Source organism: Nerophis lumbriciformis, linkage group LG12 (assembly GCF_033978685.3).
Source record: "Nerophis lumbriciformis linkage group LG12, RoL_Nlum_v2.1, whole genome shotgun sequence".
Classification (NCBI taxonomy): Eukaryota; Metazoa; Chordata; class Actinopteri; order Syngnathiformes; family Syngnathidae; genus Nerophis; species Nerophis lumbriciformis.
Window position 1 is genome coordinate 45,538,559 of NC_084559.2, and position 72,089 is coordinate 45,610,647.

The window sequence follows — 72,089 nt, forward strand, 5'->3', positions numbered from 1 at the left end:
GTGTCTCTCAATGTGCTGTTATGAGCTAGCAAATATAACAACTACACTACCCAGCATGCAACGATAGTTACGAGCATGCGCGGTAGCCCTGAGAAGCGTTGTTGTATGCTGGCAGTTAGAATGTGGTTATGAGCACGCTGTGAGTAAACGTTGAGAACTCAGTTAACACGCCTCGTCTGCATTATTTATAATTAGACAGACAACACACTTAATAGGAGCCATTTTGGGGTCTTTACATAAACACACAAATGGAAATGAAACGTCACATATCCCAGCATGCACCGCGCGGTCTTCTTCTACGGGGAAAAAAGATGGCGGCTGTTTACCGTAGTTGCGAGACCTAAACTTTATGAAAATGAATCTTAATATTTATCCATATATAAAGCGCACCGGGTTATAAGGCGCACTGTCAGCTTTTGAGAAAATTTGTGGTTTTTAGGTGCGCCTTATAGTGCGGAAAATACGGTAATAATAGTAATAATTATATCTAATCAAAACAGTACAGTAATTTAACAATATGCTTTTACTGTCATTTTGTGTCTACTTTTCTCTGATGTATGTTTGACATGTCAACTTAATGTCTATTATATTAATGCATGAGAACATTTTGTTGTAAGCTGTGAGGCGTCTGTTAAAATCATGGTTGTTTTTTTTTTTACAAATGATGACAGATGTGAACAAGAGCATGTTTTGTCTGTGTTATGATGTAAAGGAGGGGTGGTTGTAATGTATAATTATGTGTCAATGAAAGGGCATTGTATGACTTTTCTTACTTTGATTACATGCTATAGTATAATTTCATTGTTATAATTATATTGCATGTTTTTTATACCTCTTTAATTTAGGTAACCAGGGACAGCAGATGAAAATGAGCTACCAGTGGGGCAAAAAAGTATTTAGTCAGCCACGATTGTGCAAGTTCTCCCACTTAAAATGATGACAGAGGTCTGTAATTTTCATCATAGGTACACTTCAACTGTGAGAGACAGAATGTGAAAAAAAAATCCAGGAATTCACATTGTAGGAATTTTAAAGAATTTATTTGTAAATTATGGTGGAAAATAAGTATTTGGTCACTTCAAACAAGGAAGATCTCTGGCTCTCACAGACCTGTAACTTCTTCTTTAAGAAGCTCTTCTGTCCTCCACTCGTTACCTGTATTAATGGCACCTGTTTGAACTTGTTATCTGTATAAAAGACACCTGTCCACAGCCTCAAACAGTCAGACTCCAAACTCCACTATGGCCAAGACCAAAGAGCTGTCGAAGGACACCAGGAAAATAATTGTAGACCTGCACCAGACTGTGAAGAGTGAATCTACAATAGGCAAGCAGCTTGGTGTGAAAAAAATCAACTGTGGGAGCAATTATCAGAAAATGGAAGACATACAAGACCACTGATAATCTCCCTCAATCTGGGGCTCCACGCAAGATCTCATCCCGTGGGGTCAAAATGATCATGAGAACGGTGAGCAAAAATCCTAGAACCACACGGGGGGACCTGGTGAATGACCTGCAGAGAGCTGGGACCAAAGTAACAAAGGTTACCATCAGTAACACACTACACCGACAGGGAATCAAATCCTGCAGTGCCAGACGTGTCCCCCTGCTTAAGCCAGTGCATGTCCAGGCCCGTCTGAAGTTTGCCAGAGAGCACATGGATGATACAGCAGAGGATTGGGAGAATGTCATGTGGTCAGATGAAACCAAAATAGAACTTTTTGGTATAAACTCAACTCGTCGTGTTTGGAGGAAGAAGAATACTGAGTTGCATCCCAAGAACACCATACCTACTGTGAAGCATGGGGGTGGAAACATCATGCTTTGGGGCTGTTTTTCTGCTAAGGGGACAGGCCGACTGATCCATGTTAAGGAAAGAATGAACGGGGCCATGTATCGTGAGATTTTGAGCCAAAACCTCCTTCCATCAGAGAGAGCTTTGAAGATGAAACGTGGCTGGGTCTTCCAGCATGACAATGATCTCAAACACACCGCCCGGGCAACGAAGGAGTGGCTCCGTAAGAAGCATTTGAAAGTCCTGGAGTGGCCTAGCCAGTCTCCAGACCTCAACCCCATAGAAAACCTGTGGAGGGAGTTGAAAGTCCGTGTTGCCCGGCGACAGCCCCAAAACATCACTGCTCTCGAGAAGATCTGCATGGAGGAATGGGCCAAAATACCAGCTACTGTGTGTGCAAACCTGGTAAAGACCTATAGTAGTCGTTTGACCTCTGTTATTGCCAACAAAGGTTATATTACAAAGTATTGAGTTGAATTTTTGTTATTGACCAAATACTTATTTTCCACCATAATTTACAAATAAATTCTTTAAAAATCCTACAATGTGAATTCCTGGATTTTTTTTTCACATTCTGTCTCTCACAGTTGAAGTGTACCTATGATGAAAATTACAGACCTCTGTCATCATTTTAAGTGGGAGAACTTGCACAATTGGTGGCTGACTAAATACTTTTTTGCCCCACTGTATATAGCTATAATCTGGTGCAGAACATATCTGTCTTTGAGCTTAATGTTTCTGTGCATTGTCCCTTCAAATAAAGACTCAAGAAGAGTAAAACAGCGATGCATTATATATTTACATTTTTTTTTGTCGAAATCCTGTGCTTTTTAGGCTAAGGGACACTCGAAACATTGATAACAAATTTATAAAAATCACAAGTCCATTCAATTGTATAAGAAATAAGCTTCAAAACATTGCAACTTTTACCGCAATGCTCTGAAAAAGATACCGCAAATTAAGGCATATTAGGCCGCGACAATCACAAAAACAAAAACCATAGCTCCGAGCAGCTTTGAACGGGACCCATCCGGCGCTCCAGGGTGTCATCATCATCATCTCTACCAAATAATATCACAATCTGAATTTGGGAAACCGAGTTTTTACTGATTCGTGTTTGGTGGCGAATCATCAGAGCAATGTTTGGTGCCATGCCACGCCCACATGTTATGACGTAGGACAAATGTGCAGAGGTGTGGACTCGAGTCACATGACTTGGACTCGAGTCAGACTCGAGTCATGAATTTGATGACTTTAGACTCGACTTGACAAAATGTAAAAAGACTTGCAACTCGACTTAGACTTTAACATCAATGACTTGTGACTTCACTTGGACTTGAGCCTTTTGAATTGACATGACTTGACATGACTTGCTACTTTCCCCAAAACCCAAAGATGAAAAAGTTATTCGGGAGCGCTCCGTATTTTTCATTGTGTACTTGTCTATCAGCGTTGCGTGTGTCAGCTGGTGTGGTCTCAGTACAACAGCCAATCAAATTAGATCTACTTTGTTTTCATCACACAGCATTCATCCAATCAAATTGCAGGACAACCAACGAAGAAGACATGTCCAAACCACACGCCAGTGAACAAAAAATGATACCTAAAATAATTTTGTTTGGGTATAAAAATTGCGAGGTGGTCAACACAAAACGGTTTGCAGTATGCAACACATGCGGTTCGAAAATTACTGATGGAGAGGCAACAACTTCCAACTTCGTCCGGCATTTGAAGTTGCACAAAGAACGGTAAGTTTTGAATGTAAGATAACGTTTATTGGCTAAGTAACGTGACTTTTATTTGCTGTGTAGTTAAATCAGTGAGGCTGTAAACTCACTGCTAACGTTATAACGTTATTGCAAACACGGGAATCTGTTGCAGTTCACTACCTTATTCATACTTTTTGTTCAGTGATTTTTTTAAGCAGGGTTACGTTAGTCAATATATCACACGTAACGTTAGACGGCGGTCAGCAGCACCGCGTATTTTAGCCACCTAAAAAAAGACAAAAATAGTCAAATAAAGGTCAGTTAAAATGTATACTATATTATGAATATGTGTACCGTTTTAGCTAGCTTTCTGACATACTGTTGGTTGTTTACCTCAGTGGTCCCCAACCACCGGGCCGCGGCCCGGTACTGGTCCGTGGATCGATTGGTATCGGGCCGCACAAGAAATATTTTTTTCTTTTTTTCTTTTTTTAATTAAATCAACATAAAAAACACAAGATACACTTACAAGTAGTGCACCAACCCAAAAAAACTCTCCCCCCCCTTTTGTTCTGGGCATTGAACATGAAGACTCTTCCTTCACTGTTCCGAGTGGCCATGAGAGTCTTGGCAGTGCCTGCCTCCAGTGCTCCAGTGGAGCGAGTTTTCAGCCATGGTGGCATCATACTACGCCCCCATCGTGCACAAATGACTGACAGACTCTTGGCTAATTTGGTCTTTTGCAAATGCAATGCAGCATAGGGCCCTGACATATAAAAAGTACAACTTTTTTGTTATGTTCACGTATATGTCATGTTTTTTCAATGTTAACACTTTTGTACAAATAAGTACATTTGCACTTTATTTTTCAATGTGTTTGTTCTGTAAAGGAATGAGTTAATGTTTAAAATGACTGGTTAATAGTGCTATTATAAAGTGCAATGTCAGCACAATTTTCTTTCCTGCAATTTAAAATGCACTTGTTTTAATAAATAAATACAGCGTTTGAAAAGCATACACAATCTGTGTTAATATATTAGTCTGTGGTTAAAAGGACTTGAAAGGACTCGAAACTCAAAATGCAGGACTTAGGACTTGACTTGAGACTTTCCAGTCTTGACTTTGGACTTGACTCGGGGCTTGCCTGTCTTGACTCGGGACTTGACTCGGACTTGAGGGCAAAGACTTGAGACTTACTTGTGACTTGCAAAACAATGACTTGGTCCCACCTCTGCAAATGTGTTTGCAATTCATAATCGCCTATATGTGCAGTATCTATAATTTTAACCTTAGGAGGAGTTCTTTTAAGCACGACCCCTTTTTTTTCGCCGAAAAATGGAAGACGAAAACCAAGATGGCCGATTTCCTCTTTATTTTCAGGTATGAGTTCTGAGACTTTTATGTGCATCCCGTCAAGATAGATGTCATCTGCGATTTTCGTGTTGATACATGAAACTGGTAGGATGGGCTAATTGTTTTTCATTTTAATGGTGGCGCTAGAGCGACAATTTTGATATTTCATTTTCGGGACCCCCAAAATATACCATTTCTTGCCATATCTGACTTGCCTGCAAAACATATGTGGCCTTTGTGCATGTTATGGGCCTCAAAAAGGCGTTCAAACGTGTAAAAAACAAAAAAAACCACACCAATTTCAATAGTGGCTCTGCATCGCCCCTAAACGTGCAAAATGGGACTGCTACACAGTTCTGGGTCCATCTGTGATCAAAAGTGACTTTACTCTCAGACTAGAGTCTGCATCTCTCTGTGACAACCATGGCAACCGATACATGTTGGTTGGTTGAAGTATATTTCGAACATGTATGCAGTTTAAACATGATACATCACATATTTTCAATTTCTCTCTATAACATGTTTGAAAAGGATTACAATAAAGCTAAGGCTATATATTCCTTGTGACACTAATATTTAGAGCAGGGGTGTCTAAAGTGTGGCCCTGGGGACATTGTCGGCGCAAAGCTTGGGTTTTGTTGTCAGCAAAAAATAAAAAAAACAATAAAAAATAAAAAATAAAAAATAAATATATATATATATATATATATATATATATATATATATATATATATATATATATATATATATATATATATATATATATATATATGATGAGAAAAACTTAAAATTGTGATAACAATACCGCATTTTTTGGACTATAAAGCGCACCGGGATATAAGCCACACCCACTAAATTTTAGTAGAAAAATAATATTTCTCTACATATTAGCCGCACCAGACTATAAGCCGCAGATATATATACGAAAACATTTTGGAATTGCTTTTTTTACATACCTTGATTGTTTTTAAATGGTATCTGTCACACAGCAGTAAAACGGCTAATCGAACAAAACAGAAGTCATCATCATCAACGTTCCCTCTAAGGTGCGCGCCTGTGCAATTGCGCACTGCTCAAGCGTCCTCTGCGCACGGCAAATCTATGCCACTCACAAAATCAAATTAAAAAAAATAAGCGCATAACAATTTTCGACACACGGACACGACAGAGAAAACAGTTTTCGTCGTCATTGTTCAAATATTGTAACGTCTGTCGAGACGCTTTCAGGACATGAATTCCATCCATCACTTTACTGAGCAAAACTCTTTATTGTCGAACATAAACACATCACCAAAACATTAGTAAAAAAAATAATATCTAGCAAAAGTGGTCATTTTCTGCAGTACAAACCAGACCAAAAGCAACTTTGTTATATTAACAGCAGCCGCTGGCTCTTTCTCACTTGAGCCAACACATGCACATATGGCACTTAGCCAGTGATGCGTTCACAGCCACACAAAAAGTCAGACAACTCCAACACCACACACAAAGTGTCATTCCAGGTCGTTACACTATAATTTACCAATCAAATGTGTGCTTATTCTAGTGTCATTTATTAGGATTCTTAATTTATAAATATTAATCATGAAATGATGTTGGTGTATTAAATAAATACTAATAAAAATATATTTTTTACAAACAGGAAGTTGCAGGAATGTACACATGATCCCTTGCTTACATCTCATTGTGCAACATGTGAATGTTTTAATGGGAACTAAATGCAATGTCTGAAAGGGGTACAAATGATTTCCAAAGCAGGACCTCCACCCAGACAAACAATACAAGTACACAGTTCATGAAAAATAATATTTGTTGTTATTGTCATTGTAATTGGGCCAAAACACTTATATTAGAAAATCATCTCGTGGAAATGACTGCTGTCATTTGATTATAATAATAAGAGAATGTTGTCTGTCTATCTGTGTTGGCCCTGCGATGAGGTGGGGACTTGTCCAGGGCGTACCCCGCCTTCCACCCGAATGCAGCTGAGATAGGCTCCAGCACCCCCCGCGGCCCCGAAAGAGACAAGCGGTAGAAAATGGATGGATGGATGGAGATTGAACTTGTTATTTAGTCAAGTTTGGGACAGGTGTGCTACTGGTGTAGCCACAGTGTGCATGTCTGATGTTGCTCACATGGGCTCCACTGAATGCTCAGGGAGTTTTTGCATTTGCTCACACACATGAAAAATTAGAGGGAACATTGATCATCATGGACCCACTCGCTGCAGAAGCTAGCTCTCCAATCCGCTAAACAGATTCAATAACTCCATGGTGACGTCGTAGTGAATTTACAAAACTGAAACAACAGAAAAAGAATGCCATTGTAAGTTAACAATACTATCACAGACATTCGTAGTAAGCTTATTCGCATAGTAGAAAATGCTAACGACGCTAGTTTCATCACATTATCATAGCACGTACAAACATGCATGAAAATACTCCTACAGACATCCCACATGGGACGGTTTAGTAAAAAAAATATTATTTTAGCTATTCTGTAAAACTTACAAACATTAATTGGAGTGATGAATGAAGAATACTTACGAGTAGAAAGGCTATGGACGGCTCGAAGACTGAACAGCACTTGCACTTCCGGTAGGTTTCAAAAAAGGTCTAAACAGAAGGGCGATGCAGTAACTGCAGTCAGCGAACTTGGAAATACTCAGAAGATGGCGCAATAGCACAAACAATAACACACCTACTCAGTGTGTTTGCTTGATGTTGCAGTAAAATCCATAAATTAGCCGCACTGTTTTAAAAGCCGCAGGGTGCAAAGGCCTAGGATAAAAGTAGCGGCTTATAGTCCGGAATTTACGGTAATCATATGCTTTGCCACATACAACACCAAGCTGACACAAAGTCCATCCATCCATCCATCTTCTTCCGCTCATCCGAGTTCGGGTCACGGGGTCAGCAGCCTAAGTAGGGAAGCCCAGACTTCCCTCTCCCCAGCCACTTCGTCCAGCTCTTCCCGGGGGATCCCGAGGCGCTCCCAGGCCAGCCAGGAGACATTGTCTTCCCAATGTGTCCTGGGTCTTCCCCGTGGCCTCCTACCGGTCGGACGTGCCCTAAACACTTCCCTAGGGAGGCGTTCGGGTGGCATCCTGACCAGATGCCCGAACCACCTCATCTGGCTCCTCTCGATGTGGAGGAGCAGCGGCTTTATTTTGAGCTCCCCCCGGATGGCAGAGCTTCTCAGCCTATCTCTAAGGGAGAGCCCCGCCACCCGGCGGAGGACACTCATTTAGGCCGCTTGTACCTGTCTTGTCCTTTCCGTCATAACCCAAAGCTCATGACCATAGGTGAGGATGGGAACGTAGATCGACCGGTAAATTGAGAGCTTTGCCTTCCGGCTCAGCTCCTTCTTCACCACAACGGATCGATACAGGGTCCGCATTACTGAAGACGCCGCACCGATCCGCCTGTCGATCTCACGATCCACTCTTCCCTCAAGACTCCGAGGTACTTGAACTCCTCCACGTGGGGCAGGGTCTCCTCCCCAACCCGGAGATGGCACTCCACCCTTTTCCGGGCGAGAACCATAGACTCGGACTTGGAGGTGCTGATTCTCATCCCAGTCGCTTCACACAAAGTGTTAATATTAAACATGTACAGTATAGTGTAGTGTATCGACTTTGTAGTTGTGTCATCGGATTTGCGGCCTCATGTTTTGGACACTCGGGTGAAGAGAGGGGCGGAGCTTTCTACCGATCACCACCTGATGGTGAGTTGGCTGCGATGGTGGGGGAGGATGCCGGACAGACCTGGCAGGCCCAAACGCATTGTGAGGGTTTGCTGGGAATGTCTGGCAGAGTCTCCTGTCAGAGAGAGTTTCAATTCCCACCTCCGGAAGAACTTTGAACATGTCACGAGGGAGGTGCTGGACATTGAGTCCGAGTGGACCATGTTCCGCACCTCTATTGTCGAGGCGGCTGATTGGAGCTGTGGCCGCAAGGTAGTTGGTGCCTGTCGTGGCGGTAATCCTAGAACCCGTTGGTGGACACCAGCGGTGAGGGATGCCGTCAAGCTGAAGAAGGAGTCCTATCGGGTTCTTTTGGCTCATGGGACTCCTGAGGCAGCGGACAGGTACCGACAGGCCAAGCGGTGTGCGGCTTCAGCGGTCGCGGAAGCAAAAACTCGGACATGGGAGGAGTTCGGGGAAGCCATGGAAAACGACTTCCGGACGGCTTCGAAGCGATTCTGGACCACCATCCGCCGCCTCAGGAAGGGGAAGCAGTGCACTACCAACACCGTGTATGGTGCGGATGGTGTTCTGCTGACCTCGACTGCGGAAGTTGTGGATCGGTGGAGGGAATACTTCGAAGACCTCCTCAATCCCACCAACACGTCTTCCTATGAGGAAGCAGTGCCTGGGGAATCTGTGGTGGGCTCTCCTATTTCTGGGGCTGAGGTTGCTGAGGTAGTTAAAAAGCTCCTCGGTGGCAAGGCCCCGGGGGTGGATGAGATCCGCCCGGAGTTCCTTAAGGCTCTGGATGCTGTAGGGCTGTCTTGGTTGACAAGACTCTGCAGCATCGCGTGGACATCGGGGGCAGTACCTCTGGATTGGCAGACCGGGGTGGTGGTTCCTCTCTTTAAAAAGGGGAACCGGAGGGTGTGTTCTAACTATCGTGGGATCACACTCCTCAGCCTTCCCGGTAAGGTCTATTCAGGTGTACTGGAGAGGAGGCTACGCCGGATAGTCGAACCTCGGATTCAGGAGGAACAGTGTGGTTTTCGTCCTGGTCGTGGAACTGTGGACCATCTCTATACTCTCGGCAGGGTCCTTGAGGGTGCATGGGAGTTTGCCCAACCAGTCTACATGTGCTTTGTGGACTTGGAGAAGGCATTCGACCGTGTCCCTCGGGAAGTCCTGTGGGGAGTGCTCAGAGAGTATGGGGTTTCGGACTGTCTGATTGTGGCGGTCCGCTCCCTGTATGATCAGTGTCAGAGCTTGGTTCGCATTGCCGGCAGTAAGTCGGACACGTTTCCGGTGAGGGTTGGACTCCGCCAAGGCTGCCCTTTGTCACCGATTCTGTTCATAACTTTTATGGACAGAATTTCTAGGCGCAGTCAAGGCGTTGAGGGGATCCGGTTTGGTGGCTGCAGGATTAGGTCTCTGCTTTTTGCAGATGATTTGGTCCTGATGACTTCATCTGGCCAGGATCTTCAGCTCTCACTGGATCGGTTCGCAGCCGAGTGTGAAGCGACTGGGATGAGAATCAGCACCTCCAAGTCCGAGTCCATGGTTCTCGCCCGGAAAAGGGTGGAGTGCCATCTCCGGGTTGGGGAGGAGATCTTGCCCCAAGTGGAGGAGTTCAAGTACCTCGGAGTCTTGTTCACGAGTGAGGGAAGAGTGGATGGTGAGATCGACAGGCGGATCGGTGTGGCGTCTTCAGTAATACGGACGCTGTATCGATCCGTTGTGGTGAAGAAGGAGCTGAGCCGGAAGGCAAAGCTCTCAATTTACTGGTCGATCTACGTTCCCATCCTCACCTATGGTCATGAGCTTTGGGTTATGACCGAAAGGACAAGATCACGGGTACAAGCGGCCGAAATGAGTTTCCTCCGCCGGGTGGCGGGGCTCTCCCTTAGAGATAGGGTGAGAAGCTCTGTCATTCGGGGGGAGCTCAAAGTAAAGCCGCTGCTCCTCCACATCGAGAGGAGCCAGATGAGGTGGTTCGGGCATCTGGTCAGGATGCCACCCGAGCGCCTCCCTAAGGAGGTGTTTAGGGCATGTCCGACCGGTAGGAGGCCACGAGGAAGACCCAGGACACGTTGGGAAGACTATGTCTCCCGGCTGGCCTGGGAACGCCTCGGGATCCCCCGGGAGGAACTGGACGAAGTGGCTGGGGAGAGGGAAGTCTGGGCTTCCCTGCTTAGGCTGCTGCCCCCGCGACCCGACCTCGGATAAGCGGAAGAAGATGGATGGATGGAGTATAGTGTCTATTTTTAGCATATTTTTGTTATTTTTGTTTACAAAATATATAATGGCCCCCGCATGTTTTAAATCATTCTTGGTGGAAAAAGCCTGGGCAGTCCTGCTTGGACCCTAATGGCACATGTTGTAGTGGGTTCTCAGCATAATTGAACATCCATGATACACTGCAATGCAGAATATGACCTGAATTTGCAAAATGCAAACACTGTTTGCATTTTGCAAACAGTGTTCAGGCATTACAGCATTTTTCACAGTGGTCAGCATTTTCCCCCGACATGGTGGTGCACACTGCACATGTCTTGCAATGTACACAAACACAACATATAGGCTACAGTAAGCATTGTTCACATAATTGTGAGATAATATGATTTCTTCATCAATTTCATCTTCTGCTGTATCATGGTAGCACAGAAAGCCTTTTGGAAGTGGTAAATTAGTGCTGACTCAGCTTTTTTTTTGCACCGACTCCCCCTCAGCTGTGTCCTGCCCGAGCGAACAGTCACCCGTGTGATTCTGACGTGGTTTGACCAGGGAAAGTATTCTCTCAGCACGTCCAGTTCCACCTCAATGGGTACATATTGCCACTTATGCACTTAAAAGAAGCATGCTCTCTCTTATTCTGCCACACACACACACCATCCCCTATGTCAATCTTGCAGTTGTCTCAACATTTTTTTGCATCTCACATTCCTCCCATTACTCACCCTTTTTACTCTCTCCCTTTACTGTCTGTAACTCCGGCTCTGTCGATTTGTGCTCATGAATTCTTTATTCTGAGCGAAGTTATAATTTAATGATCAGAAGAAAGAAGCGTGGATGGATGGAATCCGGTTTGTTCCTTTTCCTTAGAATTTTACTGTCATGTGATGTTCGAGTAAAATGAGGTTTTGAACATTTCATTTGAGCACATTTCAATTAGATTTACGGATGATTGCCATGCGAATGACAGCAAATACAGTAACCTTAAAGCTTACACACTACTGTGCTACAGACTGCAACCCGGTGTTTTTCAACCTTTTTTGAGCCAGGCACATTTTTTGCGTTGAAAAAATTCGGAGGCACACCACCAGCAGAAATCATTAAAAAACTAAACACAGTTGACAGTAAAAAGTTTAAAGTCAATTGTTGGGTATGACTTTAAACCATAACCAAGCATGCATCAATGTTGCTCTTGTCTCAAAGTAGGTGCACTGTCATATTTTTAACCCAAATAAGTGAAACTAGATGATCTCCCACGGCACACCAGACTGTATCTCACGGCACACTAGTGTGCCGCGGCACAGTGGTTGAAAAACACTGCTGTAACCCATTACCCCTAACACTGCTTGTATCACACTGCTCAAATACACTATATTGCCAAAAGTATTTGGCCACCTGCCTTGACTCACATATGAACTTGAAGTGCCATTCCATTCCTAATCCATAGGGTTCAATATGATGTCGGTCCACCTTTTGCAGCTATTACAGCTTCAACTCATCTGGGAAGGCTGTCCACAAGGTTGCAGAGTGTGTTTATAGGATTTTTTTTTGACCATTCTCCCAAAAGTGCATTTGTGAGGTCACACACTGATGTTGGTCGAGAAGGCCTGGCTCTCAGTCTCCGTTCTAATTCATCCCAAAGGTGTTCAGGTCAGGACTCTGTGCAGGCCAGTCAAGTTCATCCACACCAGACTCTGTCATCCATTTATGGTCTTTGCTTTGTGCACTGGTGCACGGTCATGTTGGAAGAGGAAGGGGCCCGTTCCAAACTGTTCCCACAATGTTGGGAGCATGGAATTGTCCAAAATGTTTTGGTATCCTGGAGCATTCGAACTTCCTTTCACTGGAATCAGGGGCCAAGCCCAACTCCTGAAAAACAACCCCACACCATAATTCCTCTTCCAGCTAATTTCACACTCGACACAATGTAGTCCGAAATGTACCATTCTCCTGGCAACCTCCAAACCCAGTCTCGTCCATCAGATTGCCAGATGGACAAGCGTGATTCATCACTCCAGAGAACATGTCTCCACTGCTCTAAAGTACAGTGGCGACGTGCCTTACACCACTGCATTGGACACTTTGCATTGGACTTGGTGATGTACGGCTTAGATGCAGCTGCTCGGCCATGGAAACCCATTCCATGAAGCTCTCTGCGTACTGTAAGTGGGCTAATTGGAAGGTCACATGAAGTTTCGAGCTCTGTAGCAACTCTGTCGGCGGCCTCTTTGCACTATGCGCTTCAACATCTGCTGACCCCTCTCTGTCAATTTATGTGGCCCGTGGACTGAGTTGCTGTTGTTCCCAAACTCTTCCATTTTCTTATAATAAAGCCGACAGTTGACTTTGGAATATTTAGGAGCGAGGACATTTCACGACTGGATTTTTTGCACAGGTGGCATCCTATGACAGTTCCATGCTGGAAATCACTGAGCTCCTGAGAGCGGCCCATTCTTTCACAAATGTTTGTAGAAACTGTCTCCATGTCTAAGTGCTTGACTTTCCTACAGACATCCCACATGGGACGGTTTAGTAAGTAAGAATTGTTTTAGTTATACTGTAAAACTTACAAACGTTGCTTGGAGTGCTGAATGAAAAATCCATACGAGTATAAACGCTATGGATGGCTAGTAGACGGAATGGCACTTGTCCTTCCGGTTGAAAGCTCAGTCTAAACAAAAGGGCACTGCAGCACCTGCAGTGAGCTAACTCTTCCAAAAGATGGCGCCATAGCACAAACAATAACACATATTTTCAATGTCTTTGCTTGTTTTTTTGTTTTTTTAACTATTTGCATTATGGCCGTATACAAAGACAAATCCATAAATTAGCCTCAGCATTTTCAAAGCGTATGAAAAGGTAGCGGCTCTTAGTTCGGAAATACAGTAAAGCTATTGTATGACTGTTCCGGCCTTAAAAACCTGAGTTTGCAGGAGCTTTTTCAGAAAGTTCCGGAAAAAGTTATGTTTTAGGGCTGATTTCATTTGAAAAACATTGAAACAACTTGTCACTTTAAGTGTTCCTTGTAACCTTAACCCCAAAAAGCATAGGATTTCAACAAAAAATGGAAAACAAATTATGTGTTGATGTTTTACTTATTTTATAACACACAGACTTAAAGGTAGACACTGGATGGAAGTATAAGAGCTCATTGTCCAAAATACTGTACTGTTTAAATTGATTATAACTACAAATAGTAATTATAATGAGACAGAAAAAAACCACTAAAAGCTTTCTGATTGTCGGCTGTATTCTCTGTCAACAAGTTGCAGACTTTCTCCTTGTGTTTTTTTTTAAATGTGTTTCCATCTTAAAAAAATATTTCACATTCCAACACATTCACCCCCACAATTTAAGAGCATATGTGAACTGTGGAGAACAATCTGTAGCAGTAACTTTTGCTGGTAAATGACAGACGATGAGAAATTTAATCACACTTTAACACCTCCAACAGGTAAATGCTACCTCTTTGCTAGGTCGGCATTAAAAATAAAAAAATATGTTCTGCGGAGGCAAAAACTCGGACATGGGAGGAGTTCGGGGAAGCCATGGAAAACGACTTCCGGACGGCTTCGAAGCGATTGTGGACCACCATCCGCCGCCTCAGGAAGGGGAAGCAGTGCACTACCAACACCGTGTATGGTGCGGATGGTGTTCTGCTGACCTCGACTGCGGAAGTTGTGGATCGGTGGAGGGAATACTTCGAAGACCTCCTCAATCCCACCAACACGTCTTCCTATGAGGAAGCAGTGCCTGGGGAATCTGTGGTGGGCTCTCCTATTTCTGGGGCTGAGGTTGCTGAGGTAGTTAAAAAGCTCCTCGGTGGCAAGGCCCCGGGGGTGGATGAGATCCGCCCGGAGTTCCTTAAGGCTCTGGATGCTGTAGGGCTGTCTTGGTTGACAAGACTCTGCAGCATCGCGTGGACATCGGGGGCAGTACCTCTGGATTGGCAGACCGGGGTGGTGGTTCCTCTCTTTAAAAAGGGGAACCGGAGGGTGTGTTCTAACTATCGTGGGATCACACTCCTCAGCCTTCCCGGTAAGGTCTATTCAGGTGTACTGGAGAGGAGGCTACGCCGGATAGTCGAACCTCAGATTCAGGAGGAACAGTGTGGTTTTCGTCCTGGTCGTGGAACTGTGGACCAGCTCTATACTCTCGGCAGGGTCCTTGAGGGTGCATGGGAGTTTGCCCAACCAGTCTACATGTGCTTTGTGGACTTGGAGAAGGCATTCGACCGTGTCCCTCGGGAAGTCCTGTGGGGAGTGCTCAGAGAGTATGGGGTTTCGGACTGTCTGATTGTGGCGGTCCGCTCCCTGTATGATCAGTGTCAGAGCTTGGTTCGCATTGCCGGCAGTAAGTCGGACACGTTTCCGGTGAGGGTTGGACTCCGCCAAGGCTGCCCTTTGTCACCGATTCTGTTCATAACTTTTATGGACAGAATTTCTAGGCGCAGTCAAGGCGTTGAGGGGATCCGGTTTGGTGGCTGCAGGATTAGGTCTCTGCTTTTTGCAGATGATTTGGTCCTGATGGCTTCATCTGGCCAGGATCTTCAGCTCTCACTGGATCGGTTCGCAGCTGAGTGTGAAGCGACTGGGATGAGAATCAGCACCTCCAAGTCCGAGTCCATGGTTCTCGCCCGGAAAAGGATGGAGTGCCATCTCCGGGTTGGGGAGGAGATCTTGCCCCGAGTGGAGGAGTTCAAGTACCTCGGAGTCTTGTTCACGAGTGAGGGAAGAGTGGATCGTGAGATCGACAGGCGGATCTGTGCGGCGTCTTCAGTAATGCGGACGCTGTATCGATCCGTTGTGGTGAAGAAGGAGCTGAGCCGGAAGGCAAAGCTCTCAATTTACCGGTCGATCTACGTTCCCATCCTCACCTATGGTCATGAGCTTTGGGTTATGACCGAAAGGACAAGATCACGGGTACAAGCGGCCGAAATGAGTTTCCTCCGCCGGGTGGCGGGGCTCTCCCTTAGAGATAGGGTGAGAAGCTCTGTCATTCGGGGGGAGCTCAAAGTAAAGCCGCTGCTCCTCCACATTGAGAGGAGCCAGATGAGGTGGTTCGGGCATCTGGTCAGGATGCCACCCGAGCGCCTCCCTAAGGAGGTGTTTAGGGCATGTCCGACCGGTAGGAGGCCACGGGGAAGACCCAGGACACGCTGGGAAGACTATCTCTCCCGGCTGGCCTGGGAACGCCTCGGGATCCCCCGGGAGGAGCTGGACGAAGTGGCTGGGGAGAGGGAAGTCTGGGCTTCCCTGCTTAGGCTGCTGCCCCCGCGACCCGACCTCGGATAAGCGGAAGAAGATGGATGGATGGATGGAAAATATGTTCTTAATTGTGCTACCCTAGATAAATAAAGGTGAAATTAACATATGGATTAGGGTTGTCCCGGTACCAATATGTTAGTACCGGTACCAGAATGTATTTCGATACTTTTCGATACTTTTCGGTACTTTTTTAAATAAAGGGGACCACAAAAATGGCATTATTGGCTTTATTTTAACAAAAAAATCTTAGGGTACATTAAACATATGTTTCTTATTGTAATCCAAGAACAATTTTGTCCTTAAATAAAATAGTGAACATACAAGACAGCTTGTCTTTTAGTAGTAAGTAAACAAACAAAGGCTCCTAATTAGTCTGCTGACGTATGCAGTAACATATTGTGTCATTTATCATTCTATTCTTTTGTCAAAATTATAAAGGACAAGCTGTAAAAATGTATTATTAATCTACTTGTTCATTTACTGTTATTATCTGCTTATTTTCCATTTCAACATGTTCTATCTACACTTCTGTTAAAATATAATAACTTATTCGTCTGTTGTTTGATACTTTACATTAGTTTTGGATGATACCACAAATTTAGGTATCGATCCGATACCAAGTAGTTACAGGATCATACATTGGTCGTATTCAAAGTCCTAATGTGGCCAGGGACGTATTTCCTGAGTTTATAAACATTTTATACATTTAAAAAAAGGAAAAAACATTTTGTGATGATAAAAAATATTGATGTAATCATAGAAGTATCGACCACATATGCTCCTGTACTTGGTATCATTACAGTGGATGTCAAGTGTCGAGCCACCATGGCATTTGTTTACATTCAGGGGTGCTAGCTTGGGGTTAGTGGTGAGCTATTGTATCCTCCTACGGTGTGTAGTGAAGCATGTTTAGCTATTCCTCGTCCTGCAGGGATGATACTTGTAAGAAACGTACTTTATTTGTCGCCATGGAGGCGAGGATTAGTGATTTAGAAGTACCGGTAGCTAAAACACTGCTGACTGCGGATGGATGTTAGCCGCTAACTAGCTAGCCATGTTTTAAAGCACCTCTTCCTGAAGGCGTTTCAGTGTTATAACTTCACCTTCATCCTCTATTTTTTAGCCAAAATGCATCCATTCTCCCTTTTCTGTCTACACACTGTGTCTGCTTGTAAGTACTCCGTGATTGTGCGCTGCCGAACATGCTCCTCTGCTCGTAAAACCAGCAATGTCATGACGTGACGACGACGCGCCGTCATGCCCGTTAAATAAAAATGGGGAACAGGTACTTTTCAAACAGAGTATAGTACCGTTTTTGATTCATTTGTACCACAAAACTATATCAGTACCGGTATACTGTACAACCCTAAAATAGATACATGCAAAATTAGGAAGTAAATGTTGAAATACTACATTACCCAGAAGACAGGAACCAAACGTAAGCAGGAAGACGGCATTTGTGCCGTTGGAATCAATAAAGAGTTGTTATATTGTTACACGTTCTTGTTCCTGTTTCGTCTACATGAGAAACAAACATAAGACAGCTCGAAGGCAAATTGATCGGAGAAAATGACGCTGATTGGCCAAAATGTGCATCAAAGCTGCAGGCTTTGGACAAAATTGCAAGGACGCACATGATTAGCGAGGACTGGTTGAATATGCGTAAACTAGTGCAATCGCAACATTGCAAATTCCCATAAGGACTGAAATACCTTGTGGATTAGTTTGTTTGTTTGGGACGTGCTTATCAAATTGTTCGAGGAATATTTCCATACGTTTGAGCAAAATGGAACGCCTTAAAAATGACAAGCTTTGGTCTTGGTTCTGCTGGAAGACGATACACACAATGAGTGCACCCTGTGTTGTATATCTTTGCACACACACACACATTGTATCTCATTTAGTTTTCCGGAGAAGAAGTTTCAGGTGCAGGGGGAGAGAGTGGAGGAGAATGTGTCTGCGTTCGGCACAGACGTGAAGTTAACTTTCGGTTTCGATATCCGTCAATATATTGCAGCCTAGGTGGACAAAAGCATTGAAAGTAGTGCGACCATTTTGGAGAAAGCTACGGACTTCAGACATCTCAGTTTCCTCTCCAGCGCTGGTATTTCTATTGTTTGTACTTATTTGTGTCGAATAAGTTGTTAAACTTCAAGTCGAGTCACCGCTCATTATTTTAGACATGATCTGGGTGAACTCTTCCTAATAATGTACATTAAAGAACATTAAGTGGTTACACATTTGCACAATTTAGCATGTCTGAAAAGGAGCGGAGGTTATGCAATGCTACACTTTCTCCATTTATTACTGACAATCAATTATTTTTTATATGTTGACCCTTACAAAAATTATCATAAAAAAAGTGTTCACTTCTTTGGTAATAAAAGAAAAGGTGTTGGAAAAAAATAGCAATAAGAAAATTTTAGTTAAAAAAAAATGTTTATAGTTTTAGACATTTAGAAATAAAAAAAATTGAAAATAAGGAATATAATTAAAGTAAAAGATAACATTAAAAGTACTGTGTTTTTCGGAGTATAAGTCGCACAGGCCGAAAATACATAATAAAGAAGGGAAAAAACATATATACTGTAAGTCGCACTGGAGTATAAGTCGCATTTCTTCGGGTAAATTTATTTGATAAAAGCCAACACCAAGAATAGACATTTGAAAGGCAATTTAAAATAAATAAAGAATAGTGAACAACAGGCTGAATAAGTGTACGTTATATGAGGCATAAATAACCAACTGGTATGTTAACGTAACATATTATGGTAAGAGTCATTCAAATAACTATAACATATAGAACATGCTATACGTTTACCAAACAATCTGTCACTCCTAATCGCTAAATCCCATGAAATCTTATACGTCTAGTCTCTTACGTGAATGAGATAAATAATATTATTTGATATTTTACGGTAATGTGTTAATAATTTCACACATAAGTCGCTCCTGAGTATAAGTCGCACCCCCGGCCAAACTATGAAAAAAACTGCGACTTATAGTCCGAAAAATACGGTAAATCAATTAGTAAAAATATCAATACAATTGGAAGTAATCCACTTGCTGTGCATTGTTTGACTCTGTAGTTTATTTTTTTATTTTATTTATTTGACAGGGACAGTACAATTAAACATTGCTGCCCTTAGGTAACCGACGTCAAAGTACATAAGACTTCTAGCCACAGGCTAATTTGCAACCCTCGTCCCTGGTTAGGCTTTTAAAGAAAAGTTGAGAAAAGTGTAAAACACATACAAAAAGATTAAGACAAGTACAAAATAAAAACACATAAAAAAAAATTGTCCCCATTTGTCCATACTACACATAGGCGCCAATCCCGTGGGTGCTGGGGCCTTGAAGCACCCACGGACAATGCTGAGCACCCATGTGGGATTGATGGCTATTTCTTTCTCAACACCAAGCAAAAACCGCGCATGCACAGAAAAGTAGCGTCAGATTTATCGCCCGTCCGAGCACCCACTGGCAGAAATGTAGATCGGCGCCTATGTATACTACACCCAGTTCTAGTGCTCACACTTCTGATTTTCATTAAGCCTCTTTTTAAGTTTTGTGGAGAAAAGTTTAAGTTCAGTTAAATTCAGTGCTGTAATATATATATATATAAGGCACCTTATCAATAAAATGTATTATTACTATTATTATTATTATCATTATTATTTTATAATGTTTTTGACATAATATGTATGGTATTAAAAATTAAAAGTTAATTATCAACAAATAATAATAATACTACATAAATACTATAAAATAATAAATGTGCTTTATATAGCACATTTAAAAACAACCTCATACAAACAAAATGCTTTACAGACATAAATCTAAATAATGCAAAATAGTGTCAAATGTACATTTTAACACAAAAGGATAGTATTAATACAAATACATAATTTAAATAATATAATACAAATAATACTAATGATAATAAATACTACATAGCAATTATATCTTAAATTAGTTTGAAAAATATATGACATAAAACACTGAAATAATAAAACATAGTAAATAAAATATATAGAAATAAGAAATAATTAATAAAACGTAAATGTGTAGGTTCCACTTAACCATGTATGCGGTGTAAACTCAAAACATGAATAGACCACCTTGACCTGATAAGCACTCACCAGTTCTTGCCCTGGTGGGTTCTTGTTGTGCATCAGGCTAATGGCATTAATATTTGTGTGGGCCATAAATAATGCTAACAAATAACAGCGTGGAAGGAATTAATGAAAAGCAAACAGAATTGGAGCAGAGAGATACATGGTTATACGACGTAGCGACAAATTACCCTACAGGGAGGGTTGGTGAGGATAAGGGGGCTTCAGCACTGTCATTACTCTGTACAGAGAGTGCGGTCTGGCTAACACCTGTATTTCCCTCAGATTTGCTTCACCCTAATTAGCCCACACACACCCTGGGGATCCTCTGACACACCAGCACCGAAGGGGCGGTGAGAAAGTAGAGTGCATGCACAAGTTAAGTTGGAAAGGGTGGAAATCGGGAATTCGCTGATATCTGCTTACCGAAAAGTGTTTGGCTTCGACGTTGGTCGGGAGAAGGCTGTGAAGGCAAGCCGCTAACTGACATCTGCTGACAGCTCTGAGTACTGGAGGCTGAAAGGTGGGGGAGTCGGTTTCATTTGCACTCACCCCATGGTCTGGAAGTGTGAAATGCAATGTTTGATAATTGTGGATATCACTTTGGCTCATGTTAGGAACACCTGAAACACCTGCCCAAATGATGACATGCTGCGTTGTCTTTGACAGATGCCGCGTGGTGGTCCGTCTCTCGCTGAGGTGTCTTAGTGTGTTGTAACACATTTAATAACTCTGCCCCCTGGGGATTCTTTTCAGCTCTTTAGAGTCCCCTATTGTCTTTATAAATTGCTGCATCAATTGCTCTGTTTATTGCTATTCTGAATGTTGCTGGGTCGGGTTTGGTTTTGGAATAGGAATTGAATTATTAAGGTATTGTTGTGTATTGTTTTGTTGGATTGATTAAAATAAATAAATAAATCCCTGCATTCATTATTTTGGGGGTTTATTTCAGTCTTTTCATATTATTTGTCGGCTTTAACACACCGACAGGCAAATTGAGGAGAACAATGTGAGATACAGCCACAGTAAAAACCTGGTGTAGCAACACACATATGGATGAATTGTTATAAGATAGGGATGTAACAACACATTGATACAACGTTGATTACACATACATGTCCTTTAAAACTGACTTTGAAATAACGTTGCAAAATAGTTGTATTTGTAAATTGAGACAAGGTTGATGTCCAACGTTGGATCCACGTTGTTGGTTGGGAAATAAACACATTTTCAATGTCACAACCTGACATTGAATAAAGGTCGTCAAAAAGCATGTTGTTTCAACGTAAACAATAATGTTTCAACGTTGTATTTGTGTTGTAGAATATTGGTTGAGAAATGACCAAAATTCAGTGGTCAAATAGATGTCACAACCTGATATTGTTATTATTTAACTGCCCTCAACGAATTTGACAAGATCTTGGGTTTGGGGGAACCTGCTTGTCGTGACGGAGCGGTTGTTGCTGGACACACGACGGACTCTTGGGAGAAGAAGGAGTGAGTCGAGGACGTGAAGATATTTACCTATTCGGAATTATGACAACAGGACATCTGCTGATTGGAGTAAGCGTTGCTCTGGCTTGTCCACAAATTGGAAGTTGCTGGCAGTCTTCAAAGTACCCCAAAGCTGCCACAAATGATTGGAGGATGCGGGAAGAACTGTGGACACTCTTGTGATTTGGATCACATCGGACTGTGCCCCGCAAGATGAATTTTGAGGACCAGTCATAGACGAATTAGAGTGAAAAGCAATTTCTATTTTCACTACCATACAAAACATTCTAACTTGGATTGTTTCCCTGGCTTCGAGACTCTCCCGAAGGATAGTGCGGCGAAGACACAACAAACTCCCTTCTTGTCTCTCATGGACACACACCTGTTGTTGTTGACTTTGGACTGACTATCGGCTGCACAACATCAAGGCCGCGGAACAGAGACACACTGCAGGCTTACACACACACACACACACATGCATCCACAAAAAATACACGCCACACACACACACCCCACCCCCAATCCAACGCCCTTGACGCAAATCTCATAAGGGTCATGGAGGGATGGGCAGCGCCTGAAGAGCTGCAGCCAATCACCATGGCCCCCCACTCCCTCCCCTCTGTTGCTAGATATCTCGAGATGTACGTTGTAATATGTACGTGTATGTGCTTTGCTATGGAGCATACTTGCCAACCTTGAGACCTCCGATTTCAGGAGGTGGGGGCGTGGTCGGGGGTGGGGCGGGGGGGCGTGGTTGGGGGCGTGGTTAAGATATATATATAAGAAATACTTGACTTTCAGTGAATTCTAGCTATACATATATATATATATATATATATATATATATATATATATATATATATATATATATATATATATATATATATATATATATAAATAAATAAAAGAAATACTTGAATTTCAGTGTTCATTTATTTACACATTTACACACACATAACACTCATCTACTCATTGTTGAGTTAAGGGTTGAATTGTCCATTCTTGTTCTATTCTCTGTCACTATTTCAGAACACACACATTATACAAATATACATTATAAAATCAATAAGAAAACGGGAGCTCTAATTTGGGAGTCTGAATTAGGATCAGAAGTTCTTATATAAACATTGCGTACTCACGTCGCCATTTTGTATTCATTACTGCAGCTGTGCACTGGATTCATTCACAAATACAAACTACAACTCACAAACACTTTAGAGTTAGGCTCCACCATCAGAATGTGTACTTAGACTTACAAAGATCACATGGATATTATTCAGTGAGTTGATTCACCAAAACTAACCTGTTATACAGGAGGAAAAATCACACAGGACGTTTCAATTGTTCACAGACTGGTCGCTCTCATCAGAATGACAAGGCACTTCCGGTCTGCAGGTGATAGCATTCAATTGGGAAGAAACGCCCTACTGCTCCCTACTGACCAATGTGAATACTGATAAATGTGAAATGACAGCTCCAAAAACGAATTCAAACCACAAAATAAAATAAATAAATCAACACAAAAATGTGACACATTATGGGTGGGTCACATATGCATGTACAGTAGATGGCAGTATTGTCCTGTTTAAAAGTGTCACAACATTGCTGTTTACGGCAGACAAACTGCTCTACAGTAGACGGAAAGTTGACTGCTGTTGTTGTGTGTTGTTACCACGCTGGGAGGACGTTAATGAAACTGCCTAACAATAAACCCACATAAGAAACCAAGAACTCGCCCTCGATCATTAGCTGTTTCTATTGTGGGAAAGCGGACGTGTGAACAGGCTGTCAACACGTCACTCAGGTCCGCATGGAGCTGGAGGGGGCATGGCCTCCAGCTCCGCCTGAATTTCGTCCCGGGAGGTTTTCGGGAGAGGCGCTGAATTTCGGGAGTCTCCCGGAAAATCCGGGAGGGTTGGCAAGTATGCTATGGAGGTATTTTTCCCACTCCAGACAGGGCCCCCCTTAGGAGCCCAGTCAAGATTGTATTTGTTTTAATCATCCTTCCCCAGCGTTGACCTTTTTCCCATCTTTTACGGGGCGCCTTGTGGCGACCCATCAGCATTCCTGTTCTGTAACCCTGTACACTGTTTGTTTGTCTAATCTTGAACGGGTTAGTGCTGAAAACAAAGTTGTGTTGTACTTGTGCAATGACAATAAAGACCTACCTACCTATTGAATAACCGTTGTCAAAAATACAGTTGTTTCAACATTGTATTCGTGTTGTAGACTATTGGTTGGGAAATTACCAAATTTTAATGGTCAAATCAATGTCACAACCTGATATTGAATAACCGTTGTCAAAAATAATGTTGTTTCAACGTTGTATTTGTGTTGGAAAATATTGGTTGGAAAATGACCAAAATTCAGTGGTCAAATCAACGTCAGAACCCAACATTGATTGAACGTAGTCAAAAAGCATGTTCCTCCAATTTTATGTTTGATTTGTTCAACGCCAGTACCCAATTCAACAAGTTCTCAACGTTGCTTTAATGTCTTGTGCCAGCTGTTTATATAAATTGATGTATTCATAATTTTTCTGGGTTGATTTCAGTCTCTTTGTATTATTTGTCAGCTTTAACACACTGACAGGCAAATTGAGAAGAACATTGTAATTAAAGAAGTGAGATATAGCCACAGTATAAACCTGGTGTAGCAACGCACATATTGATTAATTGTTATAATTTAGGGATGTAACAATAAACGGTATTAAAGGACCCATCCCAGCAGACACATTGATACAACGTTGATTATACATACATGTCCTTTAAAACTGACTTTGAAATAATGTTGCAAAATAGCTGTATTTGTAAATTGAGACAACATTGATGTCTAACGTTGGATCCATGTTGTTGGTTGGGAAATTGTTACGGCGCGGATTCGAACCCGCTTTTCCTCGGCAGCTGGTGCTGCCGGGACCTCTGCTGGCAGCACACTTGGCACGCCCCTGCTCACACTGAGCACAGCACGCCCATGCAGCGACAAGGCTGCAAGCAATTTCGCATCTGCACACCTGGGCCTGATGAGAGGGAGCAACATAAAAGCCAGCGGACCCAAAGGACCTTCGCCAGAACGTAGCCAATCTTCCTGAGTAAGCATCACGTCTGGCACCACTCCCTCGTTCCTTGCTCGCCTTCTTTGTGCTCTTCCTCGTTCCCGTGTTTGATGTCCCTTGTGTCTTCCACAGTGTCTTCCCTGTTGCCTGTGATCGTGTCCTGCCTCACGACCTCCACCTGGATCTCTGCTTGCCTCCCTCGACCCTTGACCTCTGCTTGGACTCGGACATCCTTGCCTCTCTCCAGCCCCCGACTGCTTGCCTCCCTGCTGACTGCCTCTTCGCCTTGCCCCTTGGATTTGACGAACGATTCATACAACACGCACCGACAACACCTTCTGGTAAAACTTACATTGTTAACCCTACACATCGTATGCACTCATTCACTTGTGGTAGCATACACACCCCACACACTCATCAAGTTTTCAATAAACCTGATAAACCGCAGTTCTGCCTTGGTGTCGCCTCCTTCCCTTTGCCTGGTGCACAACAGTACGTTCTGGCCAAAAACATGGCGGAACCGGGCGACACCGGCGACGCCCAGTCCCGATTCCCCAGGACATCCAACCTGTCTATTCTTAGTGCCGTAGTCAATGAGCACCAAGAGCGTTTTTTTGCTCTTGAGGACAATTTGGAGAGAGCTTTCTCCGGACTACACTCTAGGCTGGACTGCCTAATGCCTAGAGAGACTCCCGCTGCAGCAGCCCCGCAGCTTATTTCTCCAACCCGAAGACCTGAAACCTGCAGTCTGGAACGGGAGCCCAAAATTGCCAGTCCTAGACCTTTCGAGGGGGATTTTGAGCTGTGTAGAGGATTTCTTGTTCAGTGCGATCTGATTTTTCAACACCAGCCCTCACGCTATTCCTCTGATGGGGCTAAGATCGCTTTCATTTTTGCCCTGCTCACTGGACCTGCCCTCAAGTGGGCTACGGCTGCCGTGGACAGGACCATAGCATTGAGCTCAGACTACGCTGCCTTCCGTGCTGAATTCCGGGCTGTAATCGACCACCCTAAGGATGGGGGGGACGCCGCTGGACGCCTTCACTCCATCCAGCAGGGACTTCGCTCTGTGGCAGCCTACACCCTGGAATTCCGGACCCTGGCGGATGACAGCGGTTGGGACGACAGGGCGCTCCAGAGCGCGTTCCGTCGGGGCCTCTCCGAGGAAATTAAGGACGGCCTATTGAGGGACAGACCCACATTCTGCAGAGACCTCATCAAACTAGCACTAATGTTCGACCAGAGACTGACTGAGCGTGCTGCTGAGCGAGCTCAGGGAGTCGCGAGGAACAGCCCCAGTTCTCAACTCCTACCCACCTTTGAGGCCCTCGCCGTGCCACTACAGTGTACACCCACCGTGTTGACTGCTTCTGAACCCATGCAGTGGGAAAGGACCCGACTGACCGTTGAGGAGAGAGAGAGAAGGCACAGACAGTGTCTCTGTCTTTACTGTGGTCTAGCCGGACATATCCTCCGCTATTGTCTGGCGAAACCAAAAGACCAGGCTCACCAGCTGAGGGGATCCTGGTGAGCCATACGTCTTTCCCCCAAGAGAAAGAGAACCCCAATTTCCTGTTGCCCGCTACCCTTGCTTGGGGCTCAAGATCTATTCAAGTAGAGGCATATTTGGACTCAGGAGCCGACGAGAGTCTCATGGACTTCGAGTTCGCCCGACAGATGGGCATTCCCCTGGTCCACTTGGACAAGACTCTTCCTGCCCAAGCCCTGGACGGGCGACCTTTGGGACCCATCAGGTTTCGCACTGAACCCATTTCCTTGACCATTTCGGGAAATCACGTCGAGACCATCAGTCTTTGGATTCTGGAAGCACCTGTTGCCCCGCTGGTCCTGGGTAGGTCTTGGCTCCGTCAACATGACCCCCACGTCTCTTGGACCTCTGGCAGGATCTTGGCTTGGAGCACACTCTGCCATGCTAATTGTCTCAGGTCAGCTCCCCCTCCAGTCCACCGCCCCAGTACCAGTGCTCCTCAGACGGACCTGTCACTAGTACCAGCCTGCTACCATGACCTAGCGGAGGTCTTCAGTAAGGAGCAAGCACAGGGTCTACCCCCACACAGACCTTACGACTGTGCCATTGAGCTTCTCCCAGAGGCTAAATTACCTTCCAGCCGTCTTTATAACCTGTCACTCCCAGAGAAAGAGGCTATGAAGACCTACATCACGGAGGGCCTGGCTTCAGGGATCATCACACCATCGAAGTCTCCACTGGCAGCGGGATTCTTCTTCGTAACCAAGAAGGACGGTTCACTCAGGCCCTGCATAGACTACCGTCACCTCAACAACATTACTATAAAGAACAAGTACCCACTACCGCTGCTTAACTCATCTTTTGAGCCGTTGGCCCCAGCAACTGTCTTCACTAAATTGGATCTCCGCAACGCCTATCACCTTGTGCGGATTAAAGAGGGAGACGAGTGGAAGACGGCGTTCAACACCCACTTAGGGCACTTCGAGTACCGAGTCATGCCCTTTGGACTCACAAACGCCCCAGCCGTTTTTCAGGCCCTCGTGAATGACATTTTGCGTGACATGCTGGATCTTTTCGTCGTTGTTTACCTTGATGACATTTTGATTTCTTCCCGTAGTATGGCTGAACACCAGCATCATGTTCGACTCGTGCTCCAGAGACTTCTGGAGAACCGCCTGTTCGTCAAAGCCGAGAAGTGCAGCTTTCATACCTCTTCTGTCGAATTCCTTGGTTTTGTGGTCGAGAAGGGGCACATCAGAGCCGACCCCAAGAAGGTGGATGCTGTGGTAGAGTGGCCTCAGCCAACCTCCAGAACTGAGTTGCGGAGGTTTCTCGGCTTCGCTGGGTTCTACCGACGCTTCATCCGGGACTTCAGCCAGATTGCCGCACCACTCCATGCCCTCACTTCACCGAAGGGCTCGTTTTTTTGGTCTCATAAGGCCAACAACGCCTTTGAGGACCTAAAGAGGAGCTTCATCTCCACCCCTGTCCTCGTCCACCCTGACTTGGATGTTGCCTTTCTTGTGGAGGTGGACACTTCCGACTCCGGGATTGGTGCTATTCTTTCCCAACGGTCAAAGATTGATAATCTGATTCACCCCGTTGCCTTCTTTTCCAGACGTTTGTCCCTGGCAGAGCGGAACTACGACGCCGGGAATAGAGAGTTGTTAGCGGTCCACGAGGCTCTTGCAGAATGGAGACATTGGCTGGAGGGGGCCCGTCACCAGTTCCAGATTCTGACCGACCACAGTAATCTCCTCCACATCCGCTCTGCCAGGAGGCTGAACAATCGACAGGCAAGATGGCAACAATTCTTCTCTCGCTTTGACTATTTGCTATCTTTTAGACCCGGGTCGAAAAACGCTAAGGCGGACGCTCTCTCCAGAGTCTTTATGGAAGAACCTTCCGAGCGTTCAGTGGACATTCCCATCCTCCCTCCCTCTCGCATCGTGGGGATGGTTTCATGGAAAGTGGAGGAACTCGTAAAGTCGGCGCTGCGCTCCAATCCAGGACCTGGGGGTGGACCCCCAACAGACTTTTTGTCCATCAGGAACTGCGATCCAGAGTCCTGGATTGGGGCCACACTAGTCTGTTCTCGTGCCATCCTGGTTTCCAACGAACCCTGTCTCTACTGCGAAGACGCTTCTGGTGGCCATCCATGGCCAAGGGTACACGTGAGTTCATCGCAGCATGTTCTACTTGTGCCCGCAGCAAGGCCTCTCACAGACCTCCGGCTGGTCTCCTCCACCCGCTTCCCATTCCTGCCCGCCCTTGGTCACACATCGCCTTGGATTTCATCACGGGATTTCCTGCCTCCAGAAGTAACACTACTATTCTAACCATTGTGGACCGCTTCTCCAAAGCAGCCCATTTCATCCCGCTGCGCAAACTACCTTCTGCTTCGGAGACGGCTGACCTCCTCACTCTACACGTCATCAAGCTGCATGGTATCCCGGTAGACATCGTCTCTGATCGGGGTCCCCAGTTTTCTTCTCAAGTCTGGAGAGCCTTTTGTAAGGGGATTGGGGCCTCGGTCAGTCTCACTTCGGGATACCACCCCCAGAGCAACGGGCAGGCTGAAAGGGCAAACCAGAGCGTGGAGACCATGCTCCGTTGCGTGGCCAGTAAGAAGCCCACAACCTGGTGCAAGTTCCTCCCTTGGGTGGAGTATTCGTACAACTCCTTGAAGAGTTCCGCTACCGGTATGTCACCATTCGAATGTTCATTGGGCTATCAACCCCCCTTGTTTCCCCAGCAAGAACAAGAGATAGCTGTGCCCTCGACTAAGGCCCATATCAGGAAATGTCAGAGGGTGTGGAGAGCAGCTCGAGCAGCCTTGGAGAGAGCTTCGGCTAAAATGTGCCGCAATGCCAACCGTCATCGCGTTCCGGCTCCATCCTATCGCCCGGGACAGCAAGTATTGTTACTGGCTAAGGACCTAAATCTCCAGGTACCATCCAAGAAATTAGCACCACGCTATGTCGGTCCATTTCCCATCATCTCTATCATTAACCCCGTATCTGTCAAACTGGCTCTCCCACCCTCGGTCAAGAGACACTCAGTGGTACATGTGTCCCAGATAAAACCGGTAGCGGAGAGCACTCTGTCCCCTCCTGTCCCTGCCCCCCCTCCCTCTAGGTTCCTGGAAAACGGGGACCAGGTTTGGACCGTCAAAGAGATCCTCAGGGTCCGTCGACAGGGTAGGGGGCTTGTTTATCCAGTCGACTGGGAGGGTTTTGGACCGGAGGACAGATCTTGGGTGCCAGCCTCCTACCTTGCCGACCCCTCTCTTTTAGATGATTTCTACCGTGCCAATCCTGATGCTCCCCGGCGCTCGTCGGGTGCCTCGCCTAGGTGGGGGGGTACTGTCACGGCGCGGATTCGAACCCGCTTTCCTCGGCAGCTGGTGCTGCCGGGACCTCTGCTGGCAGCACACTTGGACACGCCCCTGCTCACACTGAGCACAGCACGCCCATGCAGCGACAAGGCTGCAAGCAATTTCGCATCAGCACACCTGGGCCTGATGAGAGGGAGCAACATAAAAGCCAGCGGACCCAAAGGACCTTCGCCAGAACGTAGCCAATCTTCCTGAGTAAGCATCACGTCTGGCACCACTCCCTCGTTCCTTGCTCGCCTTCTTTGTGCTCTTCCTCGTTCCCGTGTTTGATGTCCCTTGTGTCTTCCACAGTGTCTTCCCTGTTGCCTGTGATCGTGTCCTGCCTCACGACCTCCACCTGGATCTCTGCTTGCCTCCCTCGACCCTTGACCTCTGCTTGGACTCGGACATCCTTGCCTCTCTCCAGCCCCCGACTGCTTGCCTCCCTGCTGACTGCCTCTTCGCCTTGCCCCTTGGATTTGACGAACGATTCATACAACACGCACCGACAACACCCCCTGGTAAAACTTACATTGTTAACCCTACACATCGTATGCACTCATTCACTTGTGGTAGCATACACACCCCACACACTCATCAAGGTTTTCAATAAACCTGATAAACCGCAGTTCTGCCTTGGTGTCGCCTCCTTCCCTTTGCCTGGTGCACAACAGAAATGACCAAATTTCAATGGTCAAATCAACTTCACAAACTGACATTGAATAAACAACATCAAAAAGCATGTTGTTTCAACATTGTATTTGTGTTGTAGAATATTGGTTGGGAAATGACCAAAATTCAATGGTCAAATCAACGTCAGAGCCCAACATTGATCAAATGTCGTCAAAAAGCATGTTGTTCCAAAGTTATGTTTGAGTTGCTCAACGCCAGGACCTAATTCAACAAGTTGTTTTAATGTCTTGTGCCTGCTGGGACAGCGCCCAGGTGAGTCAAAATTAACTAACACGTTCTGTTCATGTATTCTTTGCTCCTGAATGTCATGTCTGTTGATCATGTTTTGTTTTAGTCATGTTCGGTTTTGTTTTTGGACTCTTTGTGCACATTTGTTTGTTTTGTCACCATAGCAACCCATTAGTTTTCACCTGTCATGTCACGCACCTGTTTTACGTTTTGAGTCAAGCACCTGTTTTTACTGATCATGTCACTGCTATTTAAGTCTGTCTGTTTCTGTTGTTCGTCCTGGTGACATTATCATTTCATACCATGCTACTTCTGACACCCCTGCTACCTCTGTTTGTTTCATGCTACCATAGTTCCATGCCAAGTAAATTTTTGTTTATTGTTCATAGTTTCTGCCTTTGTGCAAGTTTTGGTTTCATTAGTCAAGTTTGTTCTCCGACATTGTGCGCACCTTTTGTTTGCTTCTTTTTTTGTAGTTTGTTAGTGTTATAAATAAATCATGTACTTACATTCACGCCTTGCCTGCGCCAACCTCCCTTTGCATTCCGGGAAAACAAACTCCAAGGTCCACGTATTGACACTGAAAGTCAATCTGGCAGTCATATCCCAAAATATCAATTAGTTTTGGAGTAATCAGTACATGATTAACTGTACTTGGAATGCAGACTCCATATGTCGCCCCCTCTTGGTGTGACCTCATCTACAGAACTGGAGCCCATTACCCACATAGACAGTGTGGATAAAGGCATGTAAAACTATTATTTTGAACACTTCATTGCATGTTTTTGTCACCCTGGTCCATGATTACTTTAAAACTGATATGGTTAACATTAAGCATCTCAAGGAAAACATCAGTAGAAGAGGACACAACATAGATGACTAGCAGCTTACCTTTTTCTCTCGTTTTTGAACTCTGGTGTGCTCTTTTTCCGCTTTTCCGCAGGTTGTGACTCAGTCTTTCTCCCCTCGAGGGTGTTCTAGATTTTCAGGATCACTTTTTACTGTTTATATCCCAACCAAAACCCTTCTTCTTGGAAGTCAGTGTCATTAAAATCATCGCTGCAAATCCTTTCATATGGTCCCACCCATATTTTGCAAGTCAATTTTTATTAATGTATTCTTTTGCTGCTGGTTGCATGAGCTCTGTGCTCTTGTGCATCCCCCTTTTGTGTTCCTCATATTTCCCTCTTGTTTTTTTGTGCTTTTCAGTTTGAGACTTCCGTGACTTTGGGTGGGATTTTTGGTGCTTGTTTGTGAACTTTTGAATCTGCCTGGGGAAGCCTTGTGGCCATGGCCATGCTGAATGAGCGACCATCCGACACTTCCCTCAAATGACCCGTTTGGAATATGCCCAATTTGTGACGTTTTTTTTCCCCAATTGGTGACGTCAGCGTATATCTCCATTAATGGTACCGTTATACCCGGAGAGCTTTGTGCTAGTCCGCGCCGTAGTCTATAAACTATTTCTTTTTTTCTATCCTCTTGTTGTGGGGCAGACTGGCTCGTACATGCACATGCATCCCCCGCTGTTGCTATTTGTAATACAAAGTAGCCTATAGTTCGAAGTTATATGTGTCAGTAGACTCGCTATGGAAGCGCTAAAATCTACAACACGGCTGACAGGGAGAAGATGTAGTCGAAGTGGAGGCACGTAAATAAGACCGCCCACAAAACGGCGCATCAATGCGAGACGGTTGGCCAATAGTCTGTAAAACATAATCTATGCAACATTTTGACTAAATAACCACCATTACATGTTTTGTAGGCCACGAGGAAGTGTTTTAAATGTAGAAAAAAATAATAATATGACCCCTTTAATTAGTGCATTAGTTTATTTCCTTGGCTTTAGTGTTGGCTACTGTGAGTTTGGTTGTTAGCAAGTCGGCTTCACAGTCAGGAGGGTTTGGCTCTCTTGCTGTGTCTTTGTGTGGAGGTTCTCCCACTGTCTGGGTGGGCTTTATCTGGGTACCATGGCCCGAAAAACAGCCATGCTAGGTTAGTTGGAGACTTTGAATTACCCATAGGTGTGAATATCATTGTCAATGGTTGTTTGTTTGTACTGTGTATACTGTGTTATGTATGTTGTCTTCTCCCTGCCTTCTCTATTGGTTTTTTCAGTTTCTTCCACAGTCTTTTGTCCCCAACAAGGCACACCTGCTGCTAATCATCTCCGGGTAGTATTTAAGCGCGTCTCCACCAGCTGGTCCCCGCCGGTTATTCTTCCTGAACTCTACTCTGACATGTGTTACCTTGACTCAGCTTCCCTGGTATGTTGCCTTCACATATTTCTGTTATATTGACCTTGTTGTGTTTTTGTTTTTCTAGCCACCTTGTTTTAGAGGACTAGTTTTTTGCCACGCTGTGTGCGTTCCTGACCTTGGTTCCGCCAACCTCTGAAAGAGACTCCTTTTGTTAGATTTTCCATGGAGTGCACTTTTTGCCCCATCATCCTTAGTTACCATTTTTGGACTTATTAAATATTTTCATTTGTTATCGCTTCCCTTGCCTCCATTCTCCGCATCCCGGGGTCCACCCTTGAACTCGATCCTAACATACTGGTTTCATTTGGGGTCCTTAGTAGAATTTTTTGGCGCACTTCTCCCCACTTACAAAATTGTTTCATTCTTCTTTATTTGTGTAAAACTATTTTTACACATTCTTTAATCAAACATAAATTGTAGTTAGTGTTTGTATTGTACTAAACAAAAATACATTGTTTAATAATTATTTTTTGTGCAAGATAACCAATAACATATGCTTGCCAATATTAATAATATATACATACTATGCAAATATAAAAGAGGTAAGCGTTTAGTTATTTTTTTTTGTAATAGTTTTTTAATCTTCATTATTTACTTGAAGTAATTACAGTATGTCTTTCTATACAGTATGTCTCTCTATACAAAAAAAAAAAAAAAAAAGAAGTAATTACAGTATGTCTCTCTATACATTTTTTTTTTCTTCATTTTTTTAATTAATTTTGGCCAAAGGGGGCGCATTTACATTTTTTACACACACTTGTTATTTCAAATGTTTACCAGAGGGGGAGCACTTTTAAAACCGACACACAGTCAATTTGAAAAATCCCTCCTTTTTGGGATTACCCTAATTTTGATAGATTTCACCACCAGGGGTGCAAATGAGACATTCTCTATTAGTTGCAATGGTTTTCCGTATTGGGACCATAATTTATGTCCTAACTTGTTCACCCATCCTCATATGGAAGGCACTTTTCCTTGTTGATGGCTCAAGAAGGGTTGAATTACAAGAACACACACACACACACACACCAGTGACCTGCAGTCAGGGGAGGTAGGTGAGGCGGGGCCTCACGTGCCATCATGGAAAGAAAACAAATTAATTAAATTGTTATATGTATCCAGTGATTATACTATAAAGTTGTTTTCCATTTAACTTCACCAGTTTTAGATTATTTTTGTATTCAAAATTGCTGAATTTTCACATTTGCCATTCAAATACTGAGAAGAGACTTGCGGTGAGTCAGCAGCCAGTTGAGGCACCACTGAGTTGCGCCTCACCATGGATTGCGCAATGACTCGGCTAACTGCTGGCCTGCTGTGCAGTGAGACCGTATTGCTATTTGAATTATATTATACATTTCCATAGTTTAGTTAGCTGAGGTATATAATGTACAGTGTATTTTGTCAACAACTGTATGTGTGTAACGTATTTCTTGTGCTGAGCAATCATAAAACGGCTGCGAAGACGCACTGGTTGAGGCTCGCAGTAATCCCGCCTCCTGGTGGTAGAGGGCGCTACTGATCTCAGCGATCATTTTTGCGACTACTCGGCTGCAGAATAAGTGACAACAAGCAGCAACAGTTAGCGATCGTTTATTTTTTTCCTCTCGCCTGGACTTTTAACATGGAGGATTACAGATCTAAAATAAAACAGTTTTCTAAACCGGACTTTCTATCCAAGCAGGAGGTAATAATTAAAGGAAGATCTCCATCGAGACAGAGAGACTTTTAAAACTGAAGAAAGATAAGGAAGACTTCTATAAACAAGTTATCAATGCTTTTGTTCAGAATGAGCGGCGCATGGACTTCATGTATAAGTAAAGGTAAGACCATAATAAATTTTTTTTTAATAAATGTGCTTTTTTGTGTGCTACAGTTTGTATGTGTAAAGTTAAAGTTAAGTTAAAGTATCAATGATTGTCACATACACTAGGTGTGGTGAAATTTGTCCTCTGCATTTGACCCATCCCCTTGATCACCCCCTGGGAGGTGAGGGGAGCAGTGGGCAGCAGCGGCGCCGCGCCCGAGAATCATTTTTAGTGATTTAACCCCCAATTCCAAGCCTTGATGCTGAGTGCCAAGCAGGGAAGAATGCTGGTATGAGCTTTTAAACATAACCCGTTAACTGCTGCCAATCAAATGGTGAATAAGATACTCTTTAGGGTTCATATGTTTGTAAATCTGACTGTGATGAAGTCAGTGCCTCACCAGCCATCAACCTCACCGCACGTCACTGACACACACACACACACACACACACACACACACACACACACACACACACACACACACACACACACACACACACAGAGTATGATTGCCTTACAAGACCAGCACTAACGCTGCGTGCCAACAGGACAATACACATATAAGGAAATTAGCTTTTTATATTCTTATCAGAGACAGAGCAGGAAGGGGCTAGAAATACATTTGTGGTCATATTTCATATGATTCGTCATTCTTTAATCGACTTTTTACACGGGCTTTAGTCATGCAAAAAGGGGCCCCTCCACGTATGGCGGGGCCCTATGCACAGCGCACAATCTGCGTATAAGGAGGGGCGGCCCTGTGTGATCGGCTGGCGACCAATCCAGGACGGTGAGATGGGGGTGGTACCAGTCTCGCACTTGCTGACTGTAAATACACGCCTCAGGACCACACACACACACACACACACACACACACACACACACACACACACCCAAACATTGTTTTTTCACTAGAATTAAATACATCTTTTACATTAACCTAGCTGTATTACCACAGCATATCCACAAATGTTCAAAACTAATTGTAATTTATTGATATTAGCAGGGAGGTTGGAACCTACACCGTACTACCTGCTGCACACACGCTGTACATCTTGCTCTCTGCGTATTTGCACAACTTAAGTAACTTTAAGAGGCCACATCCATATCCTGTTTTAAAAGACAACATTAGTTTTAAGCTAAATCAGACACAAAAAAAAAGAAATACATCCAAATGCGCCGGTACTATTTAAATTACATGGTGTAAAATGGCACCGAATGTAACACAATACATTTGTGGTTTGACAAATAATGTGTATGTTCAAATTCCATAAATAAATCTCCGTGCCCTCCGAAGTTTGCAAGATGGGTGGTTTGTGGCGAAGAGGGGGATTGCATTTCAAAACAGACAAGGTGTTAGAGCAGGGGTGCCCACACTTTTTCTGCAGGCGAGCTACTTTTCAGTTGACCCAGTGGAGGGGATCTACCTCATTCATATATATCATTTATATTTATTTATGGTAACACTTTAGTATGGGGAACATATTCTAAGTAACACAGACTTAATTTACAGTTATTTGGACACTAGGGGAACATATTCTAAGCAACAAAGACTTAATTTAGAGTTGTTTGGTTAGGGTTGAGGTTGGGGTTAGGGTTAGGCACCGGTTGTATAATAAGGCCATGCAGTACAAGGCATTAATAAGTACTTAATAATGACTAATCAAGAGCCAATATGTTACTAATTTGCATGTCAATAAGCAACTAATTAACGGTGAATATGTTCCCCATACTAAAGTGTTACCTTATTTATTTATGAGAGAGACAGTTTTGTTACCAAGTTAAATATCTTTCATGTTATTACAAGCATGTTTAACACATATAGATTCCTTTCTTTCATGAAGACAAGAACATAAGTTGGTGTATTACCTGATTCTGATGACTTGCATTGATTGGAATCAAACAGCAGTGATGATAACGTCCACATTTACAAATGGAGAAGAAAAAAAAGTCCTCCTTTCTGTCCAATACCACATGAAAGTGGTTGCTTTTTGGCATCTTATTTGTCCAGCTTCCATACTCCTTTTTATACACTTTACAATAAATACATTGGCGGCAAACTGAGACTCTTATTTTGTTAGCGCGGGCAGGACGAAGCAGCACTTTCATTGTGAAGATAGGAACTGCGCAGTCGGTCTTTAGAGTTTGGACGGCAGGTACGGCGCGAGAGTGTTGAAATAAAAAGGTGTTTCTCGCCTTCCTGTCGGTCATTTTTTCTTAATAATGATCTGGCAGCAGCTAGCGTCATCTCACAAGACCCTCGGGTGCTGCGAATGTCAATCAAGTGACGTCACAGTGAAGATTGATTACCCACGACGTGGTGCAGTTGGGAGAGTGGCCGTGCTAGCAACCTGAGGGTTCCTGGTTCGATCCCCACCTTCTACCAACCTCGTCACGTCCATTGTGTCCTTGAGCAAGATACTTAACCCTTGCTCCTGATGAGTCGTGGTTAGGGCCTTGCATGGCAGCTCCCGCCATCAGTGTGTGAATGTGTGTGTGAATGGGTGAATGTGGAAATAGTGTCAAAGCGCTTTGAGTACCTTAAAAGTAGAAAAGCGCTGTACAAGTATTAGATTCAAGACGCTTTATTGTTGTCCATTCTTTAACATGTACAAGACACATAAGAACTGAAATTTTATTTTCGGCACAGTCCCACTAAGAGCAGACATACGTTACAAGGGGACAAGACGGGACCGCCAACGGATCAGCCACTTACGGCGCTCCTTAACCCATTTACCATTGATTAATTTGTAGTTCTATTTTTTCAACCAGTAGCTCGCCATCGACGTAACGGGCACCCCTATTTTAGAGCAAGTGTGTAGTTGGAATTCCAGTTTTCCTGCTATCGCAAAAACTTACAGTGGTTAACGTATGTGTAATTGTGCTGTTGTCGTCATTTTTATACTCTGTTTACCAGCGTTATAACTTAAAACTCCCCACTTTTCTCCCCTTCAAATGTGTCTCCTCTCCACCTTTTTGTTTATACCCCTCCTCTCTGCTCCGGTCTCCACTGAGACTGATGTGAGACTCCGGTGGCGGTGACAGAAGTAGGCTGCGCTCGCCGCAGCGTCGGCCCAATCAGTGACGATCTGCATGGTAATGTGTGGCAGGGGCGGGATAATGAAGTTCCCAGCTTGCCGACTGCAAGGCTATCCTCCGGTGTGCTGAGTGATTTATCTCCTCTGTCAAGAGCCAGGACAGCCAGGACTTGTCCTTCCCCACGGTCCCTGGGAACAGGAGTGGAGCCGAGCCAGATAAGAGACAGAGCGAACAGACGGTCTAGGTTGCCAGCCAAACTTCAAATACCATAACTGATACAACATGTAACACAATATATACTGTAACTACTCAAAGTCTGTGTAATTTTCTACAACATACATGTACAGTAAGTATGTATCGTGGTGTAATAGTTAGTGTGACCTTTGACTCTCCCCATGTTTCACATATTTGTCCTCTAGCCCGTTAGCCTATCCATCACACCCATCCTGCCCAAAGGCAACACAGCCAAATGCAAAACTGACTCTCATGATTTACAACTCTTTTATGATGAAGCCACCAGAAACAAAAAAAAATGTCGTTAGTCGCATGATTGTCTAGGCCGGGGGTCAGCAACCAGCGGCCATAGAGGTGCAATTTAGCGCCGCCCTAGTGGCTCCTTGGACCTGCTTCAGAGATGTGTGAACATTTTTTATTTTAATATTATTTCTGTAGGAGAACAAACATGACACAAACCTTCCTAATTATTAGAAAGCCCACTGTTTATATTAAACATGCTTCACTGATGAGAGTATTTGGCGAGCGACGTTTTGTCCTACTAATTTCAGCAATCCATGAACTCATCGTAGTTTGTTTACATGTACAACCTCTCCGATGCTGCCACAGGAAGCCGTGTTTTATGCCACTTCATCTATGTCTCATTTTGTCCACCAAAGTTTTTGAGTCTGTGTGAATGCACAAAGGTGAGCTTTGTTGATATCATTGACTTGTTGGAGTGCTAATCAGGCATATTTGGTCAGTGCAGGACAGCAAGATAATCGATGCTAACATGCTATTTAGGCTAGCTGTATGTACATAATGCATCAGTATGCCTTGTTTGTAGCTATATTTGAGCTCATTTAATTTCCTTAATGTCCTCTGTGTATTTAATTTATATTTGCATGTCTCATGACACATTATCTGTATGTAATATTGGCTGCATTTCTGGTAGTTGTTTGGGTGCCATGTTGTTCCAGACCACAGCAAAAGTTACAGAGCTCGCAAAGATTGTAATGAATCCATTAGAAGAAGACAGCCTGCCGCTTCCTTTAATTTGGACACACACATCTATACCTTTGGCCATTCTGAGCCACTAATTTCCAGAAGTTGTCTCATCGTGTGAGAAGCCTCCATTTTACTAATGATTTCCAATGTTGCAAAAATGTTTAGAATAAAAAATAAAATACGGCATTTCTGTCAACGAACATTTGTGTCAGCCTGTGATAGTAGGCTATAGTGACGTGCAGTCAGGGGAGGCAGGATAAAGTTAAAGTTAAAGTACCAATGATTGTCACACACACACCAGGTGTGGTGAAATTTGTCCTCTGCATTTGACCCATCCCCTTGTTCACCCCCTAGGAGGTGAGGAGAGCAGTGGGCAGCAGCAGTGCCGCGCCCGGGAAACATTTTTGGTGATTGATTTAACCCCCAATTCCAACCCTTGATGCTGAGTGCCAAGCAGGGGAGGCGGGGCCTCACGTGCAATCATGGAAAGAAAAAAAAAAAGAAAAAGAAAAAAATACAATTAAATTGTTATATGTATCCAGTGATTATACTATAAAGTTATTTTCCATTTAACTTCACCAGTTTTAGATTATTTTTGTATTCAAAATTGCTGAATTTTCACATTTGCCGTTCAAATACTGAGAAGAGACTTGCGGTGAGTCAGCAGCCAGTTGAGGCACCACTGAGTTGAGCCTCACCATGGATTGCACAATGACTCGGCTAACTGCTGGCCTGCTGTGCAGTGAGACCGTATTGCTATATGAATTATATTATACATTTCCATAGTTTAGTTAGCTGAGGTTATATAATGTACAGTGTATTTTGTCAACAACTGTATGTGTGTAACGTATTTCTTGTGCCGAGCAATCATAAAACTGCTGCGAAGACGCACTGTGTGAGGCTCGCAGTAATCCCGCCTCCTGGTGGTAGAGGGCGGTAGTGATCCCAGGGAGCATTTCTGCGACTACTCGGCTGCAGAAGAAGTGACAACAAGCAGCAACAGTTAGCAGCGATCGTTTATTTTTTCCTCTTGCTTGGACTATTTAACATGGAGGATTACATATCTACAATAAAACAGTTTTCTAAACTGGACTTTCAATCGAAGCAGGAGGTAATAATTAAAGGAAGATCTCCATCGAGACAGAGAGACTTTTAAAACTGAAGAAAGATAAGGAAGACTTCTATAAACAAGTTATTGATGCTTTTGTTCAAAAGGAGCTGCGCATGGATTTCATTTATAAGTAAAGGTAAGACCATAATAACGTTTTTTTTAATTAAATGTGCTTTTTTGTGTGCTACAGTTTGTATGTGTAAAGTTAAAGTTAAGTTAAAGTATCAATGATTGTCACATACACTAGGTGTGGTGAAATTTGTCCTCTGCATTTGACCCATCCCCTTGCTCACCCCCTGGGAGGTGAGGGGAGCAGTGGGCAGCAGCGGCGCAGCGCCCGAGAATCATTTTTGGTGATTTAACCCCCAATTCCAAGCCTTGATGCTGAGTGCCAAGCAGGGAAGAATGCTGGTATGAGCTTTTAAACATAACCCGTTAACTGCTGCCAATCAAATGGTGAATAAGATACTCTTTAGGGTTCATATGTTTGTAAATCTCACTGTGATGAAGTCAGTGCCTCACCAGTCATGAACCTCATCGCATGTCACTGGTCGGCTAATATAGCTGATATAGACACTTTCATCATGTGTTGCCTTCAAAAACATACACATTGGACAATCGCAATCTTTTTTCACCAAGTATCACCTCAGAAAACACTTGGCTCGCCAAGTACCACCATAATGACCAACATTAAAATATAGTAGCGTAGTAGGCCTAAGTATTTATTTAAAAAACGGCAGAGGTTTTATTTAACGAGTATACTTGATATTGTGGCCACTAACATTATGTGCAGTTTGGATCGTAACACTGCGTTTGAATATAGGAAAATAAAACACTCTACTTTAATCAAGTGATTCTTTGGCGCACCACTAGGTGGAGCCCTTAGTGGTACCATTTCCTCTAAATAAGTGAATTAGTGAATTAGTGAATTATATTTATATAGCGTTTTTCTATAGTGACTTAAAGCGCTCTACATAGTGAAACCCAATATCTAAGTTCCATTTAAATCAATGTGGGTGGCACTGGGAGCAGGTGGGTAAAGTGTCTTGCCCAAGGACACAACGGCAGTGACTAGGATGGCGGAAGCGGGGATCGAACCTGGAACCCTCAAGTTGCTGGCACGGCCACTCTACCAACCGAGCTATACAGTTATATAATGTTTCTATTTTCCATGCAAACAAAGCAAGTATGCCTGGTAGAAAATGCTAGAACTTACTGCAAGGCTCCACTTTTCAAAATGTGCTCGCTCAATGCTTATTTGGCATTGAGCGTATATGGCATTAAGTATTTGGCTGTATCAAATCCATGCTACTGATTAGCATTAGCAATTTCAACACCTCCAAATTTGGCAATGGGAACTGTAATTGAGATGCACATTACAGTCATACAGCTGGTGTGTATAATTTCAATATTTACAGTATAAAAATATTGTAGGGAGCAACAACAGATTAAACTTTCATCTTAATGGCAAAGATTTCTTCCTGACTAGGCAACACATAGCCTATACACTACTGCCATCTAATGTCTAGGAACTGCAAATGCATGCAAAATCTACGACACAATACTTGCAAATGAAACTCAGAAGTGTAAAAAACAAGCTATAACACTGTTAAATGTTAAATAAAACAATATATTATTATTTAACAATTTTCATTTATAATCACACACAACAAACACATTGGTAAAGTTGGAATTGATTCCCAGGTACCGGGAATTGGTACTGTATCGGTTCAAATGTGAAAGGTACAAATGGTGCATTGTTACCGGAACCTATCAAAAACCGACTTGCCAATACAGTCGATGGATACATTTTTATTCCTAGCTGCTACAGACTTAATTCCCAAATAAATGCATTTCTGAAATAAAAAATCCAAACATTAAAAGGGTGACAGATGTATGCATGGACCACTTTGGTACACTGTGTTCATTACAGATGGGAAAGGAGTCAATATCTGTTATAAAAGCTATTTAAGTGTTGCTTTATAGGGTACAGAGGAAATTATTGTGCAAAATTATAATAATAATCTCTGACACCTTGGGTGGTTATAATAAAAGTAGTTTGTTTTCTTTTTGCCGTCTTCTATTCTCTGCTCCAATTGTGTAACTCTGCTTAATTGTAAAAAAATAAATAAATACATCTAAACAAATTGTGTTTTAGTTCGTCCTCCTGAATCAAGTCTGCACCATTTTCCCAGTAACATTATTTTTTTGCTTAATTGTAAAAAAATAAATAAATACATCTAAACAAATTGTGTTTTAGTTCGTCCTCCTGAATCAAGTCTGCACCATTTTCCCAGTAACATGTAATAGTCCCTATCATGAGAAGGGTGGGAGCATTTTTTTAATGTATTTTTAAATGCACAAATAATCAAATATTGTTTTAAATAGAAAAAAACATTTGTAATTTACTGTATGCTTGAGTTACCCAAAATACCGCAATTAACATTGATTTTCCTTTTTCTTTTGCCAAAGCATGAACAAAAATAATGCTATCCGCAACTCATATTTTGTTTTAAAGAAAATGTTTTCATTTGCATCTTATAGTTCTGTATGGACTTCTTCTGAGTGCATTTCCGAGCTACTCTGACGAACACACATTATTGTGTAATTTATTTATATGACTGACAATATTTGAATTGTACTCTATTTAGTAAACAGATCACTATTCAGATAGTGTTGCCATTTTGTGGTTTTATGTCATTAAATATGTCTCAATTGAACATTTTTAACAATACTAACAATTTGAGCTAACATTTTGTGACGAGCTACTTCAAATCAGCTGACGAGTTACTGGTTGAAGAGCCCCGTTCAAACTTTGATCATATAACTAGATGTTCCATATATTTTCATTTTGTCAACACCTAGATATCTGCATGTCACCTCAACGTATGATTTTAAAGAAAATAATGTTTATTAAATCGAATAATTAAATGCATTGGCAATTGTTAAATTATATTATAAGCCAATATACTTTTTCTTTTTTTTTTATTATTATTTTTTATTCTGATTATGCCTTTAGATACATATTCACTGTCACAAGCGGTTCTCTAAGGGCAGCCATAACTGCGATTTGGCCCTCATTGAAAAGGAGTTTGACACCCCTGCCCTACATCTTTGTGTTGGCATTCGTTGCTGCTCCTTGTCTCCCTGGTCTATGAATCCGTCACTGTAAATCTTTGTCACATGTAACCTTGGACAAAAATGTACATTAGTGCAGCAGAGTACATAATGAGTTCATTCAGGTAATTAAACATTTAGGCACAATGGAAAGATCCTTGTGTCAGATTGTAAGTGATGAATAACATTTTCCAAAAAGAGAACCAGATTGTTAAGGACTGGCTGGTAAAATTGTTATAACATACATCACTGTCAAGACTTGGACTATGGCTTGGTTTGTTCTCCCGTGGTGCAAATGAACTGGACTGGTCAAGGCTTGAAGGTGGGTACATGATTTATTTTAAACTATCAAAAAAGGAATAAACAAAAGGCGCGCACAGTGGCGGAGAATAAAACTAGACTTTACACACAAAACTTGCACATTGGCAGAAACTATGAACAATTAAACAAAACACTAACTGTGGCTTAACAAACAAAAACTTACTTGGCATGGAACCGGCATGAAAAAAAGAGTAGCAAGGGTCATCAGGGTGTGGAGAGTGTGCAGGAGCATAAATGTGGTGATGTCGTCAGAACGAACAACAGAAAATGAATGAACTTAAATACTATGGACATGATTAGTGAAAGCAGGTGCGTGACTCGAAACGTGAAACAGGTGCGTGACGTGACAGGTGAAAACTAATGGTTGCTATGGTGACAAGAGTGCACAATGAGTCCAAACGTGGAACAGGTGCGTGACGTGACAGGTGAAACTAATGGTTGCTATGGTGACAAAACAAAACAAAAGTGCACAAAAAGTCCAAAATTTAAACCGAACATTACTAAAACAAAACATGATCACACAGACATGACAATCACATTGCAAATTGTCAATAGTTTTTTAAAACATGAAAGGTTGGGAAATGTTTGCAGAGGTTTCCGCATGAACAACAGTTGTACGAAACTAAAGCAATGGAAAGTCTTTATTTTGACGCATTTTCCTGGGAAATGACCCATATTTTGAAACGCTGATGTCGACATGTGTGATGTATGTCTGTGTACCAAGTGAAAAGTCCAATCACCCAGTCTGTAAAGTCAGGAGACAGAACAAACCGAACCACTTTTGGCACACCATCGGAAGCTTCTCCATATTTTCATGGATACATGTTGTTTGGGTGTTGTTAACTCGTAGGACATTTTTTTAATGGTTTATTCCTCTGACAAAAGCTCTTCTTAACTGCTGTTGTTCAATTTATAAGCCCTGTATTGGCCTGAAAATTATTACTTTTTAAATTTATTTTTTACAAAAATGGCAGATTGTTAATCAACAGGGATGTATTGAGCACTTTACAGGTATATATTACAGTACAGGCCAAACGTTTGGACACACCTTCTCCTTCAATGCTTTTTCTTTACTTTCATGACTATTTACATTGTAGATTGTCACTGAAGGCATCACAACTATGAATGAACACATGCGGAGTTATGTACTTAACAAAAAAAGGTGAAATAACCGAAAACATGTTTTATATTGTAGTTTCTTCAAAAGAGCCACTTTTTGCTCTGATTACTTTTTTTGCACACACTTGGCATTCTCTCAATGGGATTCAAGAGGTAGTCACCTGAAGTGGTTTTCACCTTACAGGTGTGCTTGAAGCTCATCGAGAGAATGCCAAGAGTGTGCAAAAAAGTAATCAGAGCAAAGGGTGGCTATTTTCAAGAAACTAAAATATAAAACATGTTTTCAGTTATTTCACCTTTTTTGTCAAGTACATAACTCCACATGTGTTCATTCATGGTTTTGATGCATTTAGTGACAATCTACAATGTAATATATAGTCATGAAAATAAAGAAAATGCATTGAAAATAATTGAATTGAATCGAATTATGTGCTGGCCAAAGATTTACAGTCCTATTAATTAATCTAACAAAATAAAAATTGAGCAGCCACAGCTTTACAATACTCAAGATTTTTACAAGGCAATTTAAAAGATGCCAATACAATACAAACAACATGAAAAAACAAAAATGAAGTATCAACAATAATATTAACATCGCACTAAATAGGAGACTGATTGGCAACCGGGCTTAGATGTGCCCTCGTTGCCATTGCAGGTGTGGACTCCTACGCACAGAAAGAGGAAGCGAAATAACAAAATAAGAGCACAGGACAGGAACTAAAATACCTCACACAAGGAAAAAGTAAACAGTCACAAGGATGCAATACATTGAAAGAGTAAATGAAACCAAAGTTCTAGGTATAAAGATTGATGATAAAATGAACTGGAAATCTCATATAAAACATATACAACATAACGTAGCAAGAAACACATCAATAATGAATAAAGCACATGTTCTAGACCAAAAATCACTTCATATTCTTTACTGCTCACTAGTGTTACCATATCTGAGTTTTTGTGTAGAAATATGGGTAATGACTACAAAAGTACACTTCATTCATTAACTGTGTAACAAAACAGATCAATTAGAATAATACATAATGTTGGATATAGAGAACATACAAACCCTTTATTTATTAAATTGAAAATACTGAAATTCCACAACATAGTGAATTTGCAAACAGCTAAAATGATGCACAAAGCAAACTATAACCTGCTACCCGGCGTGGCGCAGTGGCAGAGTGGCCGTGCGCAACCCAAGGGTCCCTGGTTCAATCCCCACCTAGTACCAACCTCGTCATGTCCGTTGTGTCCTGAGCAAGACACTTCACCCTTGCTCCTGATGGGTGCTGGTTAGCGCCTTGCATGGCAGCTCCCTCCATCAGTGTGTGAATGTGTGTGTGAATGGGTAAATGTGGAAGTAGTGTCAAAGCGCTTTGAGTACCTTGAAGGTAGAAAAGCGCTATACAAGTACAACCCATTTATCATTTATCATTTACCCAATAATATACAACAATTATTCTCAACAAAAAAGGAGAAATATAACCTTAGAGAAATATGTAATTTAAAACATTTGTATGCACGTACAACACTTAATACCTTCAGTATATCTGTATGTGGAATTAAATTATTGAATGGTTTAAGCAAAGAAATGAAACACTGTACTAATATGATCCACTTCAACAAACTCTTCAAACTTAAAGTGTTTACAAAGTACAAAAAAGAAGAACCATGATACACATTCTGAATTTATTTCATCCATCCATTCATATTCTAGATAATCTTATTTATCTCACCATATGAAATATAACTTACTTCAGTAATTATTATTTATTTAACTATTTATTTTAAATGCTATTACTTATGGAGCATATTGTGAATACATTGAGAACAGGAAGTGAACAAATGTTTTAGCAACTACCGTATTTTCCGCACCATAAGGCGCCCTGGGTTATAAGCCGCGCCTTCAATGAACGGCATATTTCAAAACTTTGTCCACCTATAAGCCGCCCCGTGTTATAAGCCGCATCTAACTGCGCTAAAGGGAATGTCAAAAAAAAAGGCAGATAGGTCAGTCAAACTTTAATAATATATTAAAAACCAGCGTTCTAACAATTCTGTTCACTCCCAAAATGTACGGTAATGTGCAAATGTGCAATCACAAACATAGTAAAATTCAAAATAGTGCAGAGCAATAACATCAATAACTTAATGTTGCTCGAACGTTAATGTCACAACACACAAAATAAACATAACGCTCACTTTCTGAAGTTATTCTTCATTCATAAATCCCTCGAATTCTTCTCCTTCGGTGTCCGAATTAAAAAGTTGGGCGAATACGGGATCCAAAATGGCCGGCTCCGTCTCGTCGAAGTCATTGCCTTCCGGAAAGCTCGGACCACAGTTGTGACCGAAATATCCGCCCAGGCATTTACGATCCACTTGGCAGATGTTGGCGTATGTCGTCCGGCGCTGTCTCCCTGTCTTAGTGAAGGTGTGTTCGCCTTCGGTCATCCATTGTTCCCACGCCGTTCGCAGTCGTGCTTTAAATGCCCTGTTGACACCAATATCGAGCGGTTGGAGTTCTTTGGTTAATCCACCCGGAATGACGGCGAGTGTTGTATTTGTGTGCTTCACTTGTTTTTTGACACCATCTGTAATGTGGGCGCGCATGGAGTCGTATATCAACATGGAACACACAAAGGAAATGAAACGTAATACCCGCGCGCTTCTTCTTCTACGCGGGCGGGTGGTTGCTTACCGTAGAAGAAGAAGCGCTTCCTCTTCTACGGGGAAAAAAGATGGCGGCTGTTTACCGTAGTTGCGAGACCGAAACTTTATGAAAATAAATATTTATATTAATCCATATATAAGGCGCACCGGGTTATAAGCCGCACTGTCAGCTTTTGTGAAAATTTGTGGTTTATAGGTGCGGCTTATAGTGCGGAAAATACGTACTATGTAAAGGAAAAGGGGTAGGATTAAATAAGTTCTGCTTCTTCCTACTCGTTTTCGAACGTGTTGAATAGAGAAACTGGAAATTGTGATATATCATGTTGTATGCATGCATGTTCCAAATAAACACAAACTCAACTCAACAAATAGTACTTTATATCCATTTTATTGAACCATAAAGCGATGCAAATGCCTTGCAATCTGTAAACAAAACATAGTCAGGTTTATCACAGAAAGCAATCTTTGAGTGCGGGGACAATGATGACTCCAGACTGAACCTTTTGTTCGGTCTAAGTCAGGGGTGTCAAACTCATTTTAGATCGGGGGCCACATGGAGAAAAATCTACTCCTAAGTGGGCCAGACTGGTAAAATCAAATCACGATAACTTAAAAATAAAGACAACTTCATATTGTTTTCTTAGTTTAAAGTTAAAGTGAAAGTACCAATGATTGTCACACACACACACTACATGTGGTGACATGTGTCCTCTGCATTTGACTCATCCCCTTATTCACCCCCTGGGAGGTGAGGGGAGCAGTGAGCAGCAGCGTTGGCCGCGCCCGGGAATCATTTTGGTGATTTAACCCTCAATTCCAACCCTTGATGCTGAGTGCCAAGCAGGGAGGTAATGGGTGCCATTTGTATAGTCTTTGGTATGACTCGGCCGGGGTTTGAACTCACAACCTACCGATCTTAGGGCGGACACTCTAACCACAAGGCCACTGAGTAGAAATAGAACAAGCTTATTCTGAAAATGCATAATCATAATGTTGTTGGGATTTTTTTACACTTCCATGTTGCAGTTAATAGTATTCTATCTTTATTTGTCGTTATTTATACTTTCTGAACAAATTATGTGATAATGTTCATCAGTCAACTCATTGGTGTTAATTTTCAATACATCAAGATACAAAAATATCAAAATCAAATTACAGTATGTTATTTATGTAGTTTGCTCATTTTCCTCGACTGGTGCACTAACATCACGTGGTTTATTTATTTTTTTACACATGTAGCATCTTCTTCAAAGATACAATGCATTGCTATTGCAACATCTAGTGGACACATTTAGAACAGCAGTTTCTTTTAATAAAAAATGACGGCTCATTCTTATACTTAGCACACTCATCCCGTGGGCCGGGTAAAACCTGTTCTTGCCTTGATCTGGCCCGCGGGCCTTACGTTTGACACCCCTGGTCTAAGTCATTATTAGCGAACAGTGACGACTCTGTGTTCGAGCAGAGGGAGCATAAACACACAGTAATTGATTCATGGCCTCACTCCGCGCCTTAGAGCTCCAATAAAAAAGGGCTCTGCTTTCTCAGACTTGTTAGACAACTAAGGATGTACCGTATTTTCCGCACTATAAGGCGCACCGGATTATTAGCCGCACCTTCAATGAATGGCATATTTCAAAACTTTGTCCACCTATAAGCCGCCCCGGACTATAAGCCGCGCCTACGCTGCGCTAAAGGGAATGTCAAAAAAACAGTCAGATAGGTCAGTCAAACTTTAATAATATATTAAAAACCAGCGTTCTAACAACTCTGTCCCAAAATGTACGCAAATGTGCAATCACAAACATAGTAAAATTCAAAATAGTGCAGAGCAATAGCAACATAATGTTGCTCGAACGTTAATGTCACAACACACAAAATAAACATAGCGCTCACCTTCTGAAGTTATTCTTCATTCGTAAATCCTTCGAATTCTTCGTCTTCGGTGTCCGAATTGAAAAGTTGGGCAAATGTGGGATCCAAAATGGCCGGTTCCGTCTCGTTGAAGTCATCGGAGTCAGTGTCACTGTTCAGCAGTTCTGTGAATCCTGCCTTCCGGAAAGCTCGGACCACAGTTGTGACCGAAATATCTGCCCAGGCATTTACGATCCACTGGCAAATGTTGGCGTATGTCGTCCGGCGCTGTCTGCCTGTCTTAGTGAAGGTGTGTTCGCCTTCGGTCATCCATTGTTCCCACGCCGTTCGCAGTCGTGATTTGAATGCCCTGTTGACACCAATATCCAGCGGTTGGAGTTCTTTGGTTAATCCACCCGGAATGACGGCGAGTGTTGTATTTGTGTGCTTCACTTGTTTTTTGACACCATCTGTGATGTGGGCGCGCATGGAGTCGTATATCAACATGGACGGAGCTGTGTGAAAAAAGCCACCCGGCCTCTTCGCGTAAACTTCCCTTAACCACTCGCTCATCTTTTCTTCATCCATCCATCCCTTCGAGTTAGCTTTTATGATGACGCCGGCTGGAAAGGTCTCTTTTGGCAAGGTCTTCCTTTTGAATATCACCATGGGTGGAAGTTTCAGGCCATTAGCATGGCAAGCTAGAACCACAGTGAAGGACGACTTCTCATTCCCTGTGGTGCGAATATTCACCGTGCGTGCTCCCGTTGTATCCACAGTATCCACAGTGCGGTTCACAGGAATATCAGTTGCTGTGAAATAGTAATCCGTGTGAGGATGGAGAGATTGCGTCTTTTCATGAACCGGATCCTTGTCGCTTAGTAGGAGCCATTTTGTGGTCTTTACAGATGTAAACAGGAAATGAAACGTACGGTAATATCCGCGCGCTTTTTCTTCTTCTACGCGGGCGGGTGGTTGCTTACAGTAGAAGAAGAAGCGCTTCCTGTTCTATGGGGGCGGGTGCTTACCTTGGCGGTTGCTTGCGTAGAAGAAGAAGCGCTTCCTGTTCTACCGGGAAAAAAGATGGCGGCTGTTTACCGTAGTTACGAGACCGAAACATTATGAAAATGAATCTTAATATTTATCCATATATAAAGCGCACCGGGTTAAAAGCCGCACTGTCAGCTTTTGAGTAAATTTGTGGTTTTTAGGTGCGGCTAATGGTGCGGAAAATACGGTAACACATTTTCCTCATTTGTCATCTGACCCACCTCAAACAGACCACCAGACTGTAAACGTGTTTTTGTTTTTTTAATAATAGACCGGTTGTGTCTCCCACGCTTCGTCATTCCGTGGCTCATTTGTGCTTCACAGCTAAACAAAACAACATACAGTCGGACACAAATGTATGCATATCAATGCACGGCATCACCGTGACCTGGTAGCAGCTGAGGCTGGCTGGCTCCTTAGATGCAGGCAAGGATGACAGCGTCAGCTTGGCTTTCTTAATGAATGTCTCACTTCCCCCGGCGCACTTGCTTCTTCACTCTCCCCTTGCAGGCAGCTAGCGCCCCTCCGCCTACGGGCCCGCAGCTCACCAGTCGACAGGAAGTGCCATCGTTGGCATGACCTCATGGCCTGGCAGCCTCGCCCGCAGTGCCAGTGTCACTTCGGTTCTGGTAAAGGCTGAGGTTCTGGGGCTGGTGTCAGGGCACCGTGAAGGGTAAATTGATTAATAGAAGCTAACGAGAACAAGGAAGGACTTCAGGACATCTCCTACCGTTAAAGCTAAGCAAACCTCCGAACTATAGTTTTCATGTTTGATCAGTGACAAATCCCAATCGGCGAAACAGGTAACTTAAGTACAAACCCCATTTCCATATGAGTTGGGAAATTGTGTTAGATGTAAATATAAACGGAATACAATGATTTGCAAATCCTTTTCAACCCATATTCAGTTGATTATGCTCCAAAGACAACATATATTTGATGTTCAAACTGATAAACATTTTTTTCTTGCAAATAATCATTAACTTTAGAATTTGATGCCAGCAACACGTGACAAAGAAGTTGGGAAAGGTGGCAATAAATACTGGTAAGGTTGAGGAATGCTCATCAAACACTTATTTGGAACATCCCACAGGTGAACAGGCAAATTGGGAACAGGTGGGTGCCATGATTGGGTATAAAAGTAGATTCCATGAAATGCTCAGTCATTCACAAACAAGGATGGGGCGAGGGTCACCACTTTGTCAACAAATGCGTGAGCAAATTGTTGAAGAGTTTAAGAAAAACCTTTCTCAACCAGCTATTGCAAGGAATTTAATGATTTCACCATCTACGGTCCGTAATATCATCAAAGGGTTCAGAGAATTTGGAGAAATCACTGCACGTAAGCAGCTAAGCCTGTGACCTTCGATCCCTCAGGCTGTACTGCATCACCAAGCGACATCAGTCTGTAAAGGATATCACCACATGGGCTCAGGAACACTTCAGAAACCCAAGGTCAGTAACTACAGTTAGTCGCTACATCTGTAAGTGCAAGTTAACACTCTCCTATGTAAGGCGAAAACCGTTTATCAACAACTCCCGGAAACGCCGTCGGCTTTGCTGGGCCTGAGCTCATCTAAGATGGACTGATACAAAGTGGAAAAGTGTTCTGTGGTCTGACGAGTCCACATTTCAAATTGTTTTTGGAAACTGTGGACGTCGTGTCTTCCGGACCAAAGAGGAAAAGAACCATCCGGAGCAACGTATGTTGCCATCCAAGCAACCCTACCATGGACGCCCCTGCTTATTTCAGCAAGACAATGCCAAGCCACGTGTTACATCAACGTGGCTTCATAGTAAAAGAGTGCGTGTACTAGACCGGCCTGCCTGTAGTCCAGACCTGTCTCCCATTGAAAATGTGTGGCGCATTATGAAGCCTAAAATAGCACAACGGAGACCCCCGGACTGTTGAACAACTTAAGCTGTACATCAAGCAAGAATGGGAAAGAATTCCACCTGAGAAGCTTAAAAAATGTGTCTCCTCAGTTCCCAAACATTTACTGAGTGTTGTTAAAAGGAAATGCCATGTAACACAGTGGTGAACATGCCCTTTCCCAACTACTTTGGCACGTGTTGCAGCCATGAAATTCTAAGTTAATTATTATTTGCAAAAAAAAATAAAGTTTATGAGTTTGAAAATCAAATATCTTGTCTTTGTAGTGCATTTAATTGAATATGGGTTGAAAAAGATTTGCAAATCATTGTATTCCGTTTATATTTACACCTAACACAATTTCCCAACTCATATGGAAGCGGGGTTTGTAAAATTTTTATTTTTCATTCATTTTGTTACCTTTTTGATAGTAAGAACTGGCTTTAATTTCCTAAAACTGTTCAATGTTGGTGCATATAAACATGCACGCTAGTGTTTTCCCGATAGCAATATTTTGGTACCGGTACCAAAATGTATTTCGGTACATTTCGATACTTTCCTAAATAAAGAGGACCACATAAAATAACATTATTGGCTTTATTTTAACAAAAAATCGTACGGTACATTAAACATATGTTTCTGTAGGTTGTGAGTTCAAACCCCGGCCGAGTCATACCAAAGACTATAAAAATGGGACCCATTACCTCCCCGCTTGACACTCAGCATCAAGGGTTGGAATTGGGGGTTAAATCATCAAAAATGATTCCCGGGCGCGGCCACCGCTGCTGCTCACTGCTCCCCTCACCTCCCAGGAGGTGATCAAGGGTGATGGGTCAAATGCAGAGAATATTTTCGCCACACCTAGTGTGTGTGTGACAATCATGTTTAGCTATTCCTCGTCCTGCAGGGATGATACTTGCAAGAAACTCACATTATTTGTCGCCATGGAGGCGAGGATTAGTGATTTAGAAGTAGTTAAAACACTGCCGACTGGGGCTGGACTTTAGCAGCTAGCTAGCTAGCCGTGTCTTAAAGCACCTCTTCCTGAGGGCGTTTCAGTGTTATATCTTCACCTTTATCTTTAGTTTTTAAGCAAAAATGTGTCCATTCTCCCTTTTCTGTCTACACACTGTCTGATTCATTAGTATTGCGGTGCTATACCAATACCGGTATACCGTACAACCCTAATGCACACAATAATTTATTTTTACATACTTTTTAAAACGAGGGTCCCCCATGTAACGCGGGATCCTACCCATATCGCCTGAAACGCATATAAGGAGGGGCAGCCCTGCTATCTAATGGTTCTAGACCTGCTCCATATGTGTCTTGAGATAACTTCAGTTGTGATCTGGCGCTATATACACACAGTCTTAGTAAATCACACGCACACTAACCGTACGCACAATGTTATAGTCTGTACACACTATCTAGCACTTATTTGGATCTTAGGAGATCAGGCTCTTAGTGTTTTTGGTTGTATCCTCATCAAAAACATTATATTTCCACTCAAGATTTGAAAACAATAGTAAATTACCTTCGAGGGAGAAAGACAGAATTCAGTAACTTTGGAAAAATATTGTGTACGTTACTTGTTGTACAGGTTGTTTCTGTGGCGGTTTCATGCAATAGGATTCAAATGGCCCCATTCGTCGTGGTTTACCTGACACATGAAACGTGACAAGATGGTCGATTATCCACTTTAGTCGCCAATGGCAGTCGAGCGTTGAATATTTTAAAATGTGTTTTGTGGCAATTCCAACTTTGACCACAGCGTCAGTTGCTATGTAGAGTGGCACTTTCCATCATTTTCATCAGACTAAATTGTAAAATGATTACCCCCCCCCCCCCCGCCACTCTTCTTCTCACACGAGAGCCACCCAGGAATGGGGCCATATTAATACTTTCCCTACTGTAAATACAACTGAATTGAATTGATTAATAGCTGCCAATATCCAACAATGTTTCGTTTAATATGCAATTATATGAGTAAATACATTTTGGGCGAAAGGGGTTACAAAGAACACCAACATTGACAACAAATTCATAATTGTTAAAAAAGTAAACCTCAAAATATTGCCGCTACTTTTAGAAAAAAGCTGCTGTGAATTCAGGCATTTTAAGCTTTTAGGCTATTGCATGAGAAGGCGCTGTTCAGTTTTACCTACGTTTCTCAGGACAGTCGTCCCTCGTTTATCGTTGAATTGATTCCAGGCCTGACCATGGTAAATGAATTTCCGCGAAGTAGGATTCTTTTTTTTAAAAATCAAATATTTTCAATAGCATAAACATTTTTTTCTGCATTCTAAATATGATTTTTATTTTGCTTTAATAAAGCCCTCTAAAATCACATTAAATACCACCCATATTGTCACCTTTGCACTCATTTTACCGACTATACTGTAGTGATAAGAATTGTACACAAGCAAAGCTATTTTAAAGCCTACTTACTCTCTGAGCACATCGGACTAATACGAGGATTATTTCCAGTTCTCGTCATGACAGCAGCATTACAGATGTTCTGCATAGTGGCTGTAATAATAGTCATAATAATGGATTAGATTTACATAATGCTATTATTAGAATAAAGTGCATCAAAAGGTTGTTCAGCCAAAACATATTTAACTTGACAGTTGCAGAATTACCCGTGTTGTTAGCATTCCGTTTTGTTAGTATTGAATGTCCTGCGTTGTCATTCCATGCGGCTCGAGGCAGGAGTTCAAAAGGAAGTTCCAAAAATGTGTTAACTTCATTGTCCCAGTGAAGACAGCAATTATTTTGGCACCTTTAACCCGGAAATATTTATTGATCGCCACAACATATACAGTAATAGAAAATAGGAGAACCACTGTACTGTAACACATATAAAACATAAATAAGACTTAATTCAACACTTAAAGGCCTACTGAAACCCACTACTACCGACCACACAGTCTGATAGTTTATATATCAATGATGAAATATTAACTTTGCAACACATGCCAATACAGCCGGGTTAACATACCAAAGTGCAATTATAAATTTTGCGCGAAATATCCTGCTCAAAACGTCTCGGTATGATGACGCCTGCGTGTGACGTCACGGATTATAGAAGACATTTTGGGACAGCATGGTGGCCAGCTATTGAGTCGTCTGTTTTCATCGCAAAATTCTACAGTATTCTGGACATCTGTGTTGGTGAATCTTTTGCAATTTGTTCAATGAACAATGGAGACAGCAAAGAAGAAAGCTGTAGGTGGGAAGCGGTGTATTGCGGCCGACTGCAGCAACTCAAACACAGCCGGTGTTTCATTGTTTACATTCCCGAAAGATGACAGTCAAGCTTTACCATTGGCCTGTGGAGAACTGGAACAACAGAGACTCTTACCAGGAGGACTTTGAGTTGGATACGCTGACACGGTACCGTGAGTACGCATGCAGCTGCGGCTTCCATACATTTGATCGCTTGCCCGTACGTGCGTGCCGCTATGTGCATGTCACATACGTAAGTTTGGGGACTTTGGGGAAATATATGTGCTGTATGAACTTTGGGGAGGTGAACGGTACTTTGGGCTGTGGGATTGAGTGTGTTGTGCAGGTGTTTGAGTTGTATTGGCGGGTTATATGAACGGGAGGGGGGAGGTGTTTGTTATGCGGGATTCATTTGTGGCATATTAAATATAAGCCTGGTTGTGTTGTGGCTAATAGAGTATATATATGTCTTGTGTTTATTTACTGTTTTAGTCATTCCCAGCTGAATATCAGGTCCCACCCGCCTCTCACAGCATCTTCCCTATCTGAATCGCTCTCACTGCCCTCTAGTCCTCCTGTGACGTCACGCGCATATCGTCTGCTACTTCCGGTACAGGCAAGGCTTTTTTATCAGCGACCAAAAGTTGCGAACTTTATCGTTGATGTTCTCTACTAATTCCTTTCAGCAAAAATATGGCAATATCGCGAAATGATCAAGTATGACACATAGAATGGACCTGCTATCCCCGTTTAAATACGAAAATCGCAATTCCATTGGCCTTTAATTTTGCCAAAAAATACAGCACAGGCCAAACGTTTAGACACACCTTACCATTCAAAATACCACTGATGGTCCCAACCCCATTGACAAAGAAATACATTCCACTAATCAACCCCACTAATCAACCCTGATAAGGCACACCTGTGAAGTGAAAACCATTTCAGGTGACAACTTCTTCTAGCTCATCGAGAGAATGCCAAGAGTGTGCAAAACAGTAATCAGAGCAACGGGTGGCTATTTTAAAGGAACTAGAATATAAATCGTGTTTTCAGTTATTTCACCTGTTTTTGTTAAGTACATAACTCCACATGTGTTCATTCATAGTTTTGATGCCTTCAGTGACAATCTACAATGTAAAAAGTTGTGAAAATGAAGAAAACACATTGAATGAGAAGGTGTGTCCAAACGTTTGGCCTGTACTGTATATGCAATGTGCTTAAAAAAATACATTTATAGAAAGAGAGGCCGCAATATCAATCAATCAATCAATCTTTATTTATATAGCCCTAAATCACAAGTGTCTCAAAGGGCTGCACAAGCCACAACGACATCCTCGGTACAAAGCCCACATACGGGCAAGGAAAAACTCACCCCAGTGGGACGTCGATGTGAATGACTATGAGAAACCTTGGAGAGGACCGCATATGTGGGTAACCCCCCCCCTCTAGGGGAGACCGAAAGCAATGGATGTCGAGTGGGTCTGACATAATATTGTGAGAGTCCAGTCCATAGTGGATCCAACATAATAGTAAGAGTCCAGTCCATAGTGGGGCCAGCAGGACACCATCCCGAGCGGAGACGGGTCAGCAGCGCAGAGATGTTCCCAGCCAATGCACAGGCGAGCGGTCCACCCCGGGTCCCGACTTTGGACAGCCAGCACTACCCCCCCCCCCCCCCCCCCCCACTCAAGGAAAAGGGGAGCAGAGGAGAAAAGAAAAGAAACGGCAGATCAACTGGTCCAACAGGGGGGCTATTTAAAGGCTAGAGTATACAAATGAGTTTTAAGATGGGACTTAAATGCTTCTACTGAGGTAGCATCTCTAATTGTTACCGGGAGGGCATTCCATAGTACTGGAGCCCCAATAGAAAACGCTCTATAGACCGCAGACTTTTTTTGGGCTCTGGGAATCACTAAAAAGCCGGAGTTCTTTGAACGCAGATTTCTTGCCGGGACATATGGTACAATGCAATCGACAAGATAGGACGGAGCTAGACCGTGTAGTATTTTATACGTAAGTAGTAAAACCTTAAAGTCACTTCTTAAGTGCACGGGAAGCCAGTGCAGGTGAGCCAGTATAGGCGTAATATGATCAAACTTTCTTGTTCTTGTCAAAAGTCTAGCAGCCGCATTTTGTACCAACTGTAATTTTTTAATGCTAGACATAGGGAGACCCGAAAATAATACGTTACAGTAGTCGAGACGAGACGTAACGAACGCATGAATAATGATCTCAGCGTCGCTAGTGGATAAAATAGAACGAATTTTAGCGATATTACGGAGATGAAAGAAGGCCGTTTTAGTAACACTCTTAATGTGTGATTCAAACGAGAGAGTTGGGTCGAAGATAATACCCAGATTCTTTACTGATTCGCCTTGTGTAATTGTTTGGTTGTCAAATGTTAAGGTGGTATTATTAAATAAATGTCGGTGTTTAGCAGGACCGATAATCAGCATTTCCGTTTTCTTGGCGTTGAGTTGCAAGAAGTTAGCGGACATCCATTGTTTAATTTCATTAAGACACGCCTCCAGCTGACTACAATCCGGCGTGTTGGTCAGCTTTAGGGGCATGTAGAGTTGGGTGTCATCAGCATAGCAATGAAAGCTAACACCGTATTTGCGTATGATGTCGCCTAGCGGCAGCATGTAAATACTAAAGAGTGCAGGGCCAAGAACCGAACCCTGAGGAACTCCGCACGTTACCTTAACATAGTCCGAGGTCACATTATTATGGGAGACGCATTGCATCCTGTCAGTAAGATAAGAGTTAAACCACGACAAAGCTAAGTCTGACATACCAATACGTGTTTTGATACGCTCTAATAAAATATTATGATCGACGGTATCGAAAGCAGTGCTAAGATCAAGAAGCAGCAACATAGATGACGCATCAGAATCCATCGTTAGCAGTAGATCATTAGTCATTTTTGCGAGGGCTGTCTCCGTAGAGTGATTTGCCCTGAAACCGGATTGAAAAGGTTCACAGAGATTGTTAGACACTAAGTGTTCATTTAGCTGCTGTGCGACAATTTTTTCGAGGATTTTCGAAATAAAGGGAAGGTGGGACACCGGTCGGTAGTTTACCATGAGGTCAGGATCAAGGTTAGGTCTTTTGAGCAGAGGATGAATAACCGCTTTCTTGAATGCTAGGGGAACAGTGCCAGAGGAAAGTGATAAGTTTATAATATTTAGCACTGATGGACCTAATAATACAAAAAGCTCCTTGATAAGTTTCCCAGGAAGTGGGTCAAGTAAACATGTTGTTTGTTTTATCCCACTTACACGCTGTAATAGTTCCTCTAATGTTATTTCATCAAAAAGAGAGAGACTATTTTGTATTGCAGTATCCGTCGTAGATACAGTTGTATCTGTGTTCATAGAACCCAGTTGTAGCTGGGATGCGTTGTCTTTAATCTCCTTTCTAATGAGTTCAATTTTCTTATTAAAGAAATTCATAAAGTCATCTGCCGAGTGGGTGGAGCTATTGGGAGGAGTCCCTTGTTGGGTTAGCGATGCTACTGTACTAAACAAAAATTTAGGGTCGTTTTTGTTGAGGCGGATGAGATTTGAGTAATATTTAGCTTTAGCTAAGGTAAGCATGCGTTTATACGATATTAAACTATCACTCCATGCTTGATGGAAAACCTCAAGCTTGGTCGCGCGCCATTTGCGTTCCAACTTTCTACATGATAATTTATGAGCTCTGGTTTCCTCTGTAAACCATGGGGTGCGCCTTTTAGGGGCCCTTTTTTGTTTTAGCGGTGCTATACTATCAATGGTTTTGCGCAGGGCATTGTCAAAGTTGTTAGTGAGGTTATCAATAGAGCCGACATAATTTGGGAATGGTGCCATTACCGAAGGCAGTAGGTCAGCAAGAGTCATCGTTGTGGCGGCATTAATGTTGCGGCTGCTATAGCAGTTATTATTATTATTAGTTTGTTGACAATGAGTCAGAACTTCGAATTTTATAAGGTAATGATCGGACATTACTTTAGTATACGGGAGTACCATAACTTTGGAGGTGGTGACACCCCTGACCAGCACTAGATCTATCGTATTGCCGTTGCGATGCGTAGGTTCATTTATTATTTGTGTAAGACCACAGCTATCAATTATAGTCTGGAGCGCCACGCACTGAGGGTCCGATGGGGTATTCATATGGATATTAAAGTCCCCCATTATGATTATATTGTCTGCGTGCGTCACTAGATCAGCAACGAACTCTGAGAATTCATTAATAAAGTCCGAGTAGGGCCCTGGGGGGCGGTAGATAACAGCCATATCGAGAGGCAGCGGTGCGACAGACCTCATAGTAAGCACCTCAAATGATTTGTATTTATTATTTAGGTTAGGGGTAAGGTTAAAGTTTTCATTGTATATTAGTGCGACCCCCCCACCCCTTTTAAGGGGACGGGCAATATGCGCATTCGTATAGTTAGGAGGAGATGCCTCATTTAGCGCAAAAAATTTGTCTGGTTTGAACCAGGTTTCGCTAAGACCAATGACGTTAAGATTGTTGTCTCTAATGACCTCATTAACTAATAACGTTTTGGGAGACAATGATCTTATGTTTAAAAAGCCCATATTATAAGTATTGGGCTGTTTTGACGAGTTTTTGTTTAAATTATCCGTAGTAGAAATATTAATAATGTTGCGTTTATTATACGTAGTGCACTTTAAATAGTTTCGACCATATCTAGGAATTGATACGACGGGAATTTTCAGATTGTTTGCTTGAAGCTGCGATCGACTGAACGCATCATGATTTGCCACCTCAGTAGAATGCATATATACCCCGGACACATTCACAACAGAAAACACATTATGTGAGTTGTGTGTTATTCTAAGAAAATTGCTATGCGTACAGGAATTATCCAGCCTGGTGCTGGCTAGTTCTAGCTTAACTGACTCCTCACCCGGACTAGCAGGCTCTGTAATTGCCTGTGACCGGGCTTGCTCTAGTGTAGTTAGTCAAATGTGAGGGACAAATGTACACAAAACATAATATCTACAACACAATTGAATGATCAATTACCAGTGAAGTAGCGGTTCATTCACTGTAACGACATCAAAAACGGAGTTTGTTTCAAAGAACTTTGTTCGCCTGCGGTCAAGAATGTATATTTCCCGCCACATCTTGTCTTCAGTTTCCTCTCTCTTTCAATGCAAAACTTTTCATTGTGGCTACACAATGCAGATCTTTCCCTTTCCCTTTTTCCACCGTGGTGACAATTACAGGGATTCCAAGCAGAGAGGAGACACTCATCCACTTCGATAATCTGTGAGGAACACTGACACACACACACACACACACGTGTGCACGGCACACACATGCCTGACTACCCTAACATGAAGCGTGTACAAGAACACACACACTCACGCACACACATACTTTGCCACCCCCACATTGTCCCCTGCTGTTCCTCACTCACAAGAGTGAAGCAAGCAAATCCAAAGGCATGACAGACAGACAGACAGACGAACTCTCAGACATATCATTATCCTTGCCTCTCCAATCGTGGGGCTGAGGACCACAGCTTTCAGCCTCATAAAAACTCCAACACAACTCAGCAAGTCCCAGACACCCACACTCTCTGCAAAGCCCATCTGTGCTTTTCGTATCACCCGTTAATACCTGTTATAATCGCCCTGTAATGTATCATTTGTGACCAAATCAATATAGATGAAAAGATAACATATGTTTTTAGATGTATTCCTTGGTGCAACAGCTGCGGCTATTTGCAAAGTCACAATGTAATACCGCGTTCCTTGTTTTCTTGGACCTTATTTTCTAATGTTGACTGGTAGGTAACACAATATTTCTCCTTGTCAGCTACAGTAAGACCACAGACAATTACAAAATCATGTTTTTAAAACGCTGAGATTCTGAAATGTTCCCCCATACATAATGAGACTGATGTTGGAAAAAAAGCCCACACAAGTCTAAAAGCTGCAGTCACACCCTGTGGGATCCCTCACAGATAATATTATTCTTACCGACGAGCCACTGATTTTTTTGTTTTTAGTGGCACTTTCCACTATAAGGCATCAAGTCAAACATCACTTAAAACATCGTTTGCATGGACACATCAGCTTAAAACTGTGAAAGTGTGCACTCTAATTGTATCTGTCTTAGAGTCGAGGATGTAGCTACACTTGAACAACAACAACAACACCTATTATGAAGTACAGTATGAGTATTTTAAGAAATAGGCTGTATCTCTGCTTTTTCTTATGCTTTAAGTTGCAACCATAAATCTGAATTACGAGCCTCGAACCTTGCCCAAAAGCTTCCGGTCTCACTCACTGGCATTAGCTTGTAGCTAGAGCTCGAAATAACTTTGTTTTCTAAAAACATTTGGCTGTGGTCCATTTTCCACAGACTTCTCAGTGAAGTCATCCACGTCCTTCGTTGGCACTGCCGAGCCTTGCTCCTCCACCCACAGTTCGGGATGCAGTGTCCAGGGAAACCGTCAGTGTTCTTCTCTGAGGTTGAGAAGCGTACTCTCTTCTCCCCCACTACTCTTAATGTGGGTGGGAGAGAGCATATAGTACATTGGGGATTCATATGGCCCCATTTGTCACGGTTTACCTGACACATGAAATGTGACATTTTTTGGGGGGGGGTGGGGGGCACTATCTACTTTAGCCCCCAGATGGCAGTGGAGTGTTCAATATCTTAAAATGTGTCCAAAGTGGCGAGCAGACTAGGGTTGTACGGTATACCGGTATTAGTATAGTACCGCCATACAAATTAATAATTTTTGGTACTATACCACCTCTGAAAAGATACCGGTCCGCCGGAATCACAACATCTTCTTTTGTTTAAAAAAATGTATATTACGTTCATAAACTCAGGAAATACGTCCCTGGATACTTGAGGACTTTGCGTATTACCAATGTATGATCCTGTAACTACTTGGTATCGGATTGATACCCAAATTTGTGGAATAATCCAAAACTAATGTAAAGTATCAAACAACAGAAGAATAAGTGATTATTACATTTTAACAGAAGTGTAGATAGAACATGTTAGGAGCGAAAGTAAGCAAATATTAACAGTAAATGAACAAGTAGAGTAAAGGCCTACTGAAATACGATGTTCTTATTTAAACGGGGATAGCAGGTCCATTCTATGTGTCATACTTGATCATTTCGCGATATTGCCATATTTTTGCTGAAAGGATTTAGTAGAGAACATTGACGATAAAGTTTGCAACTTTTGGTCGCTGATAAAAAAGCCTTGCCTGTAGCGGAAGTAGCAGACGAGTAGCGTGACGTCACAGGTTGTGGAGCTCCTCACATCTGCACATTGTTTACAATCATGGCCACCAGCAGCGAGAGCGATTCAGACCGAGAAAGCGACGATTTCCCCATTAATTTGAGCGAGGATGAAAGATTTGTGGATGAGGAAAGTGAGAGTGAAGGACTAGAGGGCAGTGGGAGCGATTCAGATAGGGAAGATGCTGTGAGAGGCGGGTGGGACCTGATATTCAGCTGGAAATGACTAAAACAGTAAATAAACACAAGACATATATATACTCTATTAGCCACAACACAACCAGGCTTATATTTAATATGCCACAAATTAATCCCGCATAACAAACACCTCCTCCCTCCCGTCCATATAACCCGCCAATACAACTCAAACACCTGCACAACACACTCAATCCCACAGCCCAAAGTACCGTTCACCTCCCCAAAGTTCATACAGCACATATATTTCCCCAAAGTCCCCAAAGTTACGTACGTGACACGCAGGGCCGGCCCGTGGCATAGGCCATATAGGCAAATGCTAAGGGCGCCGTCCATCAGGGGGCGCCACGCCAGTGCCACAAATGTTGGAGAAAAAAAAAAGAAAAAAAAAGTTGGTCCTATTATTTCTAAATACAAAAAATAATCCCACGTTAATTAAAATGCAAAGTAAAGCCTGTTTAATAGAAATATTATTTGTTACAACATTACGCCCCCCCCCCCTCGCGCACGGTGCGCCCCCTCCCTTCCCGTATCATGACTCTTTTTGGACGTCACCACATCAAAAAATCAACACAAGATGTCAAAACGGCCAAAACTGTCAGGTGCCCAGGGAAGAAAAAAGAGAAAAGAAGAGGAGGAGAAATGAGAAAAGACAAGAGGTAGCAAGTAGGTAACGTTAGCCTACATGAAATTATTTGTCTGTTACAGAATGTGATAGTAACCTGGCTTTTTAGCATTAAGCTAATGTTACATGATTCGGCAATTGCTAATCACTAAATAGCTAGTTCTGTTTTAACGTCGGGTTAATATTGTGGAGGGGGCTAAATTGTTATGGAAAATAATAATGTAACGTTAGGTAATTACTGGACTCCCACCTTACATTCCTCAGGGACATTTGTATTAGATCTTTTAAGCAGGTGTTTTTTGTTTACATTGTTATTGCCTTCTGGTTAGCTAATGTTTGCCCTGCAGGTAATAGTCACTTGTCCACCCCTTTATATATTAGGTATAGTTGTAAGTAAAAAAAAAAAGGTCAAAGACAAAGCTATTCGGTTTCTTGTGAGTATATACACTTCACCACCTAAAATCTTGCCTAGGGCGCCAGATTGGTTAGGGCCGGGCCTGGTGACACGCACATAGCAGTACGCACGTACGGGCAAGCGATCAAATGTTTGGAAGCCGCAGCTGCATGCGTACTCACGTTACCGCGTCTGCGTATCCAACTCAAAGTCCTCCTGGTAAGAGTCTCTGTTGTCCCAGTTCTCCACAGGCCAATAGTAAAGCTTGACTGTCATCTTCCGGGAATGTAAACAATGAAACACCAGCTGTGTTATCCAGCACAACAGTCAAGGGGTGCATTCTACGGCGGGGGTGCGTTATCCAGCACAACACCTGCCGCAATACACCGCTTCCCACCTACAGCTTTCTTCTTTGCTGTCTCCATTGTTCATTGAACAAATTGCAAAAGATTAACCAACACAGATGTCCAGAATACTGTGGAATTTTGCGATGAAAACAGACGACTCAATAGCTGGCCACCATGCTGTCCCAAAATCCTACAATCCGGGACGTCACGCGCTGACGTCATCATACCGAGACGTTTTCAGCAGGATATTTTGCGCGAAATTTAAAGTTGCACTTTAGTAAGCTAACCCGGCCCTATTGGCATGTGTTGCAATGTTAAGATTTCATCATTGATATATAAACTATCAGACTGCGTGGTCGGTAGTAGTGGGTTTCAGTAGGCCTTTAATAATTCATTTTCTACGACTTGTCCTTCATAATTTTGACAAAATAATAGAATGATAAATGACACAATATGTTACTGCATACGTCAGCAACTAAATTAGGAGCCTTTTTTCGCTTACTTACTACTAAAAGACAAGTTGTCTTGTATGTTCACTATTTTATTTAAGGACAAACTTGCAATAAGAAACAGATGTTTAATGTACCGTCAGATTTTTTTGTTAAAATAAAACCAATAATGCATTTTTTTGTGGTCCCCTTTATTTAGAAAAGTACTGAAAAGCATCGAAATAATTTTGGTACCGGTACCAAAATATTGGTATCGGGACAACACTAGAACAGACTGCATAGCATTGCATCCTTTCACACGCTATCCACCCAAGAGTGGGGCCATGTAAATCCCTTCCCTACTGTAACTGGTAATATGTTTTTTTTAACGCTATTACTCGATGCTATCCACGCTTATTGACCAGCCTTCCTTCTTCGGTAACTTTGGTAAAGGTTGACCTGCTCAGTGGCCTTGTGGTTAGAGTGTCCGCCCTGAGACTGGAAGGTCGTGAGTTCAAATCCCGGCCGAGTCATACCAAAGACTATAAAAATGGGACCCTGCCTCCCTGCTTGGAACTCAGCATCAAGGGTTGGAATTGGGGGTTAAATCACCAAAATGATTCCCGAGTGTGGCCACAGCTGCTGCTCACTGCTCCCCTCACCTCCCGGAGGGTAATTTCACCACACCTAGTGTGTGTGTGACTATCATGGGTACTTTAACTTTAACTTTACACAGGATCCACCCTACTGTAACTGGGAATGTACATTTTTTCAATGCTATTACCGTATTTTTCGGACTATAAGTCGCAGTTTTTGTCATAGTTTGGCCGGGCTCCAGTGCGACTTATATATGTTTTTTTCCTTTTTTACTATGCATTTTCGGCAGGTGCGACTTATACTCCGGTGCGACTTACACTCCGAAAAATACGGTACTCGATACTATCCACGCCTTATTGTCCAGCCTTCCCTCTTCGGTAACTCGGCTATAGGGTTGGCTAGGCGCCGATCCAGCAGACCAAAAGGTATTTGGTAGAGGTTAAAAATTAAACTGCCACTGACAGTCACACACACACTAGGTGTGGTGAGATTATCCTCTGCATTTGACCCATCACCCTCACCCCATGGGAGGTGAGGGGAGCAGTGAGCAGCAGCGGTGGCCGCGCCCGGGAATCATTTTTGGTGATTTAACCGCCAATTCCAACCCTTGATGCTGAGTGCCAAGCATCAAGGGGTCCCATTTTTATAGACTTTGGAATGACTCGGCCGGGGTTTGAACTCACGACTTACCGATCTCAGGGCGGACACTCTAACCACTAGGCTTTACATTATTATTACATCACTTCATGAAACTACTATTATTGTTAAAATTGTATTGTATTGTTTTCAAACAATATTTCAAATCTTAAGGTCCGGGACAAAATGTAATACTGCTGAACTTTTTTTTGGTGAAGTGAGTAGAAACTCTGTACGCCTCCTTACCAAACAACCAAAATTATTACAAACATAAAGTTTGGGGTTTTTGTGTTGCCCGATACAACCTAAGTTGTCTTCTCCCAGAGTTGCAAAAACCCCAAACGCATTTCTATTCCATTTCACCTGTCCCCTTAGCCTCTCCCTCCACTCTTGACCTAGCCCATATGTGGACTTAAACAGGAAGGGTGTGGTGCTGAGGAGGCTCACCAGGGTCGCGACCTGGCCTCCCTCCCGTCATTAGAGCCTCCAGCTAGGCCAGGACTTCCGTTGATGTGGTCCACCGAGGACGGGAGGCAGGGGAGGGACGTCTCCTTAATTGTACCCTAGGTCATACTGAAGGAATGTCTGAGGTCTGAGGCCTTGTTACACACACACATAAACACACATCTACCAAAATGCTCGTATGCACGCACTGGCTCTCGCTGCTTCGCCTCTGTCTTGCGGGCTTCTTGTGTTCTCCACCTCCTATACACCCACCCCTGCGGAGAAGGCCACTAATTGGCACATTGGCTGCCAGTGTGGGTGTGGAGGGAATGTCAGAGTACTACACCATAGCACAAAAACCCACAGACATCTCTGAAGCAATGGGGACCCTGGGGAGACACTGAGAAGATGCAGAGCACCCACTTCACAGTTTTGACCACTGTATAATAAATATTGGCGGTAAAGAAATATAAGATCCAGGGCAGCAGGTTCGCCGGTTTTGGTTTTTGAATGAGCAGATCTGTACGTGATTCAGATCATCCTACTAGGGAAGTCTTTGTTGTATGGTTTACAACATGGGCAATACACATCATTTACTGTAGATACATTACAAAATACTCAGTCCACTAGTAGCATTTTATAGAAGAGGGGGGAATTCAAAAGGCTCATTCAATGCAAGCCAGATAAATACAAGGCCTGTTACAGTTGGACATTTTCTTTTTTTAGTGGGCCCTCTTCCTCTTTTATTGACTCCTCATGCCATCTGGAACGCTCCAGCTGTGAATATTTTATTTCATGCCGTTTGCTTTTTGATCGGGCCGTATTCCCATGTCCAGGACATTTTAGGGGTGCATGGAAAACACACATTGTCATTAATGGGATAGGCATGATTCATACACCGATTTCTAATTACGAACATAAAATACGTATGAATTATTTGTTTTCTTTTGTTCCGAGTCACCTATTTCTCCTCTGAGAACAGTAACATAGCTTGAGTCCATACAGTGGAACATTGATTTACGAACCTCATTTTTTTCTTAAACAGGGTTCATAAATAAAGTTTCTATATTGAAGCACGCTTCTCCAGAACGTGAATAATGGGTTCCAACCTTGACAAAAGTCCATGTTTTAGTCAAACTGTGTACCGTATTTTCCGCACTATAAGGCACACCTAAAAACCACAAATTTTCTCAAAAGCTGACAGTGCGCCTTATAACCCGGTGCGCTTTATATATGGATAAATATTAAGATTCATTTTCATAAAGTTTAGGTCTCGCAACTACGGTAAACAGCCGCCATCTTTTTTCCCCGTAGAAGAAGCGCGCGGTGCATGCTGGGATATGTGACGTTTCATTTCCATTTGTGTGTTTATGTAAAGACCCCAAAATGGCTCCTATTAAGTGTGTTGTCTGTCTAATTATAAATAATGCAGACGAGGCGTGTTAACTGAGTTCTCAACGTTTACTCACAGCGTGCTAACTGCCAGCATACAACGCTTCTCAGGGCTACCGCGCATGCTCGTAACTATCGTTGCATGCTGGGTAGTGTAGTTGTTATATTTGCTAGCTCATAACAGCACATTGAGAGACACGCTTACGCGCTTAATTCAATACTCGCCGTCATTCCGGGTGGATTGACAAAAGACCTCCAGCCGCTAGATATTGGTGTCAACAGGGCATTCGAAGCTAGACTGCTAACTGCGTGGGAACAATGGATGACAGAAGGCGAACACACCTTCACTAAGACGAGGAGGCAGCGCCAGACGACGCCAACATCTGCCAGTGGATCGTAAATTTGCCCAACTTTTCACTTCGGACACCGAAGACGAAGGATTTACGAATGAAGAATAACTTCAGAAAGTGAGCGCTATGTTTATTTTGTGTGTTGTGACATTAACGTTCGAGCAACATTATGTTGCTATTGCTCTGCACTATTTTGAATTTTACTATGTTTGTGATTGCACATTTGCGTACATTTTGGGAGTGAACAGAGTTGTTAGAACGCTGGTTTTTAATATATTATTAAAGTTTGACTGACCTATCTGACTGTTTTTTTGACATTCCCTTTAGCGCAGCGTAGGCGCGGCTTATAGTCCGGGGCGGCTTATTGGTGGACAAAGTTATGAAATATGCCATTCATTGAAGGTGCGGCTAATAATCCGGTGCGCCTTATAGTGCGGAAAATACGGTACACTGTGAGCACATTCTAGAGTGCTGTGTGGTACTGTACAGTATATCGAACAACCATATCTCCGGGGTGATGGATCAACTTTCTATTCAATAACAAAGACAAAAAACAACAAGCATCAGGCACATGAACAATAACAAGATCTGATAGCTCAGTTACAGCTCATTTTGTTACCTAGTCTGTGTTATATGTGTTTTATGTTGCAAGATTGCACCAAGAAAACATCCTACATTGTGAACCTGTTCTTAAACAATGGCAATAAAAAACTATTCTGATTCTAATTCTGATTCTGATTCAGAACTGAACTCTTTCATAATCCTGCAAGAGCAACAAAGATGCAACAAATACGGCGAAACATAAGCAACCAAGGGTAAAAAACATCCACATATTCGATATTATATATCACTGTTCTGCTGAGCTTTACTGTAAAACTCTGCCTCCGCCTGACACTAGCCGCTCCATAAACAAGCCCTGCCCACTCTGCCCTACTCTGTTTGTGCTTCGTCTGCAGATTCTAACCATTGGAATCGTTTCTAAAGTTTGAAAACATCCAGCTTGGCACATTGAAATGTTGATTATGTTGTATTAGGCCAAGGTAGCCCAGTTAACTGCTATTTTATTTTATGTTGTTTTGCAAGATTTGTGTCAAATTTGACACCTCATTGGCTGGTTCTGAGACAGGATCAGTCTTAATTTGCTGGAAATAAGTCTTGCATTTTGAAGCAGAACATTTTTCAACACTGAATTGTTTTACAATTAAATTTTATACACTGAATTTTTCAGCACTGAATTTTATTACAATTTATTTTCATACACTGCATTGCATTTTAAAACACTGATTTTTTTTCAATTAAATTGTCAGCATAATTTGACGTGGAAAAAAATCAGTTAACAAAATTCAGTGTCAAAATTAACAAATTAACCTGCATACTGGACAGCTTAAATGCCAATGTGAATACAAGAAACATTAATGTCTTTCCCCATTGAAAACAAATAAACTTGAAGATATTCAAATGTGCTCATTGAACCTACAAGCTTTTGCTCTCATAGGGTGGAAAATATGAAGATATATTTTGTGTATGTTGTTTATTTATGATATTAGTTAATTTTGAATACAGCTTTGTTAGCATACAGTATTTCAGGGTGTATACGTAGTCTATTTTTGCACATTCACTGTAAATTATTTGCCAATATTTTACATTTTATTTCTGGAAGTGTCCCTAGTTTTAAGAGCTATTTATTTATTTGTATTCATTGACTTACATCATAATCTTAACTTTAACATGAATAATTATATTGTGTCTATTATATTTTTAAAATGTTAAAATTGAGAAAATAACAATTCAAATAAGATATTTAGTTTTTTCCCACAACCAAAATCTTGTTTACAGATTCTGCAACATCCTGAGGATGCTTAATTTAAGAGTTGCAAGTTGAATGTTTTCAGAATAAAATACCTAGTCCTAGCTTAAAACATCCTGCTACTTTCTAGATATACAAATCTTTAATTCAGAATGTTTTATCATGTATAAATAACTAGCTGCATGGACAGATAATTTCACTAGTTTTTAGTATTTTTTTCCCTAAAATCTAGTCTTTTTTTGCAGAGAAAAAAATAATAATGATACACTAGAAAAAATGTCTGTCTTAAAAAGAGTAAAAAAAAGTTAATACATGTTATTTTTGTAAATTTGTCTTGAAAGGATTTCTTGAAATAAGTTTTAAAAATGTAAAAGTGATCTTAAAATTACCAATTCAAACATTATTACCTATACTTTTTAGTATTTTGAATTTTGTGTCTTTTTACAAACTTGTGGTGATCAAAAGTAGTATTTTTTTTCTTTAGAAGATCTATTGCCGAAGAACAAATTCTTACATCCTACTGAAAAAATACTTTACAGAGGATTGCGACTTGTATTAGGTTTGTTTAGATACTTTGACTAGAAATTAGAAATATATGCTTGGTGAGATTGTGAGTTTTTCCAATGTAACCATGATAACTTTGGTCCCAAAACCTGTGATATGAATATGTCATATCGATACAGTCTGAGTGTATTAAAAGTACGGGTGTCCCGATACCAATATTTTGGTACTGGTACCAAAATGTATTTGGATAATTTTTGACACTTTTCAAAATAAAGAGGGCCACGAAAATAAATAATTATTGTCTTTATTTTAACAGAAAATCTTATGGTACATTAAACATTTTTCTTATTGCAATCAAAAAATAATTTTGTCATAAAATAGAACACTTATCTTTTAGTAGTAAGCAAAGTAAAGTCTCCTAATTTGGTTGATGACTTATGCAGTAACATATTGTGTCATTTCCTTTTCAATTATTTTGTAAACATTTTGAGGGACAAGTGGTAGAAAATGGATTAATAATTAACTTGTTAATTTACTGTTAATATCTGCTTACTTTCTCTTTTAACATGTTCCATCTGCACTTCTGTTAAAATGTAATAATCACTTCTTCTACTTTTGTTTGGATAATTTACAATAGTTTTAGGTGATACTACAAATGTTGGTATCATCCAATACCAAGTAGTTACAGGATCACACATTGGTCATAATCAAAATTCTCCTGTGTCCAGAAACGTATGTCCTGAGTTTATAAACAATATAACAAATAACAAAATATTTTGCGATAATAAAAAATATTGATGTAATCATTGTATCGACTACATACGACTCTTCTACTTGGTATCGTGGACCCCGACTTAAACAAGTTGAAAAACTTATTTGGGTGCTACCATTTAGTGGTCAATTGTACGGAATATGTACTGAACTGTACAATCTACTAATAAAAGTTTCAATCAATCAATCAATCGTTACAGTCGATGTATGTATAGATCTACAGTGTGTGGTGAAGCATGTTTAGCTATTCCTCATCCTGGAAACATACTTTATTTGTCACCATTGGGGAGGTGAGGATTAGTGATTTAGAAGTAGCTAAAATTTAGCCCCTAGCCAGAAATGTTTTAAAGCACCTCTAAAAGAGTGGCGCTTCAATCTTTATAGCAGGGGTCCCCGCCGCATTGGGTTAAAATAATTTGGCCGGGGGCCGAGCTGTATATATATATATATTACGAGCGCGATAATGTCATAGTATCAATGGGAAAATATATTTTTAAACACTATGATTTGCCTGAGATGCTAGGAGACATCAAGAGTAACAAGCGTTAAAAATGGATTAGAAAGGACATATATAAAAAAAATTAAAATTAAAAATAAAACTTTTTTTTTTTTTATATCTTGGGACTTCCTGCAGGCCGGATTTTGGACGCTGGTGGGCGGAACCCTGGTTTATAGCTTCACATTTATCGTTTGTTTTTAAGCAAAAATGCATCCATTCTGCCACTTATGCCTCCACAACGTGTCTGCTTGTAAGTACGCCGTACGTGTGTTTTACCGAACATGCGCCTCTGATCCAGCAATGTCACGACGTTACGATGGCGCCCCGTAATGTCCTTGAAAAAAAATAAAAAATAAAAGTACCTGTATTTTTCAGAGCATTTTTACTTTATTATTACTGGTTAGCCTTGCGATGAGATGGCGACTTGTCCAGGGTGTACCTCGCCTTCCGCCCAAATGCAGCTGAGATAGGCTCCAGCACCCCCCGCAACCCCAAAAGGGACAAGCGGTTAAAAATGGATGGATAGTACTGGTATACTATACAACCCTAATTAAAAGTTTTTGTTTCTTTATGGTCTTTTTTGTGCCTTAAACCAGTTGTAAATGTGAAGTGATTTTTCACTGGGATTTCACTGATTGATTGCATTTGAA